Below are 72,089 nucleotides of genomic sequence, written 5' to 3' on the forward strand. Positions count from 1 at the left end.
CTTCATCTTCTTCAAACCCACTCCGTTCACCATCTTCTTCCTCTCAACTTTTCACTTTTTCTCTCCTCATTATTTTATTATTATAATATTTTGGGTTCAATTTTGGTATTACTCTTTAGAAGAGTAACTTGCTAGTTCTGATCCTTGGAAATTACTGGGAAGATCCTGTTGTATCTTGGGGGACTTGCGCAATACACTGCAGATAAGTCCTTACGGACAGTGATTACTCACGCCTCAGGAAACCAATTTTGTTCATTTTAAAGCCTATTTTACTACAATCGTAAAGACTTATGATTGAAAATTTGGACAATAACAACGCTGCTCTGGGAACATCAAATGTTGTTTCCGCAACGCAAACCATTTTTGCGAAACCATTTCCAGATGTCTCCAAAATTGAAGTCTTCACCGGTTAGAATTTCCGACGTTGGCAAGAACGTGTGTCCACCCTATTGGACATGTACGGAGTTGCTCTTGCACTTACAACTTCCAAACCCGGCTCAACCACAGCTACAAAGCAAGTTGATGATTGGATCCATGCAAATAAGGTATGTCATCACACCTTACTCAGTGTGTTATCTAACGATTTGTTCGATGTCTATGCTTCTTATAAGAATGCAAAAGATATTTGGGATTCTCTTATCCTCAAATATATTGCCGAAGACATCGTCAGACAAAGGTTCGTAATTGCAAACTACTACCGCTAGGAGATGATCGAAGGCAAAGACATCAAAATCCAGATAAATGAATATCACAAGCTGATTGAAGATATCAAAATTGAAAGCATAACCTTGCCGGATGAATTTGTGTCCGAACTCTTGATCGAAAAGCTTATGCAATCTTGGACGGATTACAAACAACAACTGAAGCACAGACAGAAACAGATGTTACTATCAGATCTTATCACCCACATCATCATCGAAGACACAAACAGGAAGGAGTGCGCTACTGCGAAGGCCAAAACTTTGTCTGCCAAAGCAAACGTGGTAGAAGACGAACTAGCTCCAAAAAGGTACGAGAAAAAGTTTGATCATAAAAAGAAATATAACAAATTCTCTCGTCCCAGTGGAACTAACCTCACTTTCAAGAAAAAGGGTAATTGCTTTGTTTGTGGAAAGCCAGGTCATCATGCACCTCAGTGCAGACATAGGGCCAAAAATGACTATCCTCCTAAGGCAAATCTAGCCGAAGGGGAAGATACTATTGTGGCAGTCGTTTCACAAGTAAACCTTGTGACAAATGTGAGCAAATGGGTGGTAGACTCTGGGGCTACCAGACACATCTGTGCAAACAGAAATGTGTTTACCTCCTACACAAGTGTGGGGGATGGAGAAGAACAAGTATATCTCGGTGACTCCAGGACAACTCCTGTCCTAGGAAAAGGAAAAGTTCTTCTGAAGCTCACATCTGGGAAAACTCTAGCTTTGAGTGATGTGCTACATGTGCCATCAATTAGAGTTAATTTGATCTATGTGGCATTGCTAAGCAAAGTTGGGGTTAAAGTGTCATTTGAATCTGACAAGATTGTTATGACAAAAAACAATGTTTTTGTGGGAAAGGGATATTGTGATCAATGCCTTTTTGTATTGAACATTTCTGAAATTATGAATGAATATGAATCTTCTGTTTATATTGTTGACTCGTATGATATATGGCATGCTAGATTAGGACATGTGAATTCTTCGTATGTTATGAAATTGCAACGACTAGGATTAATCAAGTAACCCCACCGTATTGTGTGAAAGAAGGTACTATTCATGAAGTAACCCCACCGTATTCACCTGAGTCTAATGGAGTAGTTGAAAGGAAAAATAGGACTCTTAAAGAAATGATGAATGTCATGCTTATTAGTTCTAATACTCCTGACAATTTATGGGGAGAATCTCTGCTTACTGTGTGTTTTTTGAAAAATAGGATGCCACATAGGAAAACTGGTAAAACACCCTATGAGTTGTGGAAAGGTTATCAACCTAATCTGAAATACCTAAGAGTGTGGGGGTGTTTAGCTAAAGTGATGTTACTTGATCCTAAGAAAAGGAAAATAGGCTCTAAAACATCTGATTCTATGTTCTTAGGGTATGCAGAACATAGTGTTACCTATAGGTTTTTAGTTCTTAATAGTGATATAATTGAACGTAACACTATAGTAGAGACGAAAAACGCTGAGTTCTTTGAACACATCTTTCCTCTAAAGAGTAGTGGTACATCTGAACAACCTATAGATAGTGCTAGTGATGCTTTGAGTGAGGATGTTAGGAGAAGTAAAAGAGAGAGAAAGGAAACATCTTTTGGAGATGACTTTTATACTTATCTAGTTGAGAATGATCTAATAAGCTTTTTAGAAGCTACTAGTGCTCCTGATGCTAAACATTGGGATAAGGCCATTAAAACTGAGCTTGATTCAATTAAGAAAAATAATACATGGACCTTAGTAGATCTGCCTAAAGGAGCAAAACCCATTGGTAAGTGGATCTTTAAGAAGAAGTACCATCCTGATGGATCCATAGAGAAATATAAGGCAAGATTAGTAGCTAAAGGGTTTACTCAAAAACATAACATATATTACTTTGATACTTTTGCACCTGTTACTAGGATTTCCTATATCCGTGTATTGCTAGCCTTAGCATTTATCCATAAGTTAGTAATTCACCAAATGGATGTTAAAACAGCTTTTCTGAATGGTGAATTAGAAGAGGAAATTTATATGACTCAACCTGAAGGATGTGTAGTTCCAGGTCAAAAGGAAAAAGTATGCAAACTTTTAAAATCTTTGTATAGTTTGAAACAAGCACCAAAACAATGACATGAAAAACTTGATAATGTTTTACTTTGTGAAGGTTTTTCTACCAATGATGCTGATAAATGTGTGTATTCTAGATCTGAAAATGGTGAATATGTCATTATATGTTTATATGTAGATGACATGCTAATTTTTGGTACATGCAATGATATAGTTTTTCAAACAAAATTGTTTCTTAGATCTAAGTTTGAGATGAAAGACATGGGTGAAGCAAGTGTGACTCTAGGAGTTAAAATCATAAGGAAGGGAGATAGTATATTACTATCCTAAGAAAAATACACTGAGAAACTTCTTAAGAAGTTTGGTTAACTTTAAGTCAGTGAGTACCCCTTATGATGTTAACTCTAAATTAAAGAAGAACATAGGAGAATCTATTTCTCAAACTCTGTATGCCCATATAATTGGGAGCTTATTGCATTTAATGAGCTTTTCTGGACCAGATATTGCTTATGCAGTAGGAAGATTCAGTAGATACACTCAATGTCCTAGTCAGGATCATTGGGATGCATTTGAGAGACTCATGAAATACTTGAGAGGTACAATGGATTATGCCAATGATTATAGTGAATTTCCCGCTGTGCTAGAAGGGTAAAGTGATGCTAACTGGATCTCTGATTCAGATGAGACAAAATCCACTAGTAGTTATGTATTTACACTTGGGGGTGGTGCAGTTACATGGAGATCATCCAGACAAACTATTATTGCAAGATCAACAATGGAATCTGAGTTTGTTGCTCTAGAAATGGCTGGTAGTGAAGCTGAGTGGTTGAAAAACTTCTTAGCAAACATTCCTTTAGGAATGAAACCAACCTCATCTGTATCAATGCATTATGATTGCCAATCGACAATAGCTATATCTAAAAATAAAAGCTACAATGGAAATAATAGACATATATAATTGAGACACAATTTGGTGAAACAGTTGTTAAAGAGTGGAACGATTTCTATTGACTATGTCAAGTCAGAACGAAATCTGGCAGATCCTCTAACAAAACCCCTAGGGAGAAAAATGATTTTAGAAACATCGAGGGGAATGGGACTTAAGCCACTTGCAAACAAACAAGTGATGGAAACCCAACCTTTGTGATTGGAGATCCCATGAATAAGGTTCATATGGGTAAAAACAAGTCACTTGTTAGTTCTGCTAACACTGATATTGATTTAAAATCAATTTTGTCCATTCCTATGGTGTGTGTGAAAGTGCTAGTTACTGCATTATAGAGAGGATAAACCTTGTGGTTAAAATTCATAAGTAAAAGAGTTTTAACGATTTACAAAGTTTTAATGATTTTCATATCCCTTATGGGTGGTGTATGATTTGCAGCATACACTTGATGAAATCACCTATATGAGTGTCAAGTGGGGTCGCTTGCATGGGAGGAGATCAGATTGTGCGTGGAAAACCCTAGACTTTTTATTCATTGGAGGAGATCTCGGAAGTGCAGTAGAGACTGGAACTTACCGAGATTGTCGCGCTCGTTGCCTCTTCACCCTGGATCGTGGCCGCATGACTGGGAAAGCACTGCCTTGTCCTTCGAAAGTTGAAGAACGTTGCTCCGCTTCCGCGCTCGCAGTGCCTGGTCCTTCGAGATTTTAGAACGTTGTCACCGCAGTTGAGATGTTGGACGGAAGCTCGTGGGTCTGTAAGTTGTAACGGATTCTTGGATCCTCTCCCTATATAAAGAGAACTTCACCCCCTTTAGAAAACGCATCATATCACTCACCTCTTCATCTTCTTCTAACCCACTCTATTCACCATCTTCTTCCTCTCAACTTTTCACTTTCTCTCTCCTCATTATTTTATTATTATAATATTATGGGTTCTATTTTGGTATTACTCTTTAGAAGAGTAACTTGCTAGTTCTGATCCTTAGAAATTACCGGGAAGATCCTGTTGTATCTTGGGGGACTTGCACCTTGCACAATACATACACTGCAGATAAGTCCTTACGAACAATGATTACTCACGCCTTGAGAAATCAATTTTGTTCGTTTTAAAACCTATTTTACTACATATTTCCCACCTTTAAGAGTCAATGATTATATTGAACTTTATTTTAATGAGTTTAATTATTATTGAAGTAATTTAGAAATATAATATTAAAATAATTTAACCATCTTTGTTTCTCATATTAAGTTATCACATCAAGTAAGAATGAAAACGTTTATGGAATAATATAATTGTATTAAATGAATGATTAAATTGCTCACAATGAAATGCTTTTTATATGAGGATATAGTAACACAGAATTAAAGTATTATATCGGATAAAATCCAAAACGATTAAGGAATATTATAATGGTACTAAATAGAAAAGTAAAAGTGCTCCAACTAATGTTTTTTACGTGTATAGTATAATAATCGTATATAGAGTTTAAATATTTTTTTTTAATTTATAATTATCGTATATAAATTGAAGAAAAAATATTATATGAACATTTATTAATTTTATACAATTTATTAATAAAAAATTAACGTCTTTTACTTAAATTATGTTTTATAAACTATTTTTAAAAATAATAAGTACAATAATTGAAATCTGTAAAAAAAAATAGAATAATTATAATGTAATAATTTATAAATTTAATTTTTTTTAAGTGAAATTGAACACTAATAATAATGAAAAAAATTGTAATATATTTATTGAGAAATGACAAACTTAATAGATAGATGAAACCGACTATTTTACTGCCTTTGATTTCTTATACATTATGCTTTTACTAATTACGTTATGTACAATATACACGTCTTATAATATTTATAAAAAAGAATATAGGTGTAACGTTAAGCATTAAAAAATTTAATTTATTACAATGTAGCATAAATTTAACCAACACTAAGAATAAATAATATATTTATTTTTTAAATGTAGTATAGCCTAAGATGAATTACTGTATGTGATTTACTTTGCTTTATCAGTGTACCCATCAGAAAGCAAATGTATTTAAAAAGAAAATAAGAAAATTAATTATCACATACACCACCTTATTAGAAAACCAAACAAACAAACCTAAATTAGTTAACTATTAAAGTTTTGACAATCGAACAAAATTACAACTTCTAGCTTACCTAAAAATTCAACAACTACATAAAATTGAAGGAACAAACATTAGAATTGGATAAAATTGTTGAAAAAAAAATTAAATTACATAAGTTTCACACAGTACAACATACACACATTACCACTCAATCAATATTTTGTATCAGAAACTTCAACAAGTATTTTTTTTTTTTAATATTTAATAGCCACACAGGGCTTGAAAAGAGCAAAATAAGAGCAAAATAAAAATATATATCATATAGTAGAAGGAGCACTAACTAAAGAACATTAAGATAGAGAAAAAAAGAAACTTGAAACAAATTTAAGACAAATATTGATCTCATAACCTTAGTAAGTTAAGAGCTTATATTTGAACATACAACGACAACAAAAATTCTTTCCATCAAACTTTAATGTAATTATTGTTTAAATTTAAATTTATCAAATAATTTCTACTAACTCATTATGACATTATACTATGATAGAGTGAATTTGTGAGGTTGGTTTATTATAAGTTTACAAATTTATCCTTGTTATTAAAAATATTTGAATAATGAATTATGATTTTTTGGTAAGTTTGAATTAATTAATTTTTTTAATATATAATATCCATAATTACTTGTATTTTTCAATAAAAAATAAGAAAATATAATAGAAATATTTTTGTGTTAAATTGAAATAAATTTATTAAATATATTAAAATTTATAAAAATAATATTTATTATTATATTTATTTGTTATTTTATATAACTATATATGTGTTGTTGATATTATAATTTTATTTTATTATTTATAATTATTTTTTGTTATTAATAATATAATTAAATATTTTTAAAATTGTTAAATAAATTTATGTAATATTTAATTTTGTATATTGTATATTATATATTATAAAAAAAAATGCATGCACAAGTGTATTTGAGTAAAATGCAAAATCATACATGAAATCAACACAAATCTCTTCATTTGTGTGAAGATTGAAAAAACACTCTCATCCTCCCTCCCATCCACTCCCCCACCCTCAAAACCCCCGAAACAAATAGAAAAAAACACTATCTCCCTCCTTCCTCCTCCCTCTCCCTACCTGGAAACAAACACAACATAGTATTTGATTTCTATTCCTTAAATATTGCTCTTTTAAGAACTAAAAATAAAAATAATAATAACTTGACTGATGAAAAAAAAATTCCATTAAAAAAAATCACCAACTATATATCACATTATGCAAATAAATACACATTTGTATAGAGGATGAGTTACATATGCCTTTATGATGTAACTATGAAAGGAGCATCACCATCTAAACTAGCCCAACTTTTCAAGAAGATGACCAAGAGAAAAAAAATACTATTCAAGGCTAGGTCAAGCATCTCGGGCTAGGACACAAGGCACCACCATCCCTTAGAAGATCATCAAGAGTAGAACACTAGAGCATGGGCCAAAATACCAACTATTCTCTTAATGTTTTTAAGAGGAGGTGTTAAAAGCATAAAATTCGGGCTTGTTCATGGCTCATAGAGAAACCCTAACATCTAGAAGGTCTCCATGTGCAGCCCCTAATCACACTTTCCAAATTTGAGCACAATTATGTTTTACTTTCCTTGTCATTTCAATTCTGCTTTAAAAATTCCTTGTCATTTCAAATTCCTTGTCATTTTCAATTCCGTTTTTATATTCATTATCAATTTAAATTCCACTTTGAATTCCTTTGTCATTTAAATTTTCATAGTTGTCTTTGCTTGAGTCTTATGTTCTTCGTGTTCTAGGATTGTATTCTTACAGTTTATTTGATTTTAATTGTGAAGAATTAAAAAACCAATTAGAAGTTGTCTTAAGTAGTGGTTGATTTAATTCCAAACATGAAAGGCAAGTGCTCACATAAACGGAATCTGAATCCAAATTTAATTTTAGAATTTGAAAAGTAAATAAAAAATATGCATGAAAAGAATATGAAAAAATTGAATCAATAGAAACAAAGAAAATTATATGCATTCACATTTCAAAATCAAGATGTTTCTCCTTTAGGGTTTTCTATCTTCTTCTATTCTCCCAATAATATCTAGGGTTATGTTTCACGCCTCATAATTGACACAGTTGTAATATATACTTCCTAGAGCAATAAAAAAAATTCAAAAATTTTACTCTGGGCAGCATATATTACACCGGTTGGATAACTCAACCAATGTAATATGTAGTGCCCTAGAGGGAAAAAATTGTATAAGTTTTAAAAAAGGTATATAACACCAGTTGCGCTATACAATCAGTGTTATATACCATTAAGCTTTTACCCATTTTTCTTCCTCCACCGCTGCCCCCAACTCTGTTTATCTCCTCTCTGCTGCCACCACCCCTTCAAAAATTTCCTTCCTCTTCGTGGCCATTGCTCCTTCAATACGCTATTGGCCACCACTTTTCCTCTTCAGTGTCACCATTCTTCCTCTTCATTGCCACCAATCATTCTGTCGTTGCGCCTCCATATTGTCTCCATAGTGGCACCACACTACACTCGGTTCCACCGCCACAGCTCCTCTATTGACGTTCCAATGTGAGTTTTTTATTTTCAAATATTGTAATTTTATTTTATATTGTAATTTTAATTTTAGTTTTAATTTTAATTTTAGTTTTAGTTTTAATTATTAATTTATTTTTAATTATTTATATAAATAATTAGTTTCATTGTTTTCGCCATATTACTTTCACTACCACCACCACAGCTCCTTAGTTCACACTCCAGGTTAGTTTTTTTATTTTGAAACATGTTAATTTTAAATTTAATTATTAATTTAGTTCATAATTATTTATATAGATGATTAGTTTTATGTTGTATTTAAAAATACACTATATAATGTTGAACGTCTTGGTATTGGGTATGGGGTGATCGACCATCGATAATTTGTAATGTGTTTTATTACGTATTATGTTTGGAATATAATTTTGTTTTAATTTTTATATGTTGAACACTTTGGTATTGGATTTGGGAGTGACAATTTTGTATTGTGTTTACATCAACTAAAAATTAGTTGATATTGATAGATTAGTTTTTCTATTACATAGTCAAGGATCGAAGTTGGATAGATGAGAGTTGTATCAGTGATGTGTATGAAAATGGCGTCGATGAATTAATACAATTTGCTCAACAGAATGTAGAAGTTGTAAATGGAAGATACTTTTGTCCATGTGTTAATCGTTTGAATGGGAAACAGTTAGAAATTAGGTAGATAAGAGAACATGTTCCTTATGATGGTTTCTTGAAGAATTATATAAAGTGGATATGGCATGGGGAGTTTGTAGACGTAACACTTCTATCTAACAATCAATATTATTATAATATACATTCTAAAGATCGCATGGAGGACATGATTGTGATATTGGACAAGATAGTTTCCAGCAAACACACATGTGTGATTCATTGAAAGATGATTCTGAAACACCTCTTTATCCCGGTTGTTCAAGTTTCACACGATTGTAAACAGTATTAAAATTAATAATGTTAAAGCAAGTAATGGGTGGACCAATAAAAGTTTCACTAAGTTGCTTGAGTTGTTGAATGAAATGTTTCCAAAAGATAATACATTGTCCACCCTTCATTATGAGGCGAAGAAGATATTGTGTCCAATGGGTATGGAGTACGAGAAAATACATGCATGTCCCAATGCTTGCATATTGTATAGAAAAGAGATAGAATCATTGCACAAGTGTCCAAGATGCGGGGTATCACGATACAAAGTAAAGGATGCTGAGAGTGAGGAAGATTATGTGAAAAAGGGTCCTCCTGCAAAAACATTATGGTATATTCCAATCATTTTGCGATTTTATCGTTTGTTTGTCAATGTTAATGATGCAAAAAACCTCAGGTGGCATGCAAATGGAAAAAAAAATCTAATGGATTGTTATGACATGCTTCCAATTCACCGCAATGGAAGAAAATTGATTATTTATTTCCTGAGTTTGGGATTGATCCAAGAAATCTTAGACTTGGTCTTGCAATAGATGGTATGAATCCTTGTAGTAATTTAAGTAGCAAGCATAGTTCGTGGCCTATTTTAGTCATTTTTTATAATTTTCCGTATTGGTTGTGTATGAAGAGAAAACATATGATGTTGTCTATGATGATATCCGTACCAAGACAACCTGGAAATGACATAGATGTTTACTTAAATCCATTGATCGGAGACTTGAAGTTTGTATGGGATCAAGGACTTGAAGTATTTGATGCATATGAGAAGGTCGATTTCAATTTGCGGGCATTGTTATTTTGCACCATTAACGATTTTCAAGCATATGGGAATTTGATCGGTTACAGTGTTAAAGGACATAGTGCTTGCCCGATATGTGAAGAGAACATAAGTCCCCATCAACTCAAACATAGGAGGAAAACTTCTTACATTGGGCATCGAAGGTTTCTGAAACATAATCACCCTTATCGTAGGTTAAAGAAAGTTTTTAATGGAACTCGGGAAGACAAAATTGCTCATCCACCCTTAACTGGCGAGGAAGTGTACAACCAAGTCTGTAATGTGAATGTGACTTTTGAAAAAACACAGAAGAAAAGCATTGTGAAAAACATATGGAAGAAGAAATTCATATTCTTTTAACTTCCATATTGGTCAAAGTTAGATCTTAGACATTGCATAAATGTAATGCATGTGGAAAAAAATGTATGTGATAGTATAATTGACACATTGTTGAATATTAAAGGAAAGATCAAAAATGGTATAAATGCTCGTAAAGATCTAGTTGAGATGGGTGTTCGCTTGGAGTTGCAGCCACAACCTCATGGTAAATGAATATATTTGCCTCCAACATGTCATACTTTGTCAAAATCTGAAAAGTTATGTTTTTGCGAGTGTCTGCGGGGAGTTAAAGTACCATAAGGATACTCTTAAAATATTAAAAGTCTTGTGTCAATGCAACATTTTGAAACTTGTGGGCTTAAAATCTCATGATTGTCATGTTCTCATGCAAGACCTTCTCCCAATTTTTATTCGTGGAATTTTACCAAAAAACGTTAGACAAGTGATCACTCGCTTATGAATATTCTTCAATGTTTTTTGTAGAAAAGTTATTGATCCTAATAGCTTGGATGAATTAGAAATGAAGCTATCATTATCTTGTGTCAGCTAGAGATGTATTTTCCTCCTTCATTTTTTAACATCATGGTTCGTCTAATTGTTCATTTAGTGGGGGAAATTAGAATATGTGGTCCTTCTTTTTTACGTTGGATGTACCCAATTGAGCGATGCATGAAGATATTCAAAGGGTATGTGAAGAATTCGTACCGTCCAGAAGCATCTATTGTTGTGAGATACATTGTTGAGGAAGCAATTGATTTTTGTACAATGTATATGTCAGAAGTAGAAGCCATAGGAGTTCCAAAGTCGAAGCATGAAGTAATGTGTGAAGGTAAAGGCACACAAGGTGTGAGGGTGGTTCAAAAATACCAACATGAAGTTCTCGAAACACATTTGTATATTTTAACAACACCAATGATGTTCTTCCTTATTTAGATGAACACAAAATGTTGTTAAAGTCAATGAACACGTGAAAATGAGAAATGGTTGTTGACTGAGCATAACAAGACCTTCTTGAAATGGTTTAACGATAAAATTGGTCAAGAAGATTATGATATTGAGGAATTTAAATTGTTAGCACGATGACCTAATTTTGATGTCATAATACGGATTGGGTATGATATTAATATGATGTCTTTTTATACAAATACTGAAGATGAAAAAAGTACTATGCAGAATAGGTGCTCAGGCAGAGTCTATGCACTTTGCTAGTTCAAAAGACAATAATCCTATTGTGACTACTCTAAGTTACTTTGGAGTAATTGAAGAAATCTGGAAGGTGGACAATGTCAAATTTAGAGTGCTTGTATTTAAGTGTAAATGGGTTGATTGTAACACAGGAGTGCATGTAGATGAATTGGGTTTTCCTTTGGTTGATCTTACAAAGATAGCATGGAAGGAAGATCCTTTCATTATGGCTTACCAAGCAAAACAAGTTTTTTATGTGAAAGATCCTTCTAATGAAAGGTTGTCAATTGTCATACAGGGGAGAACTGAACATGATGTTCATCCATATGATGACTCAAGGATCCAATCTGTAGACAAATCTTCATTCTCAAGACAATTACCTCCTTTGAATGACGAAAATGATGTAAATGAAGTACTTGCTACACGCCACGATCACAATGAAGAAATATAGGAGAACATTTTAACACTTTCACAATAGAAATCAAGTATTTTTTATTAGCTTTTTTATTTAAAAATTGTTTTATTTAATTTAAATATATATCTTAAACATGTTTTTATTCTATGTAGGTCGATCACAATGGTCTTAGAATATATGGCTTTAAAGTAGAGGGGGTGAATTGTTTAAAGAGAGTTTTCGCAATCTTTTAAGCCTTGAATGAAATTACTTCGTAAAAACCTTGATTGAGAAATCAGTTTTTCAAAACACAAAGCTAAAAGCACATCACTAGTAAAACAATCGGTTGTTTCGCAGAAACAATCGGTTGTTTATCAAAACTGAATTTTAAAAAGTTAAGGATAGAGAGAATGCACACAGATGTTTATACTGGTTCACTCTAAACCCAGAGCTACATTCAGTCTTCTCAGAAACCACTGAGGAATTCCACTAAGCAATCAAACCTAGATCACTTACAACACAACCAAGAAAGTGACCTTGATCCCCTCAAGACACACACTTCTCTGGGCCAACACACCAACACTAAGAATGCTGATCTTGATCCCCTCAAGAACACACAAAACTTCTCAGAAAAACACACAAACAAACTTGTTCAACAGAATACAAGGATTACACTTGTTACATAAGCAAATCTGAAATCAATACAAGCAGAAATCCTATCTCACACTCTATAAACAATCTCAACTCTTTGAAAAACTCAAAAACTTGTATTCAAAAGATTGTTACTTAAATCTGTTTTTTTGAATTTATTCAAAGATATTGTTTGTTATCAAATCTTAACAAACTTATTCATTGCATTTAATGATTGGTCAAAGCATTTAAAGACTGGAGCGTAAATAGTTAAAGCATTTAAAGCTCAGTCAAAGCTAAAACAGTTTTTCTGTTACGGTACCAAAACAAACAATCGGTTGTTTCATCGAATCAATCGGTTGTTTTGGTTTTAACAGCTCAACCACTTGAAAAACAGTTTTCAATCTTTTCTCAAAACATCTAAGTATAAAACAATCGGTTGTTTCGACAAAACAATCGTTTGTTTTTCACTTAGTTTGAAAAACACTTTTTCTTTTAAAAGATTGAGAATGCCTATGCTTTGGATTCAATCTAGAGTGGATTACAAAACTCAAACTACCCCAGATCCTAACTAAGACAGCTTAGCAACAGCAAGCACAGCCAAGCCTTCAACATCCTTCAAAGGGTTTGGATTCTTCAAAGCTTGAACACCACTTGGTTCAACAATCTCCCCCTATTTGATGAAGACAAATCCCTAGTGCTTGTGTTTGATCTTATTGAATCTGAAGCAGTACCTGCAAAACTAGCATATATACAGTCTAATACTTCTTACAGCAGCAGGTAAGATTTTCACACAATTAAAGGATAAAACCTGATAAACAATCGGCTGTTTACTCGAAACAATCGGTTGTTTCTATCAGCAGCAGCAGAAAACAGTTTTATATTAGAGATTTTAACAGATTACACAGTTTCAGATAAAGATATACAAGAACCAATTAATTCTCCCCCTATTTGTCTTCACAAATAGACTTTAGCATGTATCAAAACAGATTTAGGAGAGCTCATTAAGATCAAGGATACCTAACTCATTTCTTAGGAAGAAAAACCTCTCTTTTGGTAAAGGTTTCGTGAAGATGTCAGCTAACTGCAGTTTGGTCTCCACAAACTTCACTTCACAGTTCCCATTGTTTACATGATCCCTGATGAAATGATGCCTTATCTCAATATGTTTGGTCCTTGAGTGTTGAATCTGATTTTTGTTAAGATTGATGGCACTTGTGTTATCACACATCAAAGGAACCTTGCTGATTTGTAATCCAAAGTCTGCAAGTTGTTGTTTGAGCCACAGAATTTGTGCACAACAGCTTCCAGCAGCAATATACTCAGCCTCAACAGTAGAGAGAGCAACACATGCTTGCTTCTTGCTATGCCATAAGATTAGGCTTAAGCCAAGAAGGTGGCAAGTGCCACTTGTGCTCTTTCTATCTAGCTTGCAACCTGCAAAGTCAGAATCTGAATTACCAATTAAATGAATTGGAGAGTGAGAAGGATACCATAACCCAACAGATGATGTTCCTTTGAGATATTTCATAATTCTTTTTGCAACTTTGAAGTGTGACTCTTTAGGATTTGTTTGATATCTTGCACATAGACACACCGCAAACATGATGTCCGGCCTACTAGCTGTTAGATAAAGCAAAGAGCCAATCAATCATCTATATTTTGTTTGATCTACATTCTTTCCAGCAGCATCAACATCCATATAATAGCTTGATGGCATTGGAGTGCTTGCTTCTTTGCAACTCTCCATTTCAAATTTCTTGAGAATCTCCTTGCAATATTTTGATTGACATAGAAAGATCCCATCCTTTGTTTGCTTAACCTACAATCCAAGAAAGAAAGACAGTTCTCCCATCATAGAAATTTCAAACTCACCTTTCATTGCAGCCACAAATTCTTCACACAAACTATCTTGTGTAGCACCAAAGATGATGTCATCAACATAGATTTGCACAAGAATTATTTCTGCATTTGACTTTTTGATGAAGAGAGTCTTGTCTACCATTCCCCTTTCATAACCATGAGATAGCAGAAAGTTGCTAAGCCTCTCATACCACTGTCTTGGAGCTTGCTTCGGTCCATACAAAGCTTTCTTCAACTTGAAGACATGGTTGAGATGCTTATGATCTTCAAAACCCGGTGGTTGATCTACATAAACTTCCTCATTGATGTAGCCATTCAAGAAGGCACTCTTGACATCCATTTGGAAGAGTTTGAAACCACTCATACAAGCAAATGCCAACAGCAGCCTCACAACCTCCAATCTAGCAACAGGAGCAAAGGCTTCACCATAATCTATGCCCTCCTCTTGATTGTAGCCCTTGGCAACTAGCCTTGCTTTATTCCTTGTAATTACACCATCTTCATCTAACTTGTTCCTGAAAACCCATTTCGAACCAATAATATTCATTTCATCAGTTCTAGGGACAAGAAACCATACCTCATTCCTTGCAAACTGATTCAGCTCTTCATGCATAGCTTCAACCCACTTCTCATCCTTGAGAGCTTCCTCAATTGACTTTGGTTCAATTTGAGAGACAAAAGTTGTGTGCCTTCAAAAGTTAGAGATGGAGCTACGTGTGGAGACACCTTCCTTTATCTGCCCTATGATATTTTCCACTAACAGATCTCTAGGAATCCTCCACTCTTTGGGCAGCTCACTCTGTTGCAGAATTTCAATCGGTTGTTTCTGCGAATCAATCGGTTGTTTTCTGCACAGATTTCCAGCTTCTTCAAACTGATGCTCTGTTCATCTTCTTCAGCACGAGTCTTCGGGATTTGGATGTTTCTGTGATCTACCTCATCAAAGACAACGTGAACTGATTCTTCTACAGTCATCAATCTCTTGTTGTAGATTCTATATGCATGACTTGTGAGGGAATACCCTATAAAGATGCCAAGATCAGCTTTCTCATCAAACTTTCCCAAGTTTTCTTTTCCATTGTTGAGAACGAAGCAACTGCAGCCAAACACTCTGAGATGGTTGATGTTAGGCTTCCTTCCATTGAAGAGTTCATATGGAGTTTTCTTCAAGATGGGCCTAATAAGCACTCTATTCATCACATAACATGAAGTGCTCACTGCATCCGTCCAAAAGTACTTAGGAAGAGATGATTCACTAAGCATTGTCCTTGTTAGCTCTTCAAGAGACCTGTTCTTTCTCTCTACCACACCATTCTGCTGTGGAGTCCTTGGTGCAGAGAAATTGTGCAGGATCCCCATATTCTCACAAAACTTGCTGAACTTCTCATTTTGGAATTCTCCTCCATGATCACTTCTAATAGAGCCTATATTGTTGTTCTTTGTATTTTGAAACCTTCTTGCTAGCTTCTTGAAAGCAGAAAAGGCATCACTCTTGGATTCCAAGAAAAGAGTCCAAGTGTACCTAGAAAAGTCATCAACAATAACAAGAGTATAATAATTTCCACCAAGACTCATAGTTCTTGAGGGTCCAAAGAGATCCATGTGAAGTAGCTCAAGGGGTTTTAAAGAAGAAACAACGTTTTTAATTTTGAAAGAACTTTTCACTTGTTTCCCTTTTTGGCATGCTTCACAAATGTGATCCCTCTCAAACTTGAGTTTTGGTAGCCCAATCACAAGATCCCTTGAAATTAACTTGTTTAAGTGATTCATGTGAATATGAGCAATTCTTATATGTCAAAGCCAAGATTCATCTTGCTTGGATAGAAGACAACCAATAGAACATGGTGAAGAGATATCTAGAAGATACACATTATTGACTCTCTTACCTACCAACATTACCTCTTTGGTGTTGGGTAGACAGATTTCACATGTGTTTGATTTGAGCATTACTTGATATCCCTTGTAACATAGTTGGCTAATGCTCAGAAGATTATGCTTTAGGCCTTCTACATAGAGCACATCATGGTTGACCAAGATGTCTTTGTCTCCTATGGATCCTCTCCCAAGAATCCTTCCTTTGTTGTTGTCCCCACAGGTGACATGACCTTCTTGCTTAAAGGAGATGCTCAGGAACTTTGATTTGTCCCCTGTCATGTGCTTGGAGCACCCACTATCCAAGTACCATTGTTGCTTGCTCTCCTCCAAGATTCCCTAAAAAAAAATTTCAATTAAAAAGATTTGGTCCCCTTATGAATGTGGGTCCATTTGGTTTACACTCATCAATAGAACCTTTACTACACTTAGGAATCCACTTCATAAAGCTCCTAGGAACAACATATTTTCTGATTTTACAGAACCTTACAGAATGGCCTCTTTTCATGCAATAGAAGCATGTAACAATCGGTTGTTTCGATGGTCCAATCGATTGTTTTTCTGGCATTTTCGAAAATGATTTTAAAAATCTATCTTGTTTGTTTTGAGGGTTAAAACCCAATCCAGCTTTTCCAAAAACACAGTTTTGAGATGCTAAGACATTCTCAAAGTTGGATTGGCCTCTAGAAAGTTTATCCACAGTTTTAACAAGATAGTGGACCTTCTTTTCAAGATTTTCGCAATTTTCACAAACTAGAGCATCACACTTGCAAGAGGAGTTTTCGTAGATGATTTTAAGATTTTCAAAATCTATTTTTGAATTTTCTAATTCCTCTTCCAGTGTCTTTACTCTGTTTTCAAGCCAGCTGTTCTTTTCCTTTAACCAATTGTTCAAGAGGGCCAATTGGTTGGCTTCTTCATGCGTTTCTTGAAAGGCTTGAAGCAATTGACCATAATTTTCAGAATTTGATGAGTTAGATGAACTTACACTAGTTAAGTCATCTTCCTTTCTGGCCATGAAGCAGAGATTGAGGCTTTTCTTGTTTTGCCTTCTTTTCCTTCTTGCTTGGCTTTTTTACCTTGCCTCCTTTGGTTCATTGTTTCCATGAGCAACCTTGAGTGTGTCCCACATCTCTTTAGCAGTTTTGCATTTTGACACCCTGAAAAACTCATTAGTATCAAGTGCAGAAGCTATTATGTTTTGAGCAGAACAATCAAGCTTGGCCATTTTACATTCATCATTGGTCCATTGAGACCAAGGTTTTGCAATGAAAGAACCATTCTTTTTAAACTTTGGAATGTAAGGACCATTCTCAATTGAATCCCAAATTCCTTGAGCAATAGATTCCACAAAGATTTTCATTCTGGCTTCCCAATACTTGTAATTCAATCCACAAAATAAAGGTGGTTTGTAGATTGAAGCACCTTCCTCAAAAGAATGTTTTCCAACCATAGAAAAAGATTTTTGGATCAACTTGAATAACTTTCAAGAACCAAGCTCTGATACCAATTGTTAGAATATATGGCTTTAAACTAGAGGGGGGGTGAATTGTTTAAAGAGAGTTTTCACAATCTTTTAAGCCTTGAATGAAATTACTTCGTAAAAACCTTGATTGAGAAATCAGTTTTTCAAAACACAAAGCTAAAAGTATAGCACTAGTAAAACAATCGGTTGTTTCGCAGAAACAATCGGTTGTTTATACCAGTAAACAAATATCAAAACTGAATTTTAAAGAGTTAAGGATAGAGAGAATGCACACAGTTGTTTATACTGGTTCACTCTAAACCCAGAGCTACATCCAGTCTTCTCAGAAACCACTGAAGAATTTCACTAAGCAATCAAACCTAGATCACTTACAACACAACCAAGAAAGTGACCTTGATCCCCTCAAGACACACACTTCTCTTGGCCAACACACCAACACTAAGAATGTTGATCTTGATCCCCTCAAGAACACACATCACTTCTTAGAAAAACAAACAAACAAACTTGTTCAACAGAATACAAGGATTACACTTGTTACATAAGCAAATCTGAAATCAATACAAGCAGAAATCCTATCTCACACTCTTTGATCAATCACAAACTCTAAGCAATCTCAACTCTTTAAAAAACTCAAAAACTTGTATTCAAAAGATTGTTACTTAAATCTGTTTTTTTTAATTTATTCAAAGTTATTGTTTGTTATCAAATCTTAACAAACTTATTCATTGCATTTAATGATTGGTCAAAGCATTTAAAGACTGGAGCGTAAATAGTTAAAGCATTTAAAGCTCAGTCAAAGCTAAAACAGTTTTTCTGTTACGGTACCAAAACAAACAATCGGTTGTTTCATCGAATCAATCGGTTGTTTTGGTTTTAACAGCTCAACCATTTGAAAAATAGTTGTCAATCTTTTCTCAAAACATCTAAGTATAAAACAATCGGTTGTTTCAACAAAACAATCGATTATTTTTCACTTAGTTTGAAAAACACTTTTTCTTTTAAAAGATTGAGAATGCCTATGCTTTGGATTCAATCTAGAGTGGATTACAAAACTCAAACTACCCCCAGATCCTAACTAAGACAACTCAGCAACAGCAAGCACAGCCAAGCCTTCAACATCTTTCAAAGGGTTTGGATTCTTCAAAGCTTGAACACCACTTGGTTCAACAAATGGCTGAGTCATCAAAGAAGACTAGGGACCCTACACGACTAAGAAATCTTGTGATTAGGCGTATGGCTAATAATAAGGTTCCAATTCAGATAGACCCTCGGACTGGAAGGGCATCAGGCTCAATTTGTAAGTTATTTGGGAGTCTTAGCTCGATCTAAGGTCTCTATCTTGATCCCTGACTGAGACCACATATCATAAGTAGACAAGAATCTCATTTGGGAGGATATTTGTGTAAATTATTTATTTAAATAGTGGAAAGAAATAAGTGAAATATATTTCTAAGATATTTTACAAATGTGATTACAGTCTCTATTTATAGACTGTTTTACAACCTAATTAAAGAAAGAAATAATAGGCAATGAAAGCCAGAAATAATGAGTGTTTAAAGCTGTACAAATCAAATCAAATCACTAACAAATCTGTCCTAATAAATATAAAATAGAATCTGCACTTAATTATAACATAATTCTCCTGATTATGCAACACTCCCCCTCAAGTTGGTGAATGTATATCTATCATTCCCAACTTGCAAGTAAGATCTTCGAATTGTTTTGCGGGAAGTCCCTTAGTAAACATATCTGCCAATTGGAGTCTTGAAGGGATGTACTCAGTGGCTATAAGACCATCATCCAACTTTTCTTTAATAAAGTGTCGGTCTATCTCTACGTGCTTTGTTCGATCATGTTGAACCGGATTGTGTGCAATACTGATAGCGGACTTATTATCACATGCCAAACTCATAGGAGCTTCATATTTTATTTTTAGGTCATCAAGTATGATCTTCATCCATAAGAGTTCACACACCCCTTGAGCCATGGCTCTAAATTCTGCCTCTGCACTTGATCTTGCAACTACATTTTGCTTCTTGCTCCTCCATGTCACCAGATTTCCACCCAAGAACATGCAGTAGCCTGTGGTGGATCTCCTATCAACAATCGATCCTGCATAGTCAGCATCAGTATATACTTTCATGGATAAGTTTTCCCCCTTTTTGAATAGCAATCCTTTTCCTGGAGAGGCTTTTAAGTACTGAATAATTTTATCTACTGCTTGCAAGTGTCTTTCTCTTGGATCATGCATAAATTGACTAACCACACTAACTGCATAGGCTATATCTGGCCTAGTGTTTGAAAGATAAATGAGTTTTCCCACAAGTCTTTGATATTGTGTCTTCTCCACTTTTGGGTTTTCCTCATCATTCCCAATCCTATGATTTTGCTCTATTGGCACTCCAGTGGGCTTACAACCCAACTTACCAATCTCTTTGAGAAGATCAAGGATGTATTTCCTTTGAGAAATAAAGATGCCCTGTCTCGAGTAAGCAACCTCTATCCCAAGGAAGTACTTCAGCTTCCCAAGATCCTTCATTTCAAATTGAGCAGCTAGTCTCTCCCTCAAATTTTGTTTTTCAATCTCATCATCACCTGTAATAATCATATCATCTACATAGACCAAAAGTAGAGTGAGTTTACCATTCTGAGAATGTTTTATAAACAGAGTATGGTCACCTTGGCTTTGTCGGTACCCCAAAGATACCATAGCTTGAGTAAACCTTCCAAACCAAGCACGAGGTGATTGTTTAAGACCATATAGGGCCTTCTTAAGTCTGCACGCCTTATTCCCTTCATTAACAATACCATACCCAGGTGGAATCTCCATGTATACTTCTTCCTCCAAGCTTCCATGCAAGAAGGCATTTTTAACATCAAATTGATGCATTGCCCAACCAAAGTGTGCCGCCAGGGAGAGAATAATCCTGACGGTATTCATTTTTGCCACTGGAGCAAAAGTCTCCTCATAATCGATCCCATAGGTTTGAGTGTACCCTTTTGCAACCAACCTTGCTTTATACCGATCCAGTGTGCCATCAGACTTATACTTAACTGTGTATATCCACCTACAACCCACTGCTTTCTTATCTTTTGGTCTCTCTACAATCTCCCAAGTCTCATTCCTTTCTAACGCGCTCATTTCTTCATTCATGGCTCGAATCCAGTTATCATCTTTTAAGGCTTCTTGTACCGATGTAGGGATTTTGATAGAATCAATAGCTGAAAGAAAACTCTGGTGCTGCATAGAAAGTTTTTCTGTAGACACAAATTGGGATATAGGATATTTGGCACAAGATCTTTTTTCTTTTCTCAAGGCAATAGGTAAATCATTTAGGTTAGGTTCAAAAGCAGTATTTAAGGTGTCCTCAAGAGTCTCACTGGTATGAGTTCTTACCTCCGGTTCAGACAATTGAAGTTGCTGTTCGACCAGGACGGGTTCTTGTTGCCTTCGCTGATATTGTTTTCCAAAATATTTGTCTTCATTATTCTTCTCTGGTAATGATGTTGGTGCAGGGTCTTTGTCATCCTTCCTAAGAACGAAATCCTGTAACAAAGGAAAAGGTGGCAACTCAAGGTCCTCAGCTTCTTGAATACTCTCCCCCTGAAGCTGAGAACTAGGAAAGAAAGACTCTGTTTCATGGAAGGTGACATCTTTGGAAATATAAACTTTACGACTTTGAGGATGATAACATTTGTACCCCTTTTTGTAGGGGGCATAACCGATGAAGACACATTTGATGGCACGAGGATCTAACTTACCCCGATTAGGACTATGAACATGGACAAAAGCAGGACAACCAAAGACACGATTCTGAAGACTATTCAACATGGGAATAGAAGGATAGAATGTGGTCATAACCTGAATAGGAGTAACACCCTCTAGAACCCGAGAGGGTAATCTATTAATCAAATAAGTGGCAGTCAGGACTGCTTCCCCCCAGTAAGATCTAGGAACAGATGTTTGGAAAAGTAAAGCTCGAGTAACCTCAAGGAGATGACGATTTTTCCTTTCAGCAACCCCATTTTGTTGAGGAGTGTCCACACAGGTTAATTCATGAACAACTCCATTTTCCTCAAGGAACTTGGAAAGGTTTTGGTTCACATATTCTCTTCCATTATCAGAACGCAATCTCTTAATTGAACTTTCAAATTGTGTTTGAATCATTCTGTAAAACTTTACAAACAAGTGAAAAACTTCAGACTTATCTTTCATGAGAAATAACCAAGTAACCCGAGTACAATCATCAATAAATGAAACAAACCATTTTGTACCCGAGATATTAGGAATAGGTGAAGGTCCCCATACATCTGAATGAATAAGATCAAAAGGTTTAGAACTTTTATTACCATTGGGAGGAAAAGTTGTCCGATGGTGTTTAGCAAACTGACAAACATCACAATGAAATGACTCAGCAGACACTTTTGTAAATAAAACAGGAAATAAGGACTTTAGGGTACTAAATGGAGGATGACCAAGACGTCTGTGTTGAAGCCATATCTGAGAGGATGACCAAGATTCACGACCTTGCTGAAGATTAGAAGTGTGTGCCTGTAGTCTAGCACCCTTTTTACTTTCTTCATGCTGTAAATAATATAACCCGCCCTGCTCTTTAGCAATTCCAATAGTCTTCCCCGTGACAAGATCCTGAAAAACACAATGGGAAGGGAAAAATACCACTGTACAATTTAAATCTTGGGTAATCTTTTGAATAGACAAGAGGTTATTGGATAGTTTGGGAACATGAAGCACATTTTTTAAAGGAAATGAAGGTTGAAGGTGAATGTTACCACGACCATTAATGGGGGTAGTGGAACCATTAGCAATAGTAATATATGGCTTACCGGATAAAGTAGTGTAGGATGAAAAAGAAGAGGAATGAGGTGTCATATGATCAGTAGCACCAGAGTCTATAATCCAGATATTTTCAGTACTAGAAGCATTAAAGGATAAAAAACTAGAACTCTTACCACTCATAGTAAAGGAACAATAGCTAGATGGCTTACTAAGGGAGTCCATGAGAGTTCAAAACCAACTGAGTTTTTCAGATTGGCAAAATTTGATCCTGTTCACACACACAGGAAAAAAAATCTGCCGGAAAAATTTTCCGGTGGCGGTTTCAGGCGGCCAGCGGCGGTTTCCGGCGAGCAGTGGCAGTTCCGGCGAGCGGTGCAGTTTCCGGCGAGCGACGGCAGTGGTGGTCGGTGGTGGTCAATGGTGCAAGGTGGTGGTGGTGGTCAATGGAGAAAGGATAAGGAAAATAGAAAGTTGCAGCAATGAAGGCTGTCCAACAAATAATTGCAGCAATGAAGGCTGTCAAGGAAAATGATTACAGCAATGAAGGCTAAAAAAAAATTTGCGGAAGCAGAGTCTCCTAGATCAGGAGCTCTGATACCAAGTGGAAAGAAATAAGTGAAATATATTTCTAAGATATTTTACAAATGTGATTACAGTCTCTATTTATAGACTGTTTTACAACCTAATTAAAGAAAGAAATAATAGGCAATGAAAGCCAGAAATAATGAGTGTTTAAAGCTGTACAAATCAAATCAAATCACTAACAAATCTGTCCTAATAAATATAAAATAGAATCTGCACTTAATTATAACATAATTCTCCTGATTATGCAACATAAATGTTATTAAATAATTTGTCTATTGAATTTACATTTTAATGATTTATTTATTATAATTTGTAGACAAATTTTCAATTTGAGACTTCAAATTTGGTTCACAGCAAAATATTGTCTTTAGTAACTACAAAATGGAGGCAAATCAAGACAAATCTGACAACGTATTACACCTTTGGTAAATACAAGGACAAGTCTCCTTGTGGGAAATATTTTATAGATGAAGAGAGATGGTCTCAATTTTGTTCAGATTCGAGCAAATCCCTCATGGGAGGTTGGTGAACATTTCATTATATATGTTATTAAATATTATCATGGAATTCATTTGTGTATGATGTACTTATACAAAAAGACGAAGAAAGCTCAAATCATTGTACAAAAAAATGCTACCCCTCACAAACTGTCTCGGGGAGGTTATGATTTGCTATAGAGAAGAATAGTAAAGAGACAACAGGTAGAATTTGGTTCTGGTGAACTTATCTCTCCACCATACCCTCCTATTCGACATGAGAATGGAAGTTGGCTAGAACTAAACTAGGCGGCCAAATGACATATGAGAAATTGTGAGCTACTTTTCTCAGCGTATTGTAAGTTCATAATTGCATGTCATATTTTTAGTGTTACAAACTTATCATTACATATTGTTATATTAACACATTGTATTATTCTTTACAGAATGAGCTAGTGGAGCAAAGCTCATAGGGAAGTTTTGTTCCTAAAGGTCGAGATGACATATTGGTCGTGGCCATTGGGATTGAAGAACACCCTGGTCGTGTACGTACGACTGGTTTTAGTGTTGGGGTCAGACAATACTTTGGATCAGTTTCTCGACCCAACTTTTTTATAAATGCTAGTTAGTAGATGATAGGACAATTAGTTGCACAGTTGACAAAGAGACTAACTCCACAACTGACTAAGAGCATAAAAGAACAAGTTACTCAATAGTTACTAAACCAGTGGATGTAATTTATGCTCGTGGTCGAGCTAGCACCAAAGGTAGTTGTGATGTGTAGGACTTAGAAGATGATGACATTGATTCCTCCTATCAGTGCAGGTTATTTTTTGATTGAAATCCTCCTCGTGTAGTGGTCATTGGGAGAGTGTATCCAGGAGGTTCAATCATCCACATTGTGTCCATGCAGAATGATTTCTCTAGAGTGGTGGTTGAAAAAGTTAGAGATTCATCTGTTGCAATTCCAGTGTCCACATCAGAGGTTAATACAGTGGGAGAGGCACTTAGAACATTTATTGCATGGCCTACACATATGATAAAGACAATTTAAAAAATATTATCAGGTATATTTCATTTTATTAGGGGCTATTAGTGTTAGAGTGATTTTTAGATTTATACTTTATATTTGTTATTATGTTTTATAGGACTCTGCTACAAGATAGAATGCACCAATTGGTGGTCATTTAAGCCCTCAAGTCCAACCACAAGTCCAACCATATTTGAATCCAATCCAAGAGTTGGTTATGTTTTCACATCAAATGTTTCAAGATTCTTTGTGATTCCTTGGGATGCCACATTATTTAGGGTTGATACTAGTGGTATACATTGTGCATAACCATGCAAGATGTCTTTGAGATCATCCAGGGTAATCAATTATTGAACATCGTATTTATTCAATTATGCTATACTTAATCAAATGATGTTTCATGAATCATATCACTGATATTTATATTAACAATGTAGGTATACAAATCAGACAATTATCAACATGGAAAATCTTGATACATATGGTTTTCTTGAGCCCCAATCCATACAAAAGTCTGGGAATAAAAAAATTGATTGTCAGACTTACATTCAAAGATGGATTCAGACATCCAGAAAAATTGGATTTATTTTGCTCCTTTTATAAATGGGTAAGTAAAACCTGTTTTTACATAATTATAAAAATGACTAATGAAATGTTTTATACTAGGTCTCACTGGCAATTGATGTTTATTTGCCCCATAGACAACATTGTTGTCTGGTTTTGTTCACTGCATAGGAAGCCAAGTCAAGATATGAAGATTGTAGTACAAAGGTATGTTATTGTAAATTATATAATTTAGGTATAATTACCTTATTTGTCCCTACATTTAGAGTCAATATTCAATTTAGTACGATGCTTTTAAAAAAAATCAATTTCGTCCCTATGTTTTTTAAAATGTATCAAAATTGGTCCTTTTCGTTAAGTCTCACCTTACGGCGTCAAGTATTGCTTATGTGGCAGAGAGAGGTGAGACTGAGTGTTGTGTGAGGTGTGACGTGTCAAGTGGCATGGGTTGACAAGGAAAAACCAATTGGGGATTTAGGGTTTTTTTGAATTGCAATTGGGGTGGCAACAAGAAGACGTCTGGGTGTTCTTTAGGCCATCTATCTCCGTCATTGCCATCAAGCACACCCTCCAATGCGCCAGTGTCGCCATTACCCCTCAAGACATCGAGGAAGTCCTCAAATTTTCCTACAATAGGGAAATAAAAACCAAAGGGTGCTGGATGGGGAAATAAAAGTGGAAATAGTGATATTTGAGGAAAAATGTCAACTAAACACTCCTACAGAGTTTATTTTCTATTCAAAATTCAATGTGTTATTTACAATAGGGGAGACACCCTATTTATAGATATGAGTGCCTTGGAGAGGAAGAGAGGAAGGGTAGGGGTGTAAAAGATTACAAGCTTCTAGAAACTAGGTCAAATGTGAGCACATGGGGAGTCTTCTAGAATCTAGGTCAAAGGTGAGCGCATGAGTGAGTTTCTAGAAGCTAGTTAAGGTGGGTTTTGGCACAAGCCCAATAAGTACACCCTCTTCTAGCTTATTCTTCTATTTAGACCTTCAAAGTAAGCCCAATTTATTTACATAACTTGTCTTGTGAAAAGACTAGAAGAAAGAACATATGATATTCAAGTTTATGTCTGGTTCTTCTTCTGTTGAGGCTCTCTTGAGGTTTGGTGGGGCCTAGTATTGTATGCTGATATAACTAACCTAATTGTCTAGTTGGGTTATATGACATAATAAGCACCAATTTGTTATAGTTCAAAGTATTAACTTTAAGCTAGTGAATTCAAGTGTCCCTTTCCATCTAATACGTTCATATTTATTCCTCTTTAATATTCATTGGATAAGTCTAAGTTCTGAAAACTTATTCAAAAGGGGAAAAATGTAGAATGTCCAAAAAAAAGTTTGAAAAATTTAAGAATTTAGTTGTTGAAGTTCCCAAAATTTAGAAGGAATCAAGGCACTTAGCCTTAGATTTCTTAATAATATCATGAACTATCTTTTTACCACGTGTTTGATTAGCTATAACTAATCCCCAAATCAAAAACGGTGCACTAATAAATATTAAGTAAACTAAACAAACATATTCTAAATTTTATCTATAAGTGAGCTACTTTTCGACATGTAAAAAATTGATAATTTCGTCGACAGCAGGGTTCGAACCTGCGCGGGCGTAGCCCAACAGATTTCAAGTCTGTCTCCTTAACCACTCGGACATATCGACCTCTTTGATGTATTAGCCATTTTATTATATGAACACACGTTGGATCTAATTAAATATTTTTTGCTCTTTAATCATTTGATTTTAACTTACATACAAAGCTTACTATGAGTTATGAGATAACCTTCTATTTTCCTGTAATTATTTGTTGAGAAATTTATTCAAAAGGTGAACTCAAGAAAAGATTTGAAAGAGCTTATTGCAAACTTATTTTTTAAACTTGGAAAAAGAGTTTATGACTATTATATGTTCTTTTGAGTGGGAGCTCTGGGACGATTAAGAAGTGGATCATTTGGTCTTTTTCTTCTCTTTTTTTGGTGGGGCTGACAATTTTGTAGTTTACCACCGCAATTGTTGGGTGCATGTGGGAGCTTGTTCGAAGGTGATTTCTACTGAAATGAAACGTGATATTTATTTAATTATACTGTTTCTAGCAGGGGCTTTGGCTGCTTTTGCCTACCCAAGATGCTTTTGCCTACCTAGGAAAAATATTTAATTACACTTTTCAGAGAAGCTCTTCTTAAATAAAACTTCTGACAATATATATCCTAAAAAAAACTTGTGCGATAAATATCTTAAAAATCACAAATAAAAATGTGTAAAGAGTTGATTACCTATAATAAGTATTGATATATTTTACTTTTAATATAACAAAAAAATTACAATGTTAATATAAAAATTTAATTTTATTAATTTTGTTTGAATATAATTGATGATTAAGGTAATTGAATATGATTTGGTCTTTTGTTATTAGTGACATGTGTTTATTAAAGAAAAAAATAATATTAATACACTACAAAAAAATCAGTATTATCTACGGATTTTTATCCACGGATCTGAAATCGTAGGTAAATTCAACATTATCTACGGATATTACCTACGAACAACATTACCTACGGACATTATCCACAGATTCTGAATCCGTAGGTAAATTCAGCATTACCTACCAACTATATTACCCACGAATTCTGAATCCGTAGGTAAATTCAACATTACCAACCAACTATTACCCACGAATTCTGAATCCGTAGGTAAATTCAACATTACCTACCAACTATTACCTACGGATCTTATTACCTATCAACTTTTATCTACGGATCTCTATTACCTACCAACTGTTATCATAATAATTATATATATAATATTAAAAATATTAATATAATATGAAAAATCATAATTCATATTCATAAATAATAATAATCATAACTAATTTATACATATTATTAATATTAATATAATAATTTAAATAATATAATTAGTATTATATTAAAAATATAAATAATATTAATAATAATAATATTAATGATATTAGTAATATAAAAAAATTAATAATATCAGTAATAATAACATTAATAATATAAATACTATTAATAAAAATATATATAAAGTTAACATTATTTATAATATTAATAATATTAACACTATTTATAATATTTATTAATATTAATAAATATTTAATAATATTAATAAATATTTATAATATTAATCATATTAAATAATATTAATAATATTAATAATATTAATAATATTTAATAATATTAATAATATTTAATAATATTAATAATATTTAATAATATTAATAATATTTAATAATATTAATAATATTTAATAATATTAATAATATTTAATAATATTAATAATATTAATAATATTTAATAATATTAATAATATTTAATAATATTAATAATATTAATAATATTAATAATATTAATAATATTAATAATATTAATAATATTAATAATATTTAATAATATTAATAATATTAATAATATTAATAATATTTAATAATATTAATAATATTAATAATATTAATAATATTTAATAATATTAATAATATTAATAATATTAATAATATTTAATAATATTAATAATATTTACTAATATTAATAATATTTAATAATATTAATAATATTTAATAATATTTAATAATATTTAATAATATTAATAATATTACTAATATTTAATAATATTTAATAATATTAATAATATTTAATAATATTTAACAATATTAATAATATTAATAATAATGAAGATATTAAATATATGAAGAATGTTATTAATTTTTATTTTATTAATTATATTAATATTGGTAATCATACTCATAAATATAATAATAATCATAACATTACCACAAAACTTGACTGGTGTAATGGTTAAAGCTTCTATGGACATATCTGGACTTGGCTTCGAATCCCACCTGTAGTTGGTGGGTAATGTTGTTTTCTTTAGGTAAATTACCGACGCCAACATTACATTTGGATTTTTTTCCGTGGGTAATCCGTAGGTAATGTTGATTTACCTACGGATTTTGTCCGTAGATAAATTGGATTTTTCTTGTAGTGATATATAATTAATTTTTGAAAATAATTTTCTAAGTTTTTTCCCTTTGTAAATTTAAAATTTATAGGTTATTTTCACTTTAATTACATACTAACATTAATTTTTCTTTACACAATTATATTAATCATTAACGGAATTTAAATAAAATTTACAAAATTAAAATGTTTCTATTAAGGTTGTAGTATTGTTTTTTATTGTATTAAAAATAAAATATCTCAATAGTTATTATACTAAACCGATTATTTATTAAAAAACTTGTATGAAATTATAATCTCTTCTTATTCTTGCAATTAAGTGAACCTTAAATCAATCATTATGAATTCACGAGATATCAATTCTTAATATTCAAAATTTCATGCAATGAAATATAAAATTCAAGATTGTAAACAAGAACATGAAAACATAAGAGAGAGAAAAATACAAGAAAGATTCTTAAATCTTCAAATATGCCTAATAATTTTCTTAGGTAAGTCGGAGAGAGGTACAGGGAGAGTTGGGCCTTGATTAAGAAGTATAAGACCCAAAACACTAAATACAATTAAGAAAAAAGTTCTAACCAAACTCTAGATATGTTGTTGTAACCCGTTTCATATTTAGTGATTTTTGACTCCTATCTAGAAGATACTAGAGATATCTAGAAAATATAGGTAATTCCTCAAATTTTGTTACATATTGTCCAATTAACATTTATCCTTGTTCCAATTGAAGAAATTTAGTTTTTTTTTAAGTTCCTTAGACTCAACGAAAGTACTTGTCCAAGAAAGAGATTTTGAAATTTGAAATTCTCCCAAGTTAAGGGAGTCCCTAGTTACACAAGATGTTCCTTAGCTTCCTTCCACCAACTTTTAACTTCATTCTTGAGCATGAAGGTGTTGACCTTAAAGATCAAAGCTTCATTTGATGTTTCCAAATTTTATATTGAAGACTGAAAGACACTGTCTAGGTAAATTTTTATGTACTTGTGTTTGTTTCTTTCCAAATTATGATCCAAGTCTTCTCCGAGAACTACTTTGATTTTCAAAGCTGATAAGTATTTTTAACTGATTGTTTTATCGTATCAACAGGTTAAAATTACTTAAAATCTTCTTCTATTTTTAAAAGACCTTATTTGTAAAATTGTTACTCTCTGTTTAGTAAAATTAACAAGTTATTTCCAAATATGAATCTATTTAAAAGTTGTTGATTTCTTTTATTAAGATAAATCAGTTTGTCATTTTGAGAAAATAACAATGAATCTAATTGTTTTTCTGTTCTTATTACAGAATTGCTTTAAATGATTAAACTATTTTTATCTTTAATATAAAACTTATAAAAAATGTTTATTTGTACATTTCAAGCTACGAAAAATTATAAAAGAGAACATATTGTTTTGATTTTGAAATCTTGGAGAAAGTCTTTTCTATTCTTGGATCATTTTTGTGTTGAAAAGTTGCATAGCATATGAGTTTGCACAATACTGGTGTTACTTGTTGTTTCTCATGTGCTATCAATCTTTTTTCTACATCTTCAAGTTTATGGTTAAGCAGATTCAAATAGTGTTTATGTTAATTTGTAGTGGGTTGTTTTGTGTGTATGAGTAAAAGCTCTTGTAGGTTCAAGAACTATTCTCTTGATTGTATAACTTTGTTACCCTTGTGTTTAGTGAATTCTTATAGCTAGTTTGGCTGAGGTTTGGATGTAGCTCTTGTGGTAAGAGTGGACCAGTATAAAAGGTCTGTATTTCTCCCTATCCCTATCTTTACTGTTTCAATTCATTGCATATTTGATATTCACTGTATTTCAATTGATTGAATTAATATAAACCTATTTTATATCTCTTTTATAATCGGTTGAACAGAATAATCAATCAATTGATTTTATCATAATTTTCAATCTGACTTCTAGTTTTGCAAAAATCTTTTGAAAAAAATTCATCCCCTTCTTGTTTCTGTTTTCTGCCACCTATTCTAACATAAGGTAGCATAGGAAACCTTATTCTCCTTTGTACAAAGGGCTACTCAAATATGTCTTCTATACCTTGGAGGCAAGCTTCAACTACTATAAAATCATACTCTCCACAGAACTAGGATGATAACTTCTTTCTAGACTCCGAGAATCCAATATTAGTGCCCGTTAGCCTAGAGGTTGCAGTCTCATCATTCTCATGATTGACTCCCCTAATGAGATGGGCTACCATCTATCAAATTTGTGGTTGCTCGAGCTTGTTTAGTATTGACCATCATTTCTATGGTCTCTCTATCAAACTCTTGAGAGACATAGAAGGCATTTTATTTTCTAGCACGTCTAGCAATAATCTTCAACCAACATTTTCACATATTGAGTTGATCAAGCTCAATATACAGTTTAATACAAAGTTGGAAATACATTACTAAAGAGGAAATCACATTGTCCAGAGTCCAAAGGAAGAACTTGCTCTAATACCATAAATCTAACACCCTAAAAAAAGTTTAAGCATAACATAAATAATAAATGTGTGAGTGATAAAATTTAAATTAACGAACATTTACATAACATAATATTTTTTATACATTGATATTCTTAAATCAACATACCAAGAAAAAACAAAAGTTAATCCATATAATTTATACATAAGAATTTATAAAGGAATACAAAGATCTTTAAAAAAAAGTTTACAAAAAAGATAACTAAACAATTCATTGCATGAAACTTAAAAGTTGCTTCATACTTTACACTATCTAATTTAGTTTTAGACATTTTCATCTAGAATATGTAAAACTACGTGAGATTATATTCTAAAACTACGTGAGATTAAATGAAATAGTTAAAGTAAATAATTATTATCAACATTTCATACGTTAGTATTTAAGTAAGTAAATCTAACTGTGCATTTTTTTCCAATTGCTACAAGAGAAAATTGAACTGAGGCTCCATACAGAGAATCCACAACCGCTACATCAAAAAAATTGTAATCATATTATAAATATTCTTATTCTTCTTCTTATTATTATTATAATTATTATTATGATTCATAATAATAATATTATTATTAATATTATTATTACTATTAATATTAATATTAATAATAATAATAATATAATATTATTTAAGATAATATTAATATTAATAATAATGAGTAATATATAACTTCTCTAACTATTAAAAAAGATTATTCTTTTTATAACTATTGTAACTATTTTTTTTTTGTGTATTTTTGGTGTACATACTATGTTACCAAGTATACCCTTATTAATATAATTTATTTTATTATTTTATCATTTATATTTTGTAACTTTTTTAAATTTAATTAACTATTTACAATAAAAAATTATCTATAATAAAATTATTAAAATTATTTATATTTTAATTATTTTTATGAACATATTTATTTTATAAAATTTAATAAAAAAATTATTTTTATAATTACGATAATTATTTTTAACTTTTGCGATCTTAATAAAAAATAGATACACATGTGTACTCATGTGTTTTCCATAGTGTATATAACGAGAATTTACATTCAATATTTTTGTTTTACTCTTAATTATTTTATATTCTGGTGGTTACATTCAAATATATATAATTAACTTACGTAAATATTTACGAAAAAAATATTCTTTTATTAAATTAAAAAAAATAGACTTACATGCGTGTATGCTAATGTGTTTTAGGATTTTTATTATTTGTTATTAATAATATTTAATATTATTAATTTCCTTCATAAATAAATATTTTTATTATTAAAATATTAATAATACTATAAATATTATTAGTATTATTAATTTTTTTAATTTCTTAATATTATTAATAAAAAATTAGTATTAATAGTATTAATAATATTTATATTAATAATATTATTAATATATTAATATTATAATAATATATAATATTATTAATATTGTTAATATTATTAATATTGTTAATATTATTAATATTTGTTAGTATTATAAATATTTTAATATTGTAAATATTTTTAATGTTGTAAATTTTTTAATATTTTTAATATTTTTAATGTTGTAAATTTTTTAATATTGTAAATATTTTTAATATTGTAATATTGTAAATATTTTTAATATTGTAAATATTTTTAATATTTTTAATATTAATAATACTATTAATATTATATATATATATATATATATTTTTAATGTTGTTAATATTATAAATTATTATTATAATAATATAAATATAAATATTAATATTATTGCATATCTTAATATTATTACAAATCTTAATAAAAATATTAATATTAATAGTAATATTAAATTTACCTATCAATACTGATTCATGGGTAATGTAAAATTTATTTACAGATAAAGATTTGTGAATAAGAATTTGTAGGTAATGTTTAATTTATCTACGATTTTAGATCCGTGTGTAATAATATGTAGGTAATGCAAAATTTTCCTACACATAGGTAATAATCCATAGATAATGCTAAATTTACTTATAGATTTAGATATGTGAATAATAATCCGTTGATAAATCTAATTGTTTTTTAGTATTAATTTTTACCTCGAGCTAAAAGTTAACAATGTGAAAAAACAAATGAATGAATCTTATTTAATATTCTTATAGTCATTCTGTTAAAGGAGAAATTAACTTAAGGATAATATTAAAGATGTGGATTCAAGTAGTATTCAAGTAGTAGAGATTGAAATACTCTAGGTAATAGTATATGTCTCAAGAAAAACATGATATATTGACTTGATGATATTTATGGGATGTTTCTTTTGATAAAAGAAAATGTATTGTATTATTGGTATTGCTTCAGAGACTATTAACATTCTATCTAAAAAGGTTCGAGGAGGTAATGTGGCGTACAAAGTTGATATTCATAAAGCCTTTGATACGCTGAGTTGGAAGTTTTTATTATTAGTTTCGACACACTTTGGTTTTCACCCCTCGTTTGTCAGTTGGATTAGTACTATTCTCCGATCTGCTATGCTTTCTATCAAAATAAATGTCAGTCTGATGAATTTTTTTTCCTTGTAGTAGAGGGCTTAGACAAGGTTTTTCTGTCTTGCAGAGGAAGTTCTCATTAGAGGTCTTTCTAAACTTGTAAATGATAAGAAGATTCTACATATGGCTGGTTCGCAAGGTTTTCTCACTCCCTCTCATGTTTTGTATGTTGATGATATTTTTGTTTTCTGTAGGGCATATAATGAGTCTCTTAGAAATTTGAGTACTTTTCTTAAAATATATAGTGATTTCTCGATTCAATATGTTAACAATTCTAAGATTAGTTTTTTCACCATGGATAATTCTACAAGATTTGTCACCAAAATTCAACGTATTCTTTCTTGTAGTCATGATTCTTTGTCTTTCAATTATTTAGGAGTGCCTATCTTTTTTGGTGCTCCAAAGAGTCGTTTTCTACAATCTTTGGTGGATAAAGTCAAATTGAAGCTAGCATCTTGGAAAGGTAAATCTCTTAGCATGATGGGTCGGATTCAGTTGGTCAATATGGTGATTACGAGAATTTTATCCTATAGCTTTAATTTGTATAAATGACATGTTTCTCTTCTTAAGCAAGTTTAGCAGTGGTGTCAAAATTTTATATGGACTGGCGATATTCTGAAGAAAGGCATAGCTACTGTTAATTGGGCTACGATTTGTTCTCCCCTTGAGAATGGAGGTTTGAAGATTATTAACCTTCACCATGAAAATAATGCATGTTCCTGCCGGTTGACTCGAAACACCTTCGTACGTCCACGTCACGCTCACGTTTAGAGTCCTTGCGTTCGCGTATGCTTTTCGTGGAACACCTGAAACACAAAGACAATGGGCGCCCTATCGGTCGTTTGCACTCTGACGCTCAAGTCAGTACTAGGGCTAGGAAACACCAAAAACTGTATACTCTTGCTCTTGTGTGTGTGTAACAATGCAAGAGGATTCTCACCTCGCCAAGTTTGTTAACTTACTATTTATACACTAAAAACTAGGGTTTCCTGTTTACCTGAAATTGGCCTTTCTGATGGGCGGGCCCAACACTATTGTTACCTTACTCTTAGGGCAACCTAGCGCGTGGGGTCCCTAACTGGAGTGCGACCTCTGATGGGATGACCACCTGGATGCCTCCTCGTGCACCTGATCTCTAGGATCACCCACCTCTGAGAGTGCCCTAACTGTTCACGTGCCATGCATACAACTCACCCCTGATCATGGCCCTTGTTGGCCATATCCTTCCAGTGGCTTTTATACTTTGTGTCACGCCTGAATGTGTCGTCCACTCTATATGCATGGGCACTCGTGATCTAGGCTTCTCCCTTAATGATAACTAGTGTGTGATCTGGGATTCACTTCTCGTGGCCCATCTCTATTGTTTGGGTCTCTGAGGCCCGGTCTCTCCACACTGTTTAGTGGCAAGTCGGTACATCCCGATAACCGATGTCTGACCACTCTCGGCTCCTTGGCGCACGTGCTTTGCGAGGTACTGACCCGCGCTGCTCGTGGGACCCGCTTACGTGGCACCAACATTACCAGTGGTTAGTGAACGCCGGGGTCTGGTCGGTACAATGCATATCTTCTTAAACTTGCCTGGAACTTTGCTTATAGCAACAAGTCTTGATCTTTGCTCTTGAAAGCCAGGGTTCTTAAATCAAAAGACGAGTTTAAAAAGGTTTACAGATCCTCATCTCTTTGGCCTGGAATTAAGCAGTTTTATTCTACTATACTTGATAATACTTCTTAGACTATTGATATAGTTTTTTTTTATTAATTTCTGGAATGATAAATGATGTTCTACAACTTCTTTAGCACATATTGCAGGGTTATCTAATGTGTTCATCAAGAGTGATCAAGTGCTTTGAAGAATCCAAATCCAAGGTGTTTGATGAAAGGCTGGTGTTGCTGCTGTGTGTGGGTGGGATCTGGGTAGATTAAAGTGTGATCCACTCTTTTGTGGAATCTAAAACAGATGTGAATTAATTTTTTTTTTAAATTATATGCTTTTCCAACAAAGTGAAAAACAACTTGTTGTTTTGTCGAATCAACCGATTGTTTTGTTCTTAGATGTTTTGAAAAAGGTTGAAAGCTGTTTGACTTGGTTGACTAAACTATCAAACCAAATCAATCAGTTATTTTGTGGTTTCAACCGATTGTTTCTTTGAAAATCCTAACAAAATTTTGTTTTTGATTGGTGAATCTATTTTAAATGATTTCTAACTGAATACGCTCAATCATTAAATGTTTTGACCAATCTTTGGAAAATATAAATAGTTTGTTATATGTTTCTAAAGAGTAAGAAACAGTTTTGAGAAATTCAGTTTGACATATTTGATCTCAAGTTTTCAAGATTCACATCAAGCTTTGGATTTTCAAGAGAGAGTGGAATAAGATTGCAATTGTATTCTTTTTAGATTGTTCTTTGATCAGGTGTAATCCTTTCTCCATCTTCGGTATTTTTGTTGTTGTATTGCCAATGAGTGTTGTATGTTCTTGAGGTGTTCAAGATCAATACTCTTGGTGTGGTTTGCCAAAGGTAGTGTGTTTCTTGAGGGGTTCAAGGTCACTACTTTGGTGTGTGGTGTTTTGTAATCTGGTTTGATTGCTTAGTGGATTACCCAATGGTTTCTGGGAACTTGATGTAGCTCTTGTTGTAAGAGTGAACCAGTATAAACTGTTTGTGTGCATTTCTCTTTCTCTTAACTCCTTTAAATTCTGTTTTTAAGCTGTTTAAGTTTTATCTGGTATAAACAACAGATTGATTCGAAGAAACAACCGATTGTTTTTTTGTGTTTTGCTTTAAAACAGTTTGTGTTCTTGGCTAACTTGATTCCTCTTATGGATTTCTACACAGAATTTCATTGAACCTTCAAAAGTTTTTGAAAATCTCTTATAAACAATTCACCCCCTCTTGTTTAAGGCCATATATTCTAACATAATGGTGTTAACATTTCGGATGTAGTCTCTTAGTTGGATAGGTTGTGATTGGAATATCCTTTGTCTTTACAACAGATGCCTCATCTTTTTAGTCATATCATGGTTAAGGCGGAACAGGATATTCCTAATTGGACTTTATAGGAGTTTGTTCGGTTTACTCTTAAATCAGCTAAGACTTTTTTCTTGGAACCGGGAGTTCCCTGTGGTTGGGGTTAGTTTATTTGGTCTTCATATATCCCGCCTTAAAAAACCCTTGTCCTTTGGAAAGTTTTTCATGGGCGGCTTCCTACAGATCGGCATATCCAAAGTAAAGGTTTGCATATTTGTTCTATGTGTACGTTTTGTGAAAAGAATGAGGAATCTATTCAACATTTATTTTTTGAATGCCCTAATGCTTTATATATTTGAAGTTGGGTTCGAAATTTTTTTCCTACTTCTCATTTCTCTAATAAGGATGATCTTCTTTCTTTTATTAAGAGTGATGGTAGTTCTTTGGTTAAATTGATTAAGCTTGTTGTGATAACCTTTTCTATTTGGATGCTATGACGTATGAGGAATTATGCTTATTTTCAGGATAAGATTGAGGTTTCTAGGGCTATTTCAGTTATTAAAGATTTAATTTGTCTAGTGGGAAAGTCATCTAAAGCTTCAATGAAGAATGATATGATGGATTTTAGTGTGATTAAATTTTTTGGTATTAATACTCGTACTAGTAAAGTTCTTCGTCCTCTTCCTGTTAGATGGAAGTTTCCTTCACCAGGCTGGGTTAAAATTAGCACTGATGGGGCTGTTAGGGGATATCCAAGTCTTGCCACTTGTGGAGGTATTTTCCGAGGGCGTATGGGGGAGTTTATTGGAGTCTTCTTTGCGTTTCTTGACATTAAGACTGCTCTGGTTGCTGAATATTATGGAGTTATGTATGCTTTGGAGGAAGCTCAAAAGATTGGACTTACTAATGTCTGGCTGGAATGTGATTCTGCGTTGATTTGTGCTACGTTTATTGCTAGGACAAATGTTCCTTGGATGCTTCGTAATCGATGAAATACTTGTCTTAATTACTATGGAAAAATCAAGTTTAAGGTTTCTCATATTTTCCGTGAAGGGAATGAGTGTGTTGATAAGTTGGCTAATTTATAACTTATTCATAGAGAGTCATTTCATTGGTATACTAGGCTTCTATCTAATATGTTCTTAAAATTCTTTATGAATAGGTATAGTCTACCTATGTATCGTTTTTGTTAATCTGATGAGTTTTGGTTTAGTCCTCCTATATTTTTGTATTTTATTTTCTTCTTTTAATAATACTTTTTTCATGTGATGACAAATGATTGTTGTTACTTGAGGTGTCAGCCTAACTGAGATGTCAAGTTGCATAGTGATGTCTAACATGGAAGCTTTTATTAAAAGAAAATGTAAAGATTGTTGAAGCACGACAAATCAAGGAAATACTTATTATAATCATCAAATGCCAACTTATATTCCAGCCACATGTCACATAATGAAGGCAATGTTACAACTTTTTAGGCATGAATTGATTCCACACAACAATATTATATATTGTGGAAAAATATTTTCTTCTTGTATATTGTAGGAAAAATATTTTCTCAAGAAGAGTAGACATAATTGTAAGCAATCAACACAATGATTAAGGAAATTGAATGCATTTTGTATTTCCTCACGAGCCTTATCTATCTCTTGTTTTTATATAAGGTTTTCTACTTATCCTTAATTTATTGGATTAAACGTTCACTAGACCAAAAGTTATAACTGATAATCTGAGTGTAATTCTTTCTCCTTAAGAGCATAACAATCAAAGCACCATAATTTAATTGTGATTTGATCCATCCAACCTAGTTGTACAACCTACAACAATCTCCCCCTAAATAATTGCTCTACTAGGAATCAAACTTGTGACATTCGCTTTAATACCAATTGTTAGATCAAGTGTTTACAACTAGGCCAAAATTTATAATTGATAGTCAGGGTGTGTACTAGTTGGACGTGTTCGGGGCCCGACCTGAGCACTTATGCCTATAATTCTGGCTCGATTAGTTTAAGAAGGTAAATACTTAACTCGGCTTAAAGCAATAATAGGACCAATGATGCATTAATAAGGCAACAACAAAAATAAAAACAACTGATGTGTAACCGAATCAGTTAGGCATACATATTTATCCTAAGTCCAACGAAAATAAACAGTCAGAGATAATGCTCTGCCTATACCCCTAAAATAAAGAGGATATATTAATATAATATCTTTAAGGTTGTTAACTTCTAAATGGAGGATCTACGAGTACTATAAAAGGGCCTCAAGACCCTGAACAAAGGTAAGTGTTATTCCATACACTACACACTATACTCATTCATATGCTGTCATTGACTTGATCGTTGGAATCTTGTGAATAGGTGGAACTCCCCTCACTGCAGACTTAAAGCATCTCACAGCAACACCAACAAAAAGTTAGCTCAGAATCCCCCTCTGGGACTCGACCCAAGTCAGCCAGCGAGAACCGGGTGCAACTCCTTTTTACTTGAGAGTATAATATTTCAAATGCCACGATTCAATTGTAACTTGACTCACCTGATTTTTCTCATAAAAGATATGATACCACCTAATACATAATTCCGTTGTATTCTAATTTCCATTTAAATTTGTATTTTATTCTTTCTTTAATTTTAGTTTTTTAAGTCCAAACTCAATCAAATATTGACGTTCGGATGCTGTTCATTATTTATACTATTAAATTACTTAAAGCACATGTTAATGTTAGGGTAATAATATTTTATTTTAATCCATAAATCTATTTGGGATTTTTTTGTTTAAATAATTGTCATTATGAATAAAAATCATAAATTGAAAGTTGATAAGTGCAAACATCTTTAAAGAATCTATAATCAAGTTATTTGTTCATAAGTGGAAATTAATATTTTTAATGAAATAATATAATTTATTTTTTACTTAAAATACTGAGAAAAAAAATTATCAATAAAAGAAACGTGAATCCAATCAATATAAATTTATTAAAAAATCCACTTCAATTTTGAGGAACATACTCAAGATTGTGAATCATGTTAAAATAATTTCTTTAAACAACTTTTTAAAGTCCTCTAGAATATAACTGAGTAGTGACTCTCGACAAATGCACATTTTTCCCACTTTCAAGGTACGTGGAGAGTCTTTAACATATAAATTTTTTAAAAGATAGAAAAGTAAGAATATCTTAGTATATAAACTTTTTAAAGTAAAGAAAACTAGAAAATATGTGACTTATTATCTTTTCAATGCTAAAAATAAAGTTTTATTATCTTCACAAAAATTTGCATAAGTGGATAATAACAGTAAAAAGTGTAGACTAAGAAAATTTGAACACAAGTAAATGTAAAACATAAGTGGAGTTAGTTAGCATGGGCATGCATAGCAGAAGGACTGATGAGGAAGCCATCCTGCTTTAAATTCTCTAATTGTTAATTAAGAACTAAATCTCTGTAAAGTAAACATCTTTTACTGCATAATCCAGTTCAGTCTGACGTGTCAAAGTAGTCTCATGTTATTTGCGACATGAGTACAGCTGTTACTCGAGCCTTAAAAACCTTAAACTTTGCTTCTTATGCTTCTACCTCCAAACCAAATCAAATTGATGTAATAAGTTTTGAAAATATATTATATAAGAGATATTAAATACTATTTTAATTATTCATTAAAGTATATTAACATATGCACCAAAAGTGTCAGTTATAGAGATAAAATATATGAAGCTGCACGTGGGCGGCTACCTTCATGTATATAAAATTGAATTATAACCAGTGCTTTCATCGTGATTACAAAGTAAGTCCTTTTTATTATCATTTTAATTAATTTCCAAGTAGCACTTTCTTTTCAGAAAAATATCCTCATAGTGCTTCAGTAATAAATTAATAATGATAATAATAGTGCTAAGTTTATTCAAGAAGTTATTTATATTAGCTATTTAAAGTTATAGTGGTTGTATACCAAAGAGGTCGATATGTCCGAGTGGTTAAGGAGACAGACTTGAAATCTGTTGGGCTTCGCCCGCGCAGGTTCGAACCCTGCTGTCGACGAATTTTGAAATTTAGACAATTTTTTTCTATAAAGACAAATAAAGAGAATAATTATATTAGGAATGATTTTAAAATGGGGAAAGTTTTATGATTTTTTAGTGCAAAACATATATTTTTTAAAATCAATTTTTTTATAAAACAATAAAGAGAATAATATATTAATAGTACTTTTCAAAACTATGTCATTGGTTAAGATATTAGTTTAAGGTTTGATAGTAATTTTAAATATTAATACTCAATTTCATTCATTCGTATAATTAATAAAAGATAAAAATTTATTATAAAAGTACTAAAATATATTTGTATATGTGAATATGACGATTTTGTTTTCTTTATTGAAATTTAATTGTTGATATTTTTGTTGTGTTCATGTTTTCATCTTAGCATCTTCTTTTATTATCGCAGTCGCGATTTTTATGTCTTTTGTGTTTTTATTCACTTCCCACATTGTTGTTTTGAACAAAGTGAGTGAGATAATAAGAATTTATGAGGTTTTCTTATTATATCTTGGATTTAAGTGCATTATTGAATGATGTGTCTGAGTTTGTGACGGTAGGAGGTGGGATGTTTCTGCTAGTCTTGTGAGGAATTTGTATGTCATACCTTTCTATATGTCGATGCTTTGGATTTTGCTTATACTGTTCATGTTTTATGGAGTGTTAGTTAGCAAAGTAAGTATTCAAGAAAGGACCTTGCATCCTAATCATTATTGCATCCATGATTACAACCAAAGAGAGGATGGGTATTATTATCGGAACATTATTGCGTCTCTACATTTCCTATTACTAAAGAAACTTTAACTAGACAAATTCTTTAATCATATTATAATTTTTATTATATTTATTATTATTAATATTATTAACTATTATTAATATTATTAATATTACAAATAATATAAACAATATAAATATTATAAATATTAATATTATTAATATGATTAATATTATTAAAATTATTAATACTATTAAATATTATTAATATTATAAACATTATTAATATTACTAAATATTATTAATATTTTAAATATTGTTAATATTATTAATATTATTATTACTAATAATATTATCACTAATATTAATATTATCACTAATATTAATATCAATATTGTAACACCCCATAATTTACATATAACTATTACAATACCGGTTCTACATATTTCTATACAAGCTTACAGTTTTTCAAAACATTCCTAATACGTGATTATAGGACATATAGAAATACAAATATTTGCAATATAACTTTCAAAATCAATGCCTTAAAACTCTTCTGATCCTCAGACACCTGTAAGATCATCTGCTCGTGTACGTAGTACAGTCATCGCAATTCAAACACAACAAGAAAAGTAAGGGTAAGCTAGTGAAAATAGAATTTTATAATATACACAATTAAATCAAAAGAGAAAACCAAGTTACATGATCAATTTATCAAATTATACAATCTTCTTCAAATCCTAATATTAAAACAATCACATAGATCTCACATGGATCTACACATCCAAGATATTCAACAAACATCAGTCCACACATTATCCCAAATGTATGAATTCAATTCCATACCATTTCGTCATACAATATCATTCAAAAAGTGATCCACAATATTCAAAAGTCTATTTGACATAAAAAAATAATACTTTAATATTAAATCATCAAAACCTAATATTTCCACAAATTTAAATAACACATAAACAAACAACCCAATATATATATATATATATATATATATATATATATATATAAACACACAACATCCCTGCAAGAGAAATTGAATATTGGGACCACATCCCTTCCACATCCAGATCTTCTAGCCTAGGGTTCTATTAAAAATTAAATTTAGCTTCCCTTACCTTAATTGCTTTTCTTGCCTAGAATTTTATTTCCCATAGTTTAGATAAGCTTCAAGATTTACGGGCCTAATGCAAGTTATCAAAACAGAACAAAAATTCAGTATATAATAGAATAAGTTGAGAGGATTAAACTTCTCAACTGACCCCACCAAGATTGATGACTAAATCCTAAGGAAAAATAGAGAACAAAGGAACTTTAGAGAAAAAATGAACTTACTCTGTTTAAAAATCTGATCGGGTAGAAATGTTCCTTAACTTGCCAGCTACAACGTGGTCCGATCAGATTCTAAAATAGATGAGGTATGGAGTGAGAAATTAAGAGAGAAGGTAGAAGGGAGAGATGGAGGGAGAAAGAAGAAAGAAGAAAGAAAAAGAATGGTGAGTGTAAGGGGGTGGGTTTCTGTTTCTAAAAAAAAGGCGTTGTTACATTATCTCCAACTACAAAAATTTTCGTCCTCGAAAATGAACTAACCAAGAAAGAGATTAGGGTATGATGCTTGTATCTCCTCTTCAATTTCCCAAGTGGAATCTCCAGAGATGAGATCCCACAATACTTTCACCATGGGAATACTTCTTCCACGAAGTTGTTTCACATGTGAATCTAAAATTCTGATTGGCTTCACTTCAAATGACAGATTTTCTTTCACCTGGATGGAATCAGATTCTAGAATGTGGCTAGGATCAGGTACATACTTCCTTAGCTGGGATACATGGAAAATATTGTGAAGGTTAGCTAAAGGAGGAGGCAAAGCAATTTCATAAGCCACGGTGCCTATTCTCCGGAGAATTTGATAAGGTCCTATGAACTTAGGAGTCAATTTCTTGGATTTCAGTGTTCTTCCTACACCAGTGAACGGTGTAACTCTAAAAAAGACATGCTCACCCGTAGAGAATTCTAAAGGTCTTCTTCTTCGATCTGCATAAGAGTTTTGCCTGCTGAGAGATGTTTTCAATCTTTCCTGAATCATTTTGACTTTCTCATTGGTTTGTTGTATTAATTCTGGTCCAATTAACACACTTTCACCATCCTGAAACCAGCACAAAGGTGCCTCGAAAGGAGCCATTCCTATGCTAGCTTGGTAACTGTTATTGTAAGTGAACTCTACCAATGGTAGAATTTCATCCTAGCTGCCCAAATGATCTAACACACAAGTCCTAAGCAAATCCTCTAAGGACTGGATAGTTCTTTCTGATTGTCCATCAGTCTGAGGATGATATGCTGAACTAAGTCTGAGTTTAGTCCCCAAAGCTTCTTGAAGTGTTTGCCAGAATCTGGAGGTGAATCTGGGATCTCTATCTGAAACTATGCTGGAGGGTACACCATGAAATTTGACTATTTCATCTATGTAAATCTGGGCCAATTTCCGCATAGAGATTCTCAAGTCTATAGGTAGGAAGTGTGTCGTCTTTGTCAACATGTCCACTATGACCCAAACAGAGTCATGGTTCCTCAAAGTACGTGGTAAGTGGGTAACAAAATCCATTGAGATACTATCCCACTTCCACACTGGAATGTCTAACTGAGTTAACATGCCTCCAGGTCGTTGATGTTCAATCTTTGATTTCTGACAAGTCAAGCAAGCAACTACAAACTTAGCTACATCATTCTACATGCCATGCCACCAATAAGACTTTTTGAGATCTTGATACATCTTGGTCATTCCTGGATGTAAACTGAGTTTGCTTTTATGACCTTCTGATAACACTGTTTGCTTTAGTTCATTAACCTCTGGTATGCATATTCTATTTTTGAATCTCAAAATACCATCCACTCCTAAAGAGAAGTCTTTAGCTTTGTCAGTATTTAATAAGCCCATGATGTTCTTCAATTTTGAATCTTCCAACTGCTTCTCCTTCACCTTCTCCAGAATTTCATTAGTTAAAACAAGTGTATTACAACTAATGCAATTTGAAGACATGGAAACCTCCAAATTCATACTCCTGAAATCTTCAATCAATGCTAGCTCTCTAATCATAAGCGACGATATTTGTATTTTTTTACAACTCAACGCATCTGCAACAACATTTGCCTTCCCAGGATGATATATTAGTTGGAAATCATAGTCTTTCAAAAATTCAATCCATCTCCTCTGCCTCATATTTAACTCCTTCTGATCAAACAAATACTTCAAGCTTTTATGATCACTGAACACATTAAAACTAACTTTGTAAAGAAAATGTCTCCATATTTTTAAAGCAAAGACAACCGCTGCTAATTCAAGATCATGAGTTGGATAGTTTCTTCCGTGCACCTTTAACTAACGCGAAGCGTATGCAACAAATTTCTTATTCTGCATCAAAACACAACCCAATCCCTGATAGGAAGCATCACTGAAAACTTCAAAAGACTGATTGGTATCAGGGATTGTCAATACATGAGCATTAGTCAACCTTCTTTTCAATTCTTCAAAGCTTCTCTCACATTGTTCAGTCCATGCAAAAGGATGATCCTTTCTAGTCAATTGGGTCAAAGGAGCCACTATTTTAGAAAAACCTTCTATAAATCTCCTGTAATATCCTGCTAACCTGACAAAGCTTCTAATTTCTGTAACTATTTTAGGACGCTCCCACTGAAGTACAACCTCCACTTTAGAAGGATCTACTAATATTCCCTGTGCAGAGATGACATGTCCTAAAAACTGTATTTTTGACATCCAGAAGTCACATTTTGAAAGTTTAGCATATAAATGTTTTTCACTCAAAATGTTCAGGACAGTTCTAAGATGTTCTGCATGTTCTTCCCTTGTACGAGAATAGATCAAGATGTCATCTATGAACACTACCACAAACTTATAAAGAAAAGGTTTGAATATCCGATTCATATAATCCATGAAAATAGCTGGAGCATTAGTCACACCAAATGGCATGACCAAAAATTCATAGTGACCATACCTTGATCTAAAAGCAGTCTTCTGAACATCTTCCGCTTTCACTAAAATTTGGTGATAACCTGAGCGCAAATCTATCTTAGAAAAGACAATTGCCCCATGCAACTGATCCATCAAGTCATTAATTATAGGAAGAGGATATTTATTCTTTATTGTTAACTTGTTTAATTGCCTATAATCTATGCATAGACGTGACGAACCATCCTTCTTCTTCACTAATAACACTGGATCTCCCCATGGAGAAACACTAGGTCAAATGAATTGCTTTTCCAATAAGTCTTCTAGTTGTTTCTTCAATTCAGCTAACTCCGCTGGTGCCATCCGATATGGAGAAATTGACACAGGGCCTGTTCCGGGAATCAAGTCTATTGCAAACTCTATCTCTCTTTTAGGTGGAAGTCCAGGAATCTCATCAAGAAATATACCCATAAACTCCTGAACTACAAACATATCTTTTTGTACTTTATCAGTAACTATAGAACAAGCCAAGAGCATAAAACATTCTGCACCTTCTTGTATCTCTCTCTCAAACTGATGAGCTGAGATAACCTGCATTCCTTCTAACTTAGGGAAAATTAACTTCTTCTGACCACAATCTATAAGGATATGATTAGCAGACAACCAATCCATTCCCAATATAACCTCCAAATCTTTTAGAGGTATACAAATCATGTTGATCTTGTATCTCTGCCCATCTATAATTACTGGACACTCAACACACATGGAAGAAGTTACTATAATCCCTTTTGTTGGTGTAGATACCACCAACTCAAATTCTAATTCTCGGACTGGCAACTTAAGTTTCTTAGCACAATCAAAAGATATAAAAGAATGGGTTGCCCCAGAATCAAACAATACAGATAACTGTGTTCCAAGGATAGAACAAATACCTCTAACAAGGCTATCAGACTGTGAAGCTTCAGCTCCACTAATAGCAAAAACACTCCCAACAGCTTTGGGTTTTTTATTACTATTTTGTTGTACTTGTTGCACTCCACCAAAATTTGGAGCTCCCACTTGGACACGACAGTCTTTTGTTGCATGACCATACTTGTGACATCTATCACATGTCACATTTGACACTGAATGAGGGAAAAATCTAACAACATGTGGCCCACTGCATCTAAAACATCTGAAACTAGGTGGTGATTGAGAACTGGATCTTCCACTGCGATAAGATTGATGCCTGAAATAAGGTTTCTTTCTATCTTCATATTTAGACATGCTTTTAGAAGGTCCTCCCACTTGAGGCTTAGCAAGTCCGCTACTATTTTTCAAACTCTCCACTATTTTTGCTTTCTCCACTAGAGCAGGGAAATCTCTAATGGACATAGGAATCACCACTTCTTTAAGCTCTTGCTTCAACCCAAACTCAAATTTTCTACATCTCCAAGCCTCGGTCATGGTTTGGGTGTAGAATCTAACTAGGTGTTTGAACCTAGTAGCATATTGAGTGACTGAAAGATTTCCTTGTTCCAGCTGCATGAATTCAATTTCTTTTGCATACCTGACACTATCAGGAAAGTACTCCTCCAGGAATCTTACTTTAAAGTTCTCCCAAGTGGCATCTTCTCCTTTGTCTTCCATCATTTGCTTCATGCCTATCCACCAGAACTCAGCTTCTTCAATAAGCATATAGATGGCATAAGATAACTTTCTCTCTTCGGGGCATTGAGTAGCTTCAAAGATTCTTTCTATGTCTCTCACCCACTAGTCTGCTCCATCCGGATTTACCTTGCCATTAAATCTGGGTGGATTGTGTCTCAAAAAATCCTCTAGACTAAAAGTATGGGGTTGTTGATGAAGTTGAGATGCTTCTGCTGCTAATCTAGCTGTTTCTAATTGATGAATGGCGGCCTGATGCTATTGTGCCATAGTAGCACTTTGTTGTTACAAGGCTGTTGCCATCATCTCTATTGCCCGAGCTAAGTTGGGCATATCTACTGGTGGAGGAGGAGTAGGTGGTCTACGTGCCATCTACTAAGCACATAAAGAATTGGACTAGAAATTACTAAAAATTTCCAATTACATCTTTAAGACAAATTAACTTAAAAGAAATAATCATACGAAACAGGTAAAAGCCAATCAAAACTTATCTCTAAAATGTACTCTAGCTACTTAGAATTAAGATATAAAATAATCTCGATCCAGTCATCAGTGTGCACCCTCACCACTCTATCAAGATTCTTTTCATTCTTAATACTTTCATCTTTATTCATAACAACTAATTTGACTAAAGCATAAACAAAATTTCAAGAAAACAACTTTGTTAAACATCAAATTAGAAACTTTTAACTAAGTCTTAAGGCTAGACTTAAACAAAAATCTACACGCAGGAGAAACAGAATAAACCCACTACCCTCAGGTTATCCAAAGGATGAACCGCTCTGATACCATTAAATGTAACACCCCATAATTTACTTATAACTATTACAATACCGGTTCTACATATTTCTAAACAAGCTTACAGTTTTTTCAAAACATTCCTAATACGGGATTAGGACATATAGATACAAATATTTACAATATAAGTTTCAAAATCAGTGCTTTAAAACTCTTCTGATCCTCAGACACCTATAAGATCATTTGCTCGTGTACGTAGTACAGTCATCGAAGTTCAAACACAACAAGAAAAGCAAAGGTAAGCTAGTGAAAATAGAATTTTATAATATACACAATTAAATCAAAAGAGAAAACCAAGTTACATGACCAATTTATCAAATTATACAATCTTATTCAAATCCCAACATTAAAATAATCACATAGATCTCACATGGATCTACACATCCAAGATATTCAACAAACAACATCTTTCGGAAGACCCGTCCGTATTAAGTAAGTCCAACCAGAGACTAACACCTTATCCAAAGATTACCAGCGAATCCAACAAAAAGGATCAGGGTAAGTTCAATACAACCCAAGTCGTGCATCTCATATGTCACGGTGTGCATGAACTCCCCCATCAACTTCTCACCACCTGATATCTTAGCCTATTTGACTTAGATCATCAGTGAAGCTCGAAGGTCTCTGTTACCACATAGGCATCAATACTTAATACACAACAAACATCAGTCCATACATTATCCCAAATGTATGAATTCAATTCCATACCATTCCGTCATACAATATCATTCAAAAAGTGATCCACAATATTCAAAAGTCTATTTGACATAAAAAAATAACACTTTAATACTAAATCATCAAAACCTAATATTTCCACAAAATTTAAATAACATATAAACAAACAACCCAATATATATAAACACACAACATCCCTGTAAGAGAAATTGAATATTGGGACCACGTCCCTTCCGCATCCAGATCTTCTAGCCTAGGGTTCTATTAAAAATTAAATTTAGCTTCCCTTACCTTAATTGCCTGCTTTCCAAGCAACTTCTACAATTTTATTTCCCACAATCTAGATAAGCTTCAAGATTTACGGGCCTAATTCAAGTTATCCAAACAGAACAAAAATTTAGTATATAATAGAATAAGTTGATAGGATTAAACTTCTCAACTGACCCCACCAAGATTGATGACTAAATCCTAAGGAAAAATAGAGAACAAAGGAACTTTAGAGCAAAAATGAACTTACTCTGTTTAAAAATCTGATCGGGTAGAAATGTTCCTTAACTTTCCAGCTACACACATGGTCCGATCAGATTCTAAAATAGATGAGGTATGAAGTGAGAAATTAAGAGAGAAGGTAGAAGGGAGAGATGGAAGGAGAAAAAAGAAAGAAAAAGAATGGTGCGTGCAGGGGGTGGGTTTCTGTTTCTAAAAAATGGGTGTTGTTACAAATATTATTATTATTATTATAATTATTAAAAATATTTAATCCAAATTCGTATGTAAAAATTCGTGATTTCTCTCCATAAAAAAGGGGGAGATTGTAGAACATGGGAGCTTTGATGTTTCAAATCTATGATGAAGGTTGAAGCTGTGCTACTTTTGGTTTGAGCTTAGTCTAGGTTGTTTAGAATTCTTGTAAAGATCATTCTAAGTCCCTTGCACAAGCTAGCTCAATCTATTTTAAAAGAGAAAAGTGCTTTACTACGCAAGAGAAAAACAACCGGTTGAAACCACGAAACAATCAGTTGTTTGTCACTTAGCTTGTTTTAAGGTTTTAAAACTGTTTTTGACTTGGTTAAATAAATGTCTAACCAATTCAACCAGTTAAAACGACTTTTCAACCGGTTGATTGTAACATTTCATATAAGCTTTTCAAAAACTTGTTAGATCTGTTTTCAGTTAGATCAAAACTATTTTAGCTCATGATTGACTACCTAGAACGGCTAGTTTTAAGAGCTATAAGTATGACTTCTCTTTTGATTTCAAAAACAACAAGTAAACATATTTACAATGAGATTGAATTTTTTTTTAGAAGAGATTCAAATTAAGTTTTGCAAGATTGCTAAATAGTTGTGCACTGGGTCAAGGTATGATCTTAGGAGCTTTATGATTCCTGTAAATTCAGGTGTAATATGTTCCTTTCATGATTCTTGTATTTCTTCTTTTATAAACTTGTGAAGTGTGTGAAAACCTGTAAAGTAGAGGGTGTGCTGACTAAGGGTGTGTGTAGCAAAGAAGGTGAGTGGTTCTTGTGGTATCAAGATCACCTCTTTGTGATTGTATGTATTGTAATCTGTGATTGGTTACTAGTGGAACCCAATGGTTGTTCTGAGAATTGGATGTAGCTCAAGATTTAGTGAACTAGTATAAATTGGTTGAGTAATCTCTCTCTCTCTCTCACTCCTTATAATTTGTTTGATTTAATTATGTTTTTGCTGCCCCCATTTTAGATTTTCCTAACTTTACTAAAACATTTGAAATAAAATGTGATGCTTCCAATGTAGGAATTGGGGCTGTTCTCCTTAAAGAGGGTCACCCCATAGCTTATTTTAGTGAGAAACTCAAGGGGAGTCATCTCAACTAGTCCACCTATGATAAAGAACTTGATGCTCTTGTAAGAACCTTGCAAAATTGGCAACATTATCTTTTTCCAAAAGAATTTGTGATACATAGTGATCATGAATCTCTTAAATATTTGAAAAGTCAAAGCAAGCTTAACAAGAGACATGCCAAGTGGGTGGAGTTCCTTGAGCAATTTCCTTATGTGATCAAACATAAGCAAGGAAAAATAAATATGGTTGCCGATGCACTTTCTAGACGCTATGCCTTGCTAAATGTTTTGGATGTTCAATACTTAGGTTTTGATCACATAAAGGAACTTTATAATAAGGACCTTGATTTCTCTATTATATATCAAGAGTGTTCTAAAGGTGCACACAAAGACTTTTTCATCCATAATGGTTTTCTTTTCAAAGGAAAAAGACTTTGTGTTCCCCAAGGATCTTTAAGACAATCTATTGTTAAGGAAGTACATGAGGGTGGGCTCATGGGACACTTTGGGGTAGCTAAAACTTTAGATACAATGCATGAGCATTTCTTTTGGCCTTACATGCGCAAATTCGTACATAACTTCTTTGATAAATGTATAGCATGTAGGAAGGCTAAATCTAAAGTACAACCCCATGATTTATATACCCCTCTTCCCATCCCAACAATGCCTTGGGTAGATATTTCTATGGATTTTATCTTAGGTCTTCCCAAGACATCGACGGGTAGGGATTCTATCTTTGTGGTAGTGGACCGCTTTTCTAAAATGGCTCACTTTATTCCATACAAAAAGTGGATGATTCTTGTTTTATTGCAAATCTCTTCTTTAAGGAAGTTATTCGTTTGCATGAGCTTCCTAGAAGTATTGTATCCGACAGGGATTCTAAGTTCTTAAGCCACTTTTGGAGGACTTTGTGGGGAAAACTTGGCACAAAACTCTTGTTTTCTACTACTTGCCACCCCCAAACTGATGGTCAAACTGAGGTAGTGAATAGAACTTTGGGTCAAATGTTAAGATGCTTTATTTCTGGGAACCCAAGGGTATGGGAAAATTTACTACCTCATATTGATTTTGCCTATAATAGAGTAGTAAATTCTACCACTGCCCATTCTCCTTTTGAGGTTGTTTATGGGTTTAATCCCCTTACACCTCTATATCTTCTTCCAATTCTTGTACTTGATGAGGTTTTATGAAAAGATGGTTTTGAAAAGGCTTCTTTATTAAAGACTTGCATAACCACATCAAGCTCCAAATTGAGAAGAAGGTTGACAAGTATGCTGAATTTGCCAACAAAAAGCATAAGGCATTAATCTTTGCACCCGACGATTGGGTTTGGATACACTTGAGAAAGGATAGATTTCCTACTCAAAGGAAGCCCAAACTTATGCCTCGCGGTGATGGTCCTTTTCAGGTTATCAAGATGATTAATGATAATGCCTATGAGTTAGATATGCCTGATACATACCTTGGTAGTAATTCTTTTAATATCAGTGATTTAACTCCTTTTTCTGCAGGTCTTCCAAATTCGTGGACGAATTCTCTCCAACCCGGGGAGTATGATGAAGACTAAGTAGAGGAGGTGCCTGAGGCCCAAGCTCAAGAAGCCCAAGCCCAAGTAGGGTCCCAAGCCCAACCCATGAGCTCAACATCCTTCATGCCTCAAAGGATTACTAGGAGCAAGGTCAAAGCTTTGGGAGATGAGCATCAATGGATGTCTCTTTTTGTAATTTCTTTTGAGTAGCTTTTAGTAGAACATAAAAGGAAGGTGTAGATATAGATATAAGGGGTGCCAATGTACAATGTTAAGTCACACCTTCCATGTGACATAAAAAGAAGGTGTAGGTGTACATTTAGGAGGTGCCAAAGAAAGAAACCAAGTCACACTTCCCTTGTGACTAGGAATAGGTGCCGAATTCAAACACTTAGTATTTGAATTTTCCCTCTTCAAATTCAGCCCTATCACACTATAAATAAAGGTGTTATGCTCATGTAAAATTACATTGAATTTTAAGTAAAGTTACTATACACAAATTGTGTGTGAGTTGTGAGAATTGTTTCTCCTAATCTTGTCTCATCTTGTGAGTGTTTGGGAAGCTCTCAAGTGGCGACACTTTTTCACTTATCTTGGATCAATCACCTTCTAAGTGGCATGTTCTTCCCTCCCATGGCTTCAACCACATAAGTCCTTCTTGCTTCATCTTCCATTTCCATTTTTGTACCTCAATCTTCAATTCTATTTGGTTAATTGTGTTTGTTCTTCATTTCTATTCGGTAGTTTGTGTTCTTGTTTAATTCAATCGGTTCTTTTGTTTTGTGTTATGTTTTTAATCGGTTCAATATCCTGTTTTGTCTTCTTTAAGTTTCCGCATCATTACTTTGTTCTCTTGTTGTTCTTGTGTTTTTTATATTCAATTGTTGTGTAAGGAGATGACATTTATGATCATGAGTTTGGTTCATCATTTGAAAGGCATTGAACTCCATTGATGTTTCCTTAAGCCTCATTGTTGTGCCGCAGTTTGTCTTCATCATTCATCACCTATAATTGTGTTTTTACCTTTGGTCTTTGGAAATGAACATTCACATCTACTTAACATTTGTTAAGTTAATCTCCAGTGAGAATTTTCCTTAGACTCTTCACATAAATTGCTTAAAGAATTTGATCCTAATTCTAAGAAAGTCTCACCAAATTAATGAATCAAAAGTCAACTCACATCACTAGGTAGGTTTCAGAAACCTAACCCTATTGAGAATTGGATAAGTGTGTTAACAATTTCAAAAACATATCAATCAAGTCTAAAAATTACAAGAAGGGAGTCTATTATATATAATCTAAAGAGACTCCTAAAATTGACTAATGAGTTCACAAAATACTCTCCATTCCTAGCATGCCATGTGGAAATCCTATGTATAAGAAACTTTTCATTCCTAGCTTGCCATGTGGCAATCCTATGTACAGAGAGTTATCCACTCATAACTTACCAAGTGTCTTTCAATGATTGGAGAGTTATGGGAGGAGGCACCTAGCTTACTCTTAAGGAGCTTGAAGAGTTAAGAGTATTGATCTTGAACCCTTCAAGAACACACAACACTATTAACAAGACAAAGATTTCAAAAACCCTATATGAATCTATTTACAACACAGTATAATAAAGAAAAATGAATTTCAAATACACTTGGGTTTTATAAAATCAAAGAACAATAAAAATATTAACCCATAATCTACTTCACACCACAACAATGATCCAATATTGAAATGCAATCTTCAAGAATGATTATAAAAACATTTGATTTCTCTATTGAAAAGTGTTATTCAATTCTATCTCTTTAAATGAACATAAAAACATCTTTATATAGACTTTTGAAAGATTGTTAAAACAATTTGATCATTTAATGAAATCAATTTAAATCAATTAAAACAGTTCGAAAAACATAATAGTATTCTGTTAAAATTATTTAATTTATTTTTTAAACTAATTGATTGTTTTCATTTACTGTTAAAATCACCATATAAAATATCGATTCATTTATCGAAACAACTAGTTGATTTCACTTAACAAAAAAGACAAAAAAGAAAAAAAAATCATTTTTAAATCCTTTAAAACCTTTAAGTGTTTTCAACCGATTGATACGATAAATCAATATGTTAAAATACTTGTTGTAGCCATCAAACTTAAACATAAGCTATTTCAACTGATTAAAAAATGAATCAACTAATTAAAATAAACAAATATTTGAAAAATAAAACATTAAAAGGAGATTTTAAATCAGATTAACTTGGATCATAATTGGATGCAAATTAACAATACAAAATCCACCTAACTAGACACACACACAACAACAGGTCTTCATGACAGATTTGAAAATCATAAAAGCGTCCTTGTTCAAGAGTGTAGTCCATTAATACATGAGCAACTATTTCAATTTGAACAAAACATCTCGTTCACATGGGTAGGGTTGCAAGATGATATAAAACCCTCTTACAATTAATTACTCTTTAACATTAAGTGAATGGATACCATAAAAACTATTGACCTTAAGGTTTTGGTAGATTTGGAGTTCTTAGTGAGTATCTGCTCAAGTTCACGTAAGGGAAGCTAGTCTTATTCTTTTGAACAGAACTCTAGGTTAGAAGAATTGGATGTGGGGGTAACGTGGTCACTAGTTCCAATTTCTGCTTGCAAGATTGTCTCTTTTAAGAGTAAAGTAAAATATTGACAGAAATGGTTGATTTTGAATATTATATATATATATATATTGATTTTAAGATGAATAAGTTATTGAAAGTGTTTTTGATTGAGAAATTGAAAGTGTTTTAATGGTAATATAAATGAGTTGAATTGTATTTGAATAGTTTGTTGAAGTAATTAAGATATGATGTTTGATTTAGAAAGCATATATGAGTAGGAACTGTCAATGTAATGTGTAGATTTATAAATTTATGAATTAAATGAAATGTTGGTTTTGAATTTAAACAGGTTTATGTAGAAATTTTTTGCATATCTCGCTCAAGCGAGAATAAAATGGAAAGATAGGGTACTCTCGGGCCCATTCTCGCTCATGGGAGAAGGAATCTCACTCAAGCAAGACCTATGATGAAAGTTTGTGTGCTCTCGGGTTGAATCTCACTCAAGCTAGAATCACTATAAAAAAACACTAAAATTTTTATATTTGCTTTTAAAAGGTTGGTTTATTTATTTTTGTATAGTTTTACTTATCAATTATGTAAACTTCTATTTTATGTATATTTAATTGAAAATTTCTTTAATTTGATATTTATGTGATTATTGAATTAATTGTTGTGTGTTTGGAAATTCTAAACTTTGATATGATTTAGTTGTGTGATTTTGGATATTGTGAGATTCAGAATATGAATTTTAATCAAAACATAGTATTTTCAGGAGATAACTTGACTCTCCTGAGATAATGGAATCACATAGATGAAGTTATTCAGGTGGTGAGAGTCGAAGGAGGTTCATATGAATGGGTAAGTTGCTTTAAAGATAACTAACTTGACTTGTTATATGAGTTAACCCTTTCATACTAGGAGAGCGATGATATTGAGATTATTTATGCGCATAACTGTGTGGATTTTACATTGATATAGTATGACATGTGCAAATCTCTGAGTCTAAGTCAATGCACGAGTCTTCCGAAAGTGAGAAGTGTCTATGTCTTGTGAGTCAGTGGAAGTCTAACATGTGAAACATGAATTATGAATTTTAATAAACATTTGATGGTTTGAGAAATTGTATGAGACTTGATGAATTATGTTTATAAATTTTGAAATTGAAATTATATATAAATTTTTATATAGCTAGCTTACCCTGTTCTTTATTTGTGTTTGTTTTCTTTAATATGTGATGATCGCGCAATTACACGGGAGCAGATGAGGTTGCAGGTAATAGAGCTCCTCAGTGAGCAACTAGAGGATGAGATAGTTTTAAATTGAATGTTTTGTTTAGTTTTTTAAATTTGTGTGTATATATTAAAATCCCTATAAAGAGGGATATCTTTTTGAGATACTATTATGGAATAGTTGTATATATTCATATGTTAATTATATATTGCTTGTTTTACTTGTATATTTTATTATATATGGGTAAAATTTAGGAATGTTACATAGAATCTCCCTTTAGACATTCTGATAATAATTTTTACTATATAATAAAAGTATTTAATAATATTATTAATAAAAATAAACAATAAGAGTTAAAAAAGAATAATTTAGGATTTTAAATAATTTAGAAAATTTATTAATTTATATTTTTATTCAAATAGAAAATTAAATAATTTTATTTTGTATTTATTTAGGATTTAGACTAATTTGAAAATTTTATTTATTCCTGATTTTTATTTAAATAGGACATTAAATAATTTAGGATTTGTATTTATTTATAATTGTAAATAATTTAAGAATTTCATTTATTTTTAAATTTTTATTTAAGTAAGACATTCAATAATTTATGAATTTTACTTGTTTTTTATTTTTATTGAAATAATAAATTAAATAATTTATGAATTATATTTAGGTTTAATGACTATTTTGGTCCCAATATTTGTTAGAAAAATGCAATTTCGCCATCACCTTTCTATAAAGTTCACTGCAATCTCAAAGTTCTTTTAAAAAAATGGTGCAATATCCCTTCTGTTAGATTGTCATCGTTATAACAGATTCACATCCATGTTTGTTCTCACTGCATGTTGAAATATATTAGTTGTGACTAAATTGAATCATTTTAAGAAAATATTGTAACCAAATTGAATCATTTTAAAAAAACCTAGTGATCAAATTGAATTCTTAAAAAAACGTTGAGACGAAATTACATTTTTCAACAAGATTTTGGGACCAAAATAGTCATTAAACCTTGTATTTATTTAAGATTTTGAATAATTTAAGAATTTTATTTATTTTAGATTTTTATTTAAGAATGATGTTGAATAATTTATGATATGTATTTGTAAGAGCCGTAAAAAAAAAAAAAAAAAGATACAAACCCCCCTGCTGTTTCATCCTTTCTCTCTCCTTTCTTTCTCCCTCTCCCTTCTCCCTTGAATTTCTCTCTTATACCTCATCTATTAAAATTTTTGATCACATCATATTGTAGCTGAGGAGTCAGGGTACATTTCTACCCGATCAGATTTTCAAACAGAGTAAGTTCATTTTTACTCTAAAGATCCCTTATTCTCTATTTTTCTCTATGATTTAGTCATCAATCTTAGTGGGGCTAGTTGAGAAAAGTGTTTCTCTCAACTTGTTTAAGCTCATACTAAATTTGGTAATATTTGGACAACTTGTTATAGGTTCCTAAATTTTGGAGTGGTTCCCCTGTTTGACATAGACTTTCCATCAGTGGAATTTCAGGTGAGGGAAGCAGACCTGAATGTGGAGGGGATGTGGTCCAAATATTCAATTTCTCTTGCAGAGATGTTAGTTGATAAAAAATTTTCATTTCATGTTGTGTGAACATGTATAAACATTATATTTTGATAGTTTGAAACTTAAATATTGTCTTTTTATGTTGGAAAAGTTCTTGAATGGTATGATTTTTAGATGTTAAGTGATTGAATTATATGTATTATATATGAATGATGAAAATTGTATGAAATTGATGTCATACATTTGAGATAATGTATGAGTTGTTGTTTGATGCCATTAAGTATGAAAAACATATGTCTAACATAAATCTTCTAGCTTAACTAATGATCTAAGTCATATAGACTAAGATATCAGGTAGTGAGAAGCTGAAAGGGAGTTCATACACATCGAGTCTCGATGTAGACACTCGGTATTGGATGTTTGAACTTACCCTGATCCTTTCTCTTGGATTCGCTGGTAATCTTTGGATCAGATGTTAGTCTCTGGTAGGGGCATACTTAATGACTCTTCCGGAAGATGATGGATTCATGTGTAGTCAGTGAAATTGAAATGAAATCCAATGGTTGTGATTGAAAATAGATGCATGTGTGGTCTATATGAATGATGAAATTTGATGGAGGAGGGCCAAGCACATCTCACCATGGAAGCCAAGACTCAAAGCTAGACCGTGATGAGCGTCTAGACTCAAGGAAGGAGCGTCTAGGACGTGAAGAGGGAAGGCTACACATGGAGTGTCTAGGCCCTATTACAAGGTCAATGGCTAAGCACATTCACGGCCAATTGGATGAAGCCACGGATGGAAGAGAGAAAGCCTTGTACATGTTACATGGAGGCCCATTAGGAGTGCTTAGTAATTAGAGTAGTGTTAGAAAGCATAAATGAGTGAACATTCTAGAAACTTGTTTACTTGGCCGGTCATGAGCACATGTGCCATGTGCCTTGTCATTTTGCATTTCATTTGGCTCTCATTTCATTAGGAATTAGCTTAGCTTTCACGGCCCTATAGCCTATAAATAGGAAGGTCATTTCTTGTATTTTCCAAGATTATTGTGAGTAAAGTTATGCTGCCATTTTTGTGCCAAGCTTTGCTTCTACCTAGATTATAGGCTCTAATCTTCACATCCTTCACCTTTTCTTGGGCTGGCCGAACCTCCCAACTTCCATACATACCATGCACCTTCAAGATCACCATAGCTCTTAGGAGGATCTTGCACACACACATCCATGGCTTCCACACCATCCTTTACATGATTCTAAGAAGAACTTCATGAGATTGCCATCAAAATTGGTATTGAAATTTTATATGACAAAATTTAAAGAAATGTTTATAAATGATTAGTTTGATTGGTTCTTTTTGCATGAATTAGATATGTTATGAAATTTCTTTTCATTAGCTTACCCTTACTTTTCTTGTTATGTTTGAACTGCGATGATTGTATTACATACACAAGCAGATGATCATATAGCTGTCGGAGGGTCTTGAGGGCTTTAGGATGTAGTTTTGAACCTAATATTGTTAATATTTGTATTTCTATAAGTGATAATCTTGTAATAAAAATATTTTGAAAAACTCTAAGCTTGTATAAAAATATGTAGAAGGTGTATTGTAATAGTTAGATGTATTTTCGGGGTGTTATAGTATTCACTTAAAATTTTTAATAATCTAGGAATTTTAATTATTTCAGATTTTTATTTAAGTAGGACATTAAATAGTTTAGGATCCATATTTATTTAAGATTTTAAATAATTTAAAAATTTTATTTATTTTAAATTTTATTTACGTAGAACATTAAATATAATATATGATTTGTATTTATTTAGGACTTTGAATAATTTAAGAATTTTATTTATTTTAAATTTTTATTTAAGACATTAATTAATTTAAGATTTATATTTGTTTAAGAATTTAAATAATTTAATAATTTTATTTACTTCAAATTTTTATTTGACTAAAATATTAAATAATTTAGAATTTGTATTTATTAAGATTTTGAATAATTTACAATTTTAATTTATGTAAGATACTTTATTTAATTAGCACATTAAATATTTTAGAATTTTTTTTTAATTTTGAATAGTGTTATAAATTTTATTTATTTTAAATTTTTATTTAAGTAGGACATTAAATAATTTAGGATTTATATTTATTAAATATTTAAATAATTTTAGAATTTTATTTATTTTAAATTTTTATTTAAGTAGGAAATTAAATAGTTTATTATTTATATTTTTTTATAATTTTTAATAATTTAGAAATTTTATTTATTTCAAATTTTTATTTAAATAGAAAATTAAAAATAATACACTAGATAATTTGTATTTAGGTGTAGTGACCATTTTGGTCTCAATGCGTTTTAGAAAAGTTCTGTTACATTGTCATCATCACAACCATACACTTCAAGGTTTGTTATTGAATATTGAACTATATGTGTTGTGACAATGAATATTTTTTAAAACTTTATGATCAAATTGAATTTTTTTTAAAAAGCGGGGACAAAATTAAATTTTTCCAACAAAATTTTTTAGACCTGAATAATTATTACATCTTGTATTTGTTTAGGATTTTAAATAATTTTAAAAAAAAGTTATTTTATATTTTTATTTAAAAATAATATTGAATAATTTAGGATATGTATTTATTTAAATTTTTTGAATAATTTTAAAATTTATTTATTTCATATTTTTATTTAAGTAGGACATTCAATAATTTTATTTATTTCATACTTTTATTTAGGTTTAAAAATAAATAATTTAGGGACTTTTATTTAGAATTTTAAATAATATAGGAATTTTATATATTTCAGATTTTTATTTAAATAAAAAGTTAAATAATTTAGAATTTATATTTATTTAATATTTTAAATAATTTACGAATTTTATTTATTTTTATTTAAGTAGGATTTTTATGTATTTAGGATTTAGAAAAACTTAAAATTTTTATTTATTTTATATTTTTATAAGTATGACAAAAAATAATTTTGAAAGTGTGTTTATTTAGTATTCTGAATAATTTGAAAATTTTATTTATTTCAGATTTTCATTTAAATAGCTCATTAAAAAATTTATGATTTTTATTAAGGTTTTGAATATTTTCATAATTTTATTCATTTCATATTTTTATTTAAGTTGAACATTAAATAATTTAGAATTTTTATTTATTTAGAAATTTTAATAATTTATAAATTTTATTTATTTCAAAATATATTTTAAATTGGATATATATATATATATATATATATATATATATATATTAAGTGTTAATGTAATCGTTATTCTCTACGCTTTTTCTTTCTACTATTCTTTGATTTATTTTTTAGGTTTTTACATTTGGCTTATCCATTTTTTTGCCTCTCCTTCTTTTGGGATTATTGCTTAACAACCTTTGTATTGTTATAAACTAGGATTTACTTAATAGTAAAAGGTTTAAATAGTATGTAAGAGTACTTTAGTTTGGTTTTCATTGTTTATTGTAATTATCTAGTTTTAGGATGTGATGGCAAAGTATATCTTCTTGTTTCTCTTAACCTTTAACATCGTAGTACAGTTCCAGCTCCTAATCTAATTATTTGAGTTGGAACAATTTATCACCACGTATTTTTCTATCATTGATTGATTTCTACTTTAAGGCATTGATATTATAATTAAACTAAACCAAACATAGCAATTTAGTTTTCAAAGTGAGAAAAACTCCAAGGAATTAAGTGGTTCTTATTCTTATCCTTAAAAATACCAACCTTTAAATATATTCAAGGAAAGAAACAAAAATGAACATTACATAAGGAGTAATTGAACCCCATAAAAAAAATAAGTTTTATAAAATTTATTAAAATAAAAATCCCCATTAAATACTTAAGTTGTCTTTACATTTAAAAATATTTCCAATTACAGTTTATATTCTCATACCTATGAGAAAATGGCTTTTTTAATTTATTTTTATAAAAGTTAATAATTGTTTTATATTTTTAACTGATTTGCAATAAGGGTGGCAACACCCCATCACTAGCGTGCCACTAATTTAGTAGGACAAGATAATATATTTAAGTCTACCAACATATTATAGTTCACCAATCATTTTCTTAAATTTAAAATTCAATATAAATCATAATTTAAAAATAATTGTTTTATATTATATTATTTATATAAAAGAAATACATAATAACATTGAAATTTGAATTAGTAATGCTACTAAATTAATTTTAAATTATTAATTATAATAGAATAATTAAAATAATAATTCTTTAGTCAAAGTTTTTCGTCCATCTTGGATAGGGGTAGACCAAATAACTATTAGAGGCACTCTGGGCTTATAGGTGTTGAAGATGGTTGCTGCCCCGGAAAGATTGTGTTTGATGAAGACTTCTATGTACATTTCATGTGTATTTTGCTTTGCTTTAAGTGTGTCTTAGGTAGTGCTTAGAGGTTGTCTAAGAGTGGGCTTTTTGCTGAGTAACTCACCTCATAACCACTGGCCATGTGATAAGAACAAGCATAAGTTTTCTTAAACTGTTTTTCACATGTTTTACAAAAAACACGTTTACTGCATAAAAATAAATCTGTTCTTTTCTAAATAAACAGATTCATTTTTACACTGATGCCTTGGCTAAGTCTTGTGAAAATTAGATTTTGTGCATCATGTATTTTGACTAAGTCTTCTACCTTTCAAAACGACTGTGTTTAAATAGTTAAACTTTTCTGTTTTCGTTTTGAAAAATAAATCTGTTCATCAGTAAACGAATAGATTCTTTTTGTCTCTGGTGCCATGTCAAGCTTAAACGATTTTCAGTTTTATCTCAGCACCAGAATGGTTGACTAAGTCTCTTCACTTAACAAATTCTCTAACTGCTTTTGAAAATAAATCTGTTCATTTTATTTTCAATCTGTTCATTTTATAACAGCTTTAACTGTTTTTCAAAATTCTGTTATAAGTTGGTGATCCTGCTTGTTGACCAGAACGTTAGGACTTGCCTCGTCAAACTTGGATCGACGTGTGCACCGCGTCACCTCCGTCCTTCGTCACGATCCATCTCAAGAACCTGCAAAAGAACAGAGCGGCGCCGCTGCGGCCGATCGCACTCCAACGCCCAAGTCAGTGACTGAACCACCAAATACTTCAAGAGTAACACTCAAGAACTCTCAAGGAACCGTGAACCAGTTCTCTCTCACAGTATGCTCAAGAACTCGCAAGCGTAAAGAATACAATCTGAACGTGCGTACCTCAGAAGTTCGTTGGGAAACCCTTATATACCTGGTCACTTTCTCTCTCCTGGCAGTTACGCACCTGGACACGTGGCTCGCATCCAGTCGTACACGTGCCATCATTTGGAGCCTCCTTGACTTGGGCGCTGCTTCTGACTCTCTTTTGGCTAAGTTACTTATGCATGGTGCTGCCCAGTGCATAGCTAACTTGGAGCGCGATCTCTACTGGGATTGGCGAGTTAGGGTGCCTTCGTACACCTTCCCTGTGGTCTCGCCGGCCGCCTTCATAATCTGCACCACCTTCATCTTCGGCGATGTGCTTGCTCCGGCGATCTCCAATCACTTGGTCGCCTGAGTTTACATCTGGCGACTTCATCTTTAACCCGATGACCGCCGGTTCTGGTATACTGGAGATCGGAGCACGCCAACTTAATAACTGGCGATTTCACGAGCCCCCCGACTTCCTTCCCTTCTGCCAACCTGGCATCTCGTCAACACGCCTATACTGTAGCTTGATGCCACGTCATCACTTCCGACTACCAGGGCGGTACACAAGCCCCCCAGTCTTAAGCGAAGACTTGTCCAGCGAAAAGACTAAAGGAGTCACGTCAATACCGATCTACGTGGCACTGGCGCATAATTTCAAGCGGTTGTACTTTCTGCTTCTCTGACGCTCCACCAAACACTCCTCCCATCGTTCGACACGTGGCTTCATCAACGGTTACCTTCAGTTAACGTTTGCGCTTCCCAAACCCATTTCGAAAAACCCTTAAACCCATTTCACTCCACTGTTCCATCACTTTCTTCGTATTCTCAGACGCTGCAACTCTCTTCTGCAAAAGCTCTCAACGTTCTTCAACCTCCTGAATCACCAACCTCCTCCATCACTCTTCCGATCATAAAAAGGTACTTCCTTTCCTTCTTCTGCTGGTTTTTCCTGCATTTTAACCGATTCGCATCATCCTTTAACTGTCTGGTGCATACGTTGTGGGTTGTTTTTTCCTATTTCTCCTTCTTCGTAACTTAGGGCTTCGTCTTCGTTACAACGAACCTTCGTTCGTTCGTTTTTTCACCCTTCGTTCATGATCGAGTCAGCCTCTGCGAGTCCTGATCACCTTTTCTTTTCTTCTTCCTTTGCAGCTTCCGCAATGACTCGCTCAAAGATCACCCCAAATCCTCCTCCTTCGTCACGAAACCCCTCCTCACAAGCACACAACCCACCGCAAGCACGTGGTGCTTCTTCTTCTCAGGCTGAGAGGCCTGCACCCTCCCGCCCCAACTTGGCTCAGGCCACTCCACCCGTCGCCGGAGGAGCCTCCGTGCCTTCTCCAGATTTCAAAAAACTGTACCCATGGGCCACCCCGACTTTTTTGAAGGAAACATCTTCTGTAAACTCTGCTGGGGCAGTTCTGCAATTGAAGAAGGGGGACGAGCCTCACCTATCGTTCCACAAGGAGCACGACGAGAAGATGATGGTGCTGCCTTGCTCTCCCGACATGCCGGTGTGCGTTGATGATAAGGGGAACACCGGCGGGTTGTTCTGCCTCATATACACCACTCTGTTCAAGAAGGTGAAACTTAGGTTTCCCTTCACCCGCTTTGAAAGGGAGCTTCTCACCGAGCTCGACATCGCCGCCGCCCAGCTCCATCCCAACAGCTGGGCGTTCATACGGGCCTTCCAGATAATGTGCGACCACATGGGGCTGCCAGCGTCAGTGGACGTCTTCCTCTTTCTTTTTGAGGCCAAGCACCCAGGAGACCGCCTGTGGGTGAGCTTGAACGGGATTGCTGGGAGGTCGATCCTCTCTATCTTCCAGCAATCCTACAAAGACTGGAAGCGCAAGTTCGTCCAGGTGCGCCCCAATGACAAGGACGCTTCTCTGCTCGATGGTTTCCCCTTGTATTGGGTAAACAAGGGGAACAAAGAGTCCAAAGGCAGCTTCAGGAGGCCAAGGAGTCCTGATAGCATGGGTGCCTTGGACAGGGACCTATGCTTCTTCTAGAAGAGTGTGGCAGATGCCAACATCACCTTCCTCACCACCACGCTCATCTGCTTCGAGTTCTTCGAAGATCAACTCGAAATTCGCATAGGTTAGAACTTACCTCAACGTTTAAGTTATTTCCTTGACATTATCTCTGTTAACTGTTTCTGGGCATCTTGTGCGTTGTGCGCAAGACTTTGGTTTTATTTTCTGCACCATTTATCGGCTTTTGCTGCATACTGCCTTATGTGTTTACCTTTTTTTCTGAACTAACCCATGTATCTTTGCAATTCTCTGAGCTAACTCATGTATCTCTACATTATGCAGATCGTATGTTGGGCCAAGGAAAACTTGCTGAACTGAGGGCACTCGCCCGAGCCCACGGGTTGGCATCGAGTTCCCAAACCGTGCCAAACTCTGTGGTGGAGATCGCCGCCGCACAGGGCAGATCGCCACCCAAAGGCCCAACTCCTCCCGATGTCCAACCCGCCAACCAACGCAAAAAGCTTATCCTCAGGAAACCAAAGAGGAAAGCCCCCCAAGTAGTCCACGAGGAAGAAGAAGATGATGATGAGGCGACGGAAGATGGCCTTGTCACCAAGAGGAAGAGGGTGGCGCCTTCTTCACCACCTGCTCCACCCCCTCTTCCAACATCAACACCGCCATCCACGCCTGCTCCACCTCCAACATTGCTTCCTCCACCAGCTCCTGCCTCGCCAGTCCAAGCGGTTCCATTGGCGTCTGCGCCTCCTGTGGCTGAGGGCGCCGAAGCCAACTTCTTGGAGAACCCCCCGAGCGCCTCCACGCCTTACATATCAGCTGGAGGGGGTCCTCCTTGAAACGCCTCCACCGCAAACGCTGCACCAATCGGGGATGAAGGTGCTCACCACTCTCCAATTCTTATTACTGAATCCCCGACGTCGCCACCACGCCAAGAAGCACCTGCTGAGCAACCAACTCAAGAAGGTGGCGGCGAAAACCAACAACAAGCCCACCCGGTGCCTCCACAAGCAAACCTCTCTCTTGAGGTCAAGAGGATGTGGGAGCCCTTCTCAGCGAAACTAAAGATGATGGCGGAGGATTTCCCCGCCATTATATCTAAAGCTGTGGAGAGCTCCACCAGGAAGCTCCAGGATGACCTCTTCGCCCTTCGAACTGAGAATAACTCCATAAGGATTGAGGCGGAGAGGTTATCCTGCAATCTTACACTCGCCGAGATTGAACACTCCCGAGTAGAAGATGCAATGAGCACCGAGCTCCGGGTGGCGCGCAAGGAGGCCACCGATCTCCGCCATAAGGTACAGCTCTTGGCTCAAGAGAAGATCGAGCTGGAGAGCAAGCTAGTGCCTTATCGCGTCAAAGTGGCTGACCTGGAGGCCTTGATCAAAGCTGATGCCGCCAAGGTAAAGAAGCTCGAACAAAGGTCAGCCGATCGGGAGGTCTTCCTGGGGACGGTGGAAAAGGAAAGAGACGACACCATGGCCAAGCTTGCTGAAGCCAACAAAGAAAAAGGGAAGATCGCCGCTGAACTGGGCCAGGTGCAGGCAGAATCCAAGAAGGTTGCTGAAGACCTTCTTCAAGCTCAGGAAACCATCGAAGAACTCAAGAAGCAAGCTGAAGAGCTGGAGCAGCAGAACGAGGGGCTGAAGAAACAGATTGAAGAACTTAAGAAACAGATCGAAGAACTTAATCTGAGTTCTGCCCAGATTCTTGCTGCTGGATTCGAGGCTGCTCGGGAACAGTTCGCCTGCTTGTACCCCGACCTAGATCTTAGCATGGTGTCTCTCAACAACGAGGTGGTGGATGGGAAGGTTGTTCCTGCTGAAGACTGATTGATTCCCTCCATCCATTACCTTTATGCTTTCTCCTTTCATATGATTGTAATAAACTTTCTATTTTTCTGTACATGTGCCCTGAACTGATATTTACTTTATGACAAACTGATGTTCATTTAATGATAAGGTCTTTGTATTTCCTCTTGCAACTTCTTTGTCTGCTTTATCTCTTCTCGCACAATTTGCTTCAAGAAATTAACTTAGCGATTTCGTAAGCGCGATCATATACTTAATTGCTTCGAACCACTTCGATTTCGAATAACAATCATTCTAACAACTTGTAATCTCAAGGCAGTGAACCTTAGCGCAAAATCACCCTTCAAACAACGAACTTTAACTCAACTAATGGCTTAAGACACCACTAACCCGACCTGCTTCATCAAAACGGGTCTTTAACTTTCTTGCCACTGCTTGAACTTTTCCTGGTCGCCAAAGACTCCTGGCGATATCAGCTTCTTCCTGCCTTCACAACTTGGCCACTGTTCCTTTATCCGGGGGTAGAGGCGCCTTTCGGATCCTTCTCTACCTTCCTGAACTTCAGAACAAAAGACCAGGTGACTAGGCGTTCTCTTCGAACCTACCTTAGCCATCCTCCAAACTTCTTCCACCCTTTACACCATACCTGAACTCGTTCGAGACGAGAAGGATTTTATCTTGCCTGAACTCGCTCATCGGCGAGAAGGTCTTTAACTCGCCTGAACTCGCTCATAGGCGAGAAGGTCTTTAACTTGCCTCTACATTGCCCCAGGGGTTACATCTCCTCGCCCCCAGAAACACTGAGGACTTTTCACTGGTGCCTCTACATTGCCCTAGGGGTTACATCTTCTCGCCCCCAGAAACACTGAGGACTTTTTACTCTTTCTCGCCTGCACTCGCTCGACGGCGAGGAGGTCTTTTATCTCGCCTCAGGACGCGCGAGGGCGTTGAGGTCTTTTAACTCGTGCCTCCGATCGCCGAAAGACGATGAGGACTTTAACTTTAACTGATGCCTCCGATCGCCGAAAGACGATGAGGACTTTAACTTCTTAGAAAGCATGCAATATATCTTTACTTGCCTTAAATCACATATAAGTGATAAGGTCTTTCTTCAAAACTTTCTGAAAACAACAACCATGCAATCTAAAACAACTTTGAGCTTCGAAAACTCTTCTTTATTGGGTGGCCTCATTAAAAACCCTCCTTAGGGAAAAAAGAGTGCCCCCTTTAAACTATTTTAACAGAGACATTGTAATATAACTTCGTGTTTGTCTTTACTTACAAAGTTCTTAACTGTAATATAACTTGAGGTGCGTGGCGTTCCAAGTGCGAGGAATCGCCCCTCCTTCCAATGTCTCTAAGCGGTAGGCGCCGTTCCCGAGCGCCTCGGTTATTCTGAACGGTCCCGTCCACTTAGGCGACATCTTATTCTCCATCTCATACTGGTGGGCTTTCCTCATCACCAGGTCGCCTTCTCTAAACTGTCTCGGCATCACCTTCGAGTTATATCTTCGTTCAATCCTCCTCTTCACCGTCTCAGCTTTCAATCTCGCCTCTTCCCTGACCTCATCCAGTAGATCCAGGTTCAACCTTCTCTCCTCATTCGAGTCTTCCTCCACGAAGTTCTGGAATCTCGGCGAGCTCTCCTGGATCTCCACTGGAATCATTGCGTCACACCCATAGACCAAACTGAACGGGGTCTCATGGGTGCCTGACTGCTCGGTGGTGTGGTACGCCCAGACTATACGGGGCACCTCCTCAGCCCAGCTTCCTTTGGCTTTCTCCAGCCTTTTCTTCAAACCTCTCAGCAGCACCCGATTGGCTGACTCTACTTGGCCATTCGTCTGAGGGTGCTCGACGGATGCAAATACCTGTTGAATTCCCACCCCTTCGCACAGCTTCTTCAACAGGTGACTTGCAAACTGAGTCCCATTGTCCGACACCAGGCGCTTGGGCACACCAAATCGGCACACAATGTTCTTCCACACGAAACCTTCGATCTTGTGTGCGGTGATCTGGGCCACTGGTTCTGCTTCGATCCACTTGGTGAAATACTCAATCGCCACCACCAAGTACTTCATCTGCCTGATTGCCAGCGGGAATGGTCCCAGGATGTCGATTCCCCAAGTATGAAACGGCCAAGGGCTGTAAATCGACTTCAACTCCTCGGGAGGCGCCTTGTGCCAATCGGCGTGCTGTTGGCATTGTTTGCAACACTGTGCATACCTCTTGCAATCTTCTCTCATCGTTGGCCAGTAGTAACCTGCACGGAGAGTCCTTGCGGCCAGAGCTCGACCCTCGACGTGGCTTCCGCATATCCCTTCATGGAGCTCTGCCATAATCCTCGTGCATTTCTCGCCATGCACACATTCCAGGAGTGGGTGGGTGAACCCAAACCTGTACAACTCGCCATCAATCATTGTGTACTTGCTAGAATTTTTCTTTATCTTCCTAGCCTCTGTCGGATCCAGCGGGAGAAGGCCATCTGCCAGACACCGCTTGTACTGTGTTATCCAGGTGTCTGGCTCATGGGTAGCGCAGACCTGCGTCATGTTCACCTTCTCTCCTCGACATGCTCTAATTCTCGGCGATCTCAATGTTTCTTGCGTCAAAGACCTGTGACTTCTTGCCGCTTTTTCCGTCGACCTGCTTATCTGAAGAACCAGGTGATCTGCTATAAATGCTCTCGGCGTCTTCAGAGTTTCTTGAATCACCGTCCTCTGCCTACCCCCCTTGCCTGAACTGGCGAGCTTAGCTAGCAAGTCAGCTCGGGCATTCTGCTCTCTGGGCACATGCACCACTTCAAAGGAGGCAAAGGAACTCTTCAATTCCTGCACATACTCCAGGTAAGCCGCCATTTGTGGATCTTTAGCCTGGAACTCGCCTGTTACTTGCCCCGTGACTAGCAGCGAGTCACTCTTAGCCATCAACACCCTGGCTCCCATCTCTTTGGCCAGTAAAATCCCGGCGATCAGCGCCTCATATTCTGCTTGATTGTTGCTGGCTTTGAAGGCAAACCTCAAAGATTGTTCGATCAGCACGCCGTTGGGTCCTTCCAAGATGACTCCAGCACCGCTACCCTGCTGGTTCGACGATCCATCCACCGAGAGCACCCAACGAAAATCGTCCCCTTCAACTCGTGTCGCCTCAGATGAGAGCTCGACCACGAAATCTGCGAAAATTTGCCCCTTGATCGGGCCTCGGGGCTCATACTTAATATCAAACTCTGACAGCTCTACTGCCCACTTCACCATCCTTCCCGCAACGTCGGGCTTCTTCAAGACCTTCTGGATGGGCAGGTCAGTCATCACCAGTATCGTGAAGCTATGGAAATAGTGGCGCAACCTCCTTGCCGAAAATACCACAGCCAGCGCAGCCTTCTCCAGGGCCTGATATCTCGTTTCTAGGCCCTGCAGCACCTTACTAACAAAATAAATAGGCTTTTGAGCCTGATCTTGGTCCTGGGCGAGCACCGCACTTACCGCCCTCTCAGTTACAGCAAAATACAACCTGAGAGGGGTTCCCACCAGCGGTTTGCACAAAACCGGCGGGCTCGCCAGATACTCCTTCAGCTTGACGAAGGCTTCCTCACACTCCTTCGTCCAGGCAAACTTGTTATTCCTCCTTAAGCACTGAAAATATGGGTGGCCCTTCTCTCCGCTAGCTGACACGAAGCGGGATAGGGCGGCCATCCGACCTGTGAGCTGTTGTACTTCCTTCACGGTGGTCGGGCTCCTCATCGCCAAGATGGCGGCGCACTTATCCGGGTTGGCCTCTATTCCTCTTTCAGTTAAGAGGAAACCCAAAAACTTTCCAGCCTCCACGCCAAAGATGCATTTCTCTGGATTCAGCTTCAACTTGAACTTGGCGATCGTCGTGAACAATTCCTCCAAGTCTGCAACGTGCTTGCTTTTTTCTGGCGAGGTCACGACCATGTCATCTACGTACGCTTGCACATTCCTTCCCAGCATCGGTGCAAGTACTCGATCCATCAACCTCTGGTACGTGACCCCCGCGTTCTTCAGCCCAAACGGCATCACCTTGTAGCAATAGCACGATCTCTCGGTCACGAAGGCAGTCTTCTCTTCATCCATGGGATGCATCTTGATCTGGTTGTACCCCGAGAAGGCATCCAGGAAGCTCAACAACTTACACCCTGCAGCACTATCCACCAGGGCGTCTATGCTTGGTAAAGGATATGAATCCTTTGGGCAGGCCTTATTCAGATCAGTGAAATCGACGCACATGCGCCATTTCCCATTACTCTTCTTCACCAGCACGACATTTGCCAGCCATTCAGGGTACTGGACTTCCCTAATGTGGCCTGCAGCGAGGAGTTTCTGTGTTTCGTCCCTAATCGCCTGCCTCCTCTCCTCGTTGAACTTTCATCTCCTTTGTCGCACTGGTCTCACCAAGTTGTCCATCGCCAGATGATGGCACAAGAAGTCGGGATCGATCCCGGGCATGTCCGAAGCGGACCATGCAAATGCATCCAGATGCCGTTCTATCACCTTGGCGATCTGGTCCTGGAGCTCGACCTCCAAGGATCTTCCCAGCTTGAAGATCTTTCCCCCAATCTCTCTCTCGAGCCACTGCTCGACGGGTTTTGGCCTGGTTTCTCTGGCGATCACCGCCCTGGCGATTCCCAGCTCTCTCGCTTCCTCAGGGCGATTCCTTGCCTCTTCTTCCTCCAGACCGGCGTTCCCTTCCCCCAGCCCAGCATCCACCATCTCCACATCTCTTCCGGCGGTCTCTTCTATTACCGTCGATCTGGGCTTCACACCGGGAGGCGGGGTGGTTGTTACGTAACTTACTGACCTCTTGTTTTTCAGGCTATTCTCATAGCACTTCTTCGCTTCTTTCTGATCGGATTTGATGGTGATCACCACCCCCTCCATGGACGACAACTTCACCTTCATGTGCCGGGTCGACGGTATAGCGCCTATCCTGTTGAGCGTGGGTCTTCCCAACAGGATGTTGTACGCTGAAGGAGCGTTTACAACAAGGTATTTGATTTTCTCCGTTCTCGAACCCGCCTCATTTGTAAACGTAGTCCTCAATTCTATGTACCCCCTGACCTCCACCTGGTCACCAGCGAAACCATACAGACACCCTCCATAGGGCCTCAGCTGGTCAAGGGGTAGCTCCAGCTGGTCAAGGGGTAGCTCCAGCTGCGTGAAAGTCGGCCAGAACATCACGTCTGCCGAGCTTCCTTGGTCCACCAGAACCCTGTGGACCTTTCTTCCTGCTGTGATCAATGAGATTACTATGGGATCGTTGTCATGAGGCACAACGTCCCGAAGATCTTGCTTGGTGAACGTAATGTCCACATCCGGCGAGTGGTCTTCAAACATATCTACCGTCATCACAGACC

General features: G+C 34.6%; 1 protein-coding gene and 2 non-coding genes across 3 annotated transcripts; 2 read left to right on the forward strand and 1 right to left on the reverse strand.

The window, feature by feature from the left end:
* The first annotated feature begins 9,452 nt into the window (after positions 1-9,452).
* On the forward strand, positions 9,453-12,047 carry LOC137815600 (uncharacterized). The gene is made up of 5 exons (XM_068618714.1): positions 9,453-9,815; positions 9,923-10,262; positions 10,536-10,616; positions 11,019-11,227; positions 11,565-12,047. The coding sequence occupies exons 1-5, from the start codon at positions 9,453-9,455 to the stop codon at positions 12,045-12,047; spliced, it is 1,476 nt and encodes a 491-aa protein (XP_068474815.1).
* Positions 12,048-26,877: 14,830 nt separating this feature from the next.
* Positions 26,878-26,959, reverse strand: TRNAS-UGA (transfer RNA serine (anticodon UGA)). Its single transcript has one exon. It is a non-coding gene; the product is annotated as a tRNA-Ser (tRNA).
* Positions 26,960-41,136: 14,177 nt separating this feature from the next.
* On the forward strand, positions 41,137-41,218 carry TRNAS-UGA (transfer RNA serine (anticodon UGA)). Its single transcript has one exon. It is a non-coding gene; the product is annotated as a tRNA-Ser (tRNA).
* The last annotated feature ends 30,871 nt before the right edge of the window (positions 41,219-72,089 follow it).

This window comes from Phaseolus vulgaris, chromosome 1 (assembly GCF_000499845.2).
Source record: "Phaseolus vulgaris cultivar G19833 chromosome 1, P. vulgaris v2.0, whole genome shotgun sequence".
In the NCBI taxonomy this organism is placed as follows: Eukaryota; Viridiplantae; Streptophyta; class Magnoliopsida; order Fabales; family Fabaceae; genus Phaseolus; species Phaseolus vulgaris.

Bases quoted from the DNA above. Each gene is read 5' to 3' on its own strand.
- LOC137815600 (XM_068618714.1), top strand. From the start codon at position 9,453: ATGGGTATGGAGTACGAGAAAATACATGCATGTCCCAATGCTTGCATA. The intron at 10,263-10,535 runs GTAGGTTAAAGA...TGAATATTAAAG, and splicing joins GAAACATAATCACCCTTATC to GAAAGATCAAAAATGGTATA. The intron at 11,228-11,564 runs GTAATGTGTGAA...CAAATACTGAAG, and splicing joins TTCCAAAGTCGAAGCATGAA to ATGAAAAAAGTACTATGCAG.